Source organism: Lutjanus erythropterus, chromosome 4 (genome assembly GCF_056507025.1).
Source record: "Lutjanus erythropterus isolate fLutEry1 chromosome 4, fLutEry1.hap2, whole genome shotgun sequence".
Classification (NCBI taxonomy): Eukaryota; Metazoa; Chordata; class Actinopteri; order Lutjaniformes; family Lutjanidae; genus Lutjanus; species Lutjanus erythropterus.
The window spans coordinates 9,019,052-9,091,140 of NC_139320.1; the positions used below are offsets into that span (position 1 = coordinate 9,019,052).

At 40.1% G+C, this 72,089-nt stretch overlaps 1 protein-coding gene across 1 annotated transcript; it reads left to right on the plus strand.

Moving 5' to 3' along the window:
* Window positions 1-2,785: 2,785 nt before the first annotated feature.
* Window positions 2,786-56,300, plus strand: LOC146328056 (uncharacterized). Its single transcript, XM_084716335.1, has 13 exons — window positions 2,786-3,003; window positions 36,699-36,956; window positions 37,735-37,885; window positions 38,823-39,005; window positions 39,592-39,726; window positions 39,871-40,065; window positions 41,886-42,015; window positions 42,152-42,301; window positions 42,696-42,790; window positions 47,635-47,850; window positions 53,411-53,560; window positions 53,931-53,986; window positions 55,770-56,300. Exons 2-13 carry the CDS (start codon window positions 36,721-36,723, stop codon window positions 55,960-55,962), a joined length of 1,890 nt encoding a protein of 629 aa, XP_084572461.1. The 5' UTR covers window positions 2,786-3,003; window positions 36,699-36,720; the 3' UTR covers window positions 55,963-56,300.
* Window positions 56,301-72,089: the final 15,789 nt, after the last annotated feature.

The following is a 72,089-nucleotide window of genomic DNA, read 5'->3' on the forward strand; positions in this document are numbered from 1 at the left end:
CTCATAGTTTCAAAGGTCACAGGTTCGAGTCCCATCAGCGTTGACCTCTACAGGCCGGGCTGATACAAGAGATTGAGAAGTTTATTTCTTCAGGTATGGCTTTAAAACAGTCTGTGGCCTGAGCTACAGTGATCTAGTATTGCACTTCCATAAAGTTTAGGGACTTGTGAGAGATTGATTGAAAAAAACAAATCAATCAAATCAAAATCGAAGCATCATTTCTCATAATGAAACTCCTTCATTGGCTCCTCCCTGGCTGGTAAACGCCCACGTTTTGAGCTCCACACTGCAGTTGAAAATCTTTTTGCTAAAATAACCCTGATGATGACATCACTGTGACTCCAGGAAATTAATGGAAGTCAATAGAATGTGTAGTAGCATATCTGTGAGTGTGACATGTCATTTTCCCTGTCTATGTGAGGAAAATACTCCAATTTCTGATTTTTGATGGATGCCTGTTAAAGTTACATATTTGTGTGTTTAAAGAAATCATAATTCATAGTTTCTACTGTTATTGTGTGTCATTTATTTGATTATAATTTGTACAAATAAGCCCATAAAATCATCATCATAACTTTGATACAGAACTGAATTATTATTCAAATCAACTTGGGAGTGTGAAAACATTTCGGTCGTGTGTTTCGAATTGTTGTGGAGGAGAAAGACGCCTGTTTGTTTGCACTCGGATCACTGATTGCACATTTCCAGGTTGTTTCCGTTGATCAGTGAGATACAGCAGCAGTGTCACAGCTGAAATATCAGAACACTGTTCTGAAATATGAATCTTAGCTGAGTGAAAAAATACAGAGGGAAGTTAAACCGTGACAAGTCTGTCTTCATATCTGTGTCAGAGACGTTTTAATAAAATCAGACCCTCTGACTGAAACTCAGCTGTAAATCAGCTGACTCTGACCTCCCCTTTGACAAACAAGTCACATGACTTTTTTTTAAATACATGCTTGTAAAGCATCATATCTGGATTATTGCACTTCTTCGTGTTCATGATCAAACCAAAGCTCAATCAGTCGGTGCAGAGCAGCCGCTCAGATTTCAACACAAACCATCTTTGTCACAGTTTGAAATGTCACAGTGAGAAAATTTGGATGTTTTTCAACCCAGAAGAAGTTATATTCTCTTTACAAACCTTTTAATCAGATTGTAGTATTTTGGACTCTCACTGCACTTAAATGTGTTTGTTTATTTATTTGTTTATTTATTTGTTAGGTTATTTGTCAAAGACAATTCACAAATTTGGTAAGAGGTTACAGTAACATGATAAATGCTGCATATTAAATTTTAGTGAATGTGGAACCTCTGTCAGTGTCCGTCCCACAAACACAGTGCACATTTCCATGAGCAGCTGCTCAGAGTTTTACCTTATTCTGTAAGTTTATTATCATATTCTTCTTCTTTTTATTACTATTATTCTATTTGACTTTATTATGTCATTCTCAGCTTCAAACAGGTTTTATGAATTTAAGAGATCAAGATTCTTTTTCAATCCAATTTTATTTAAAACAACAGCTGACCAAAGTGCTGAACAACCAAGAAAACCATGACATCAACAGTAACACAGTTGGCTGATCCTGAATCCTGAATCCTGAATCCTGAATCCTGAATCCTGAATCCTGAATGCTGAATCCTGAATTCTGGCTCAGACTGACTGTTTCCTGCTTCAGGATCTGATGCTTGTTGTGTTGATGACTTTACTTTTAAAAAACATTTTATTCATGTATTTTCTGTTTGTCATTTTCTTTTTTATTATCTTATTTTACTGTGGTTTGTTTTATTCACTGTAAACACAAATAAGTTACACTTAAAAAAGTCAGGTCATCAGTTGCCACAATCTTTTTGAGTTGACAAAGTTAAAAGTTGGAGGTTATCAGAGTTTAAATAAAGTTAGTGTTACATGAGCTCTGTGATCACATTTAAATTAAAATATTTGATTGAACCAACTCAAATATTTTCAGTAACTGTAACTCAGAGTTTTAGTCACCTCTCTCACTGCAACAATTATAAATATAAAAGTAAATTATCTCAAGAAAACATTATAGGTTGGCAAAACTTTGGTTTATTTCAAAACTTTCAAAGTTTCAAAAGAAATTGGCAGCTGCCTTGAAACCAAGTTCTTTTTTCACATGACAGATTAATTTTAAGATTAAAGACCAATTATTTAATTTCTTTTGTTTTGGTAAAACTTAAACTCAAAACTTAAAGTTTTAAGTTTTCTCTACTTATCACAATGAATTAATGTGAGCCTTTGGCTTTTCTGTCTGCACCATGTAACTTTATTTTGAAAGGTTTGAATAAAGGAAACAAACAAAAAAAATAAAAAAGTTAATAAAAGTTTGATGTAAGTTCTGACTTGTGTGCTTTCTGATTAAAAATTAATCCACATGTTTACAGTTGTGAGACGCCTGAGGGACTTTTATGTTTTTATAGTTTAATGGTCGATGTGAAGGAGGCCAGCAGGGTCACGTCCCATTCCAAAATCAGCTCCACTTCTCTGCTCCCCTTCACCAGAACCTGTGGACGTACAAACAGTCTGTAAGAAAATAAATCACAAAGAATACATGAAATAAATAAATAAATAAATAAATAAATAAATAAGTGAAATAAAAGTGATCTGATGATGTTAAAAATGACATTCTGAAGGACGACACAGAAGAGGAGGTGTGAGTTAAAGAATGGGACGCAGAGGATCCAGTGGAGCGTGATGAGCAGCTGCAGGTTTGTGTGCGGGGGCAGGTTGAGAGGGGCGGGGCTTGTGAACTACCTGCAGCAGGTAGGTTCAGGTTACGTGCTGCTGCTCAGTGTCTGTGTTCGTGCTGCAGGTGAAGATACATGAGTTCAGTCTGTCTGTGGTTCATCAGCTGATCCCAGCCTCACCTGGACCAGCGGAAACTCACCTGGACTGTTCCTGAGAGGGTTTTTTTTTTCTTTATTTCCGGACGTGTTTTTCTGCTACACGTTTCCTGAAATGAGCTCATCCTGCAGCAGCCGGTGAGTCAAACGTCACACACACACAAAACTCACCTCCACCTGCTCTCAGTCTGTTTCCTGGTTTGTAACCAAGAAAATAGAAATCTCTTCGAGTTTCCGGTGTGTGAGTGTTTTTGTCGAGTGTCTTATGTTATTTGAGCCTTTTTATCGATGAAAAGAAATTTCAGATGTCACGTGACGCGAAACTGTGCGTCTGTTTTTGTGTTTTTGTTGGTTTTATTGTTTTAATCGCATGTTTGTGGTGAGAAAACCTTCAGACTAATGTGACACTGAGAGACTGTAATTTACTGTGAGTGCAGCTCAGGAACCGGTTTCGGTCTGGACTGTGTGTGTGTGTGTGTGTGTGTGTGTGTGTGTGTGTGTGTGTGTATCCAGTGTCCTCTCTGCCCCGAGGACAGGAGTTTAGAAAGGTGCTTGTGCAGGTGTGCATGTGTCCCTCCGTTGCCATGGCTACACTGACATCATGCTGGTCCAGAGCAGACAGTGTTGAAGACAATTTAGACTCTTTATTTCGTAAAGAAGTCATTGATTGATATATGTTTTATTAGTAGATATTACAGATGTAACCGTGTCAGAGATGCACAATTAATCACAATCCAATCCAAATCAAAAAGGTTGTATAAAATGAAGCAAAATGAAGTGAGAGAAAACATGTTTGTTTGGTTCAGACCTCAAAAATATCACATCATCTCAATGTTATTTTTTTTTCAATAGAAATTAAAATTGCAATTCACAAATGATCATTCCTACTGATTGTATCACAGATTGCAAGTTAAGTCAAAATAACTGCAGTATGATGTGTTTGTTACCATGTCAACCAGCTCTAAACAATACCAAAAACTGTGAAAATACCTCAGTAAAAAAATCCAGAATACAGTAATAATCATAAAGAGAAATAATAACTTTGGAAAAATGTCATTAATTAACATCATGTTCTTCTGCTTTCCTTCTTAAATCAAATCAAAGCAGCAGCTGTGTCTGTAGCAGTCCTTTTATTCAAATAAAATCAAAACAATGAAGTAAAATAATTCACCCTGTAATATCAGGTGGATATCATCACAGGCAGGTTGAGACTTTTTTAAAAAAAAATTATGATATCACAATATTCTATATATTGAAATGCCTGGTAGATATGATGAGGAAAATTTTATCAGCACACAAATGAAGAGACATGACATCCCTCTACTGATGAGAAAACATCAGATGATATGTCAGCTGATACAGATTTGATCTGCTGCATTACAGTTTCTCAGATTGGAGGATTTACTACATGTACATCTACTACATTCTCTGATTGTTAAGTGATAACGATTCAAGAACTTTACTGTCACTGTGCACACACAGAGAAACTGCAGTCGCTCCAACCTGAAATGGTGCATTTGTATTCAAGGATCACACATAGTTACAAAAAGTAAAAAAATAAATGAGACCAGGTTGAGAAAAACATCAGTGGTAAAACGTCTACAGAATCTAAGAAATAAAAGATTCCAGAAGCTGATGAGCTTTGAATCCAAACATCATGAGGTTGTAGTAAATTTCCATCAGCTGTTTGCTCCCGCAGGTCATGTTATGTACAGTGTAAGATTACAGGTCTTAACCCACATCAGTATCTCTGTCACACAAACACACTCCTGTCAGAGGCTGTGTGTTGGTGGTGTTGAATAGTTTCTGCTGTGATTAAAACAGTCCCAGCAGCAGGAACATGTCTCTGTGGTGAGACTGTTTCTCCACCCAGTGACACCTGAACAACACTCAGACACACCTGAACTGACAAAACAATCAAACATGTCACCGTGAGCCCGTCTGTCTCTGGTCACACAAACACTTTGAACGTGCAACAGTCTGCATGTGTTCAGAGCTTCATCTCACATCAGTGTTCTGTTCATCTCTTCATCAGTTAAATACCTAAGACGACTGATGATGCTGCACTTGTTGATATTTTTTTATCTGTGACTGACTGTGACTTGAATCCACTGTTCTCACCTGTACTGTAGTCACTGTAAGTTAGCAGCCTGTGTTTACATTTACAGCGGGTTTTAAGCATTTTTTGTCATTTTGGACTTTCTTAGTCATTTTTTGGACTGCTATATGTGCACTTTATGTGGTCTAGTTTGTGTAGGTTAATAAATGTCTATTAAGTCCAGGTCTGTCTTGTTCTACTTGGTTCTCCTCTCTGGTGTTGTTCTATGTATCACCATGGTCCTGATGGTTTCCTGGCTGCATATGGTTGAAGCCTACAGTCTGCAGTCAGTTCAACCAGCTAACTGACGGAAAATGTATCGACAACAATATTAATAATCTGTTAATACTCTGTCCAGCTTCTTGAATTTGAGGATTTGTTACTTTTCTCTTCCTTTCTCCATTTTGCTGTTTGACAAAACATGTTGTGATGTGCATGTTTCACTGTTGTCTGATATTTCATAGTTTCATGTTGGGCTGTGATTGGATAGTCGTGTCGCGCTGTTTTTATCACACCTCAGAGCATCTGAGCTTTACAAGACATTTGCCAATATTCAAATGACAGTTAGTGAAAGATGATATTTAAACATGAAGTGCACTTTTTCTGTTGTAAATTGTTTTTTTAACCACAGAATATCTCTGGTATGCCACATTTATTTTCCCAGGATGGCGAAGTCATGACCCAGTCTACTCTGACATGGTTGGTTGTTAGTACTCATTGCCTTTATATTTTGGGTCGGGTCGGTGTAGGCGTGAAGAGTGATGATAACAGTGTCATGGTGAGCTGATTAGAGGCAGAGTATGATGGGTCATCCCTTTTCCATCCTGGAAAAAAAACCACTGCATCTGCTCCGTAGCAAAGAAGGTCACGATGAGCTGAACCGTCCGGAGCCCTGATGGCACCAGGCTGTTTGTGTGCCTGTCAGTTGGTTTCATGTTTTCAGGTGATATGATGCTTAAATGTGGTTAAATGCTCTTTCAAAAGAATAGAAATGAACATGCAGCAAACCACAGGCAGGTTAGTATTCCTATGCAGCTGCACTGGTTGGGTTCTTGGTTGTTGTTGGAGGAATCTTTGTTCCGTGGACTCATTTTTAGTTGGGGTTGTTTGGCTGGTGCAGCTTCATCTGACACAGTGACCTCTGTGCACAGGTGGGGGGAGGTTTACAGTGTCACTGAGCTCAGGTGAACCAACCTGCAGCTTTCATACTGTAACTGTGTCGTGTATCATATAACTGTGGCTATAGTTTGACTGCAGTGAGCTGAGCTGTGGTGGGTGTTCACTGTCACTGGAGAGGAGGCCTGTTTGGCCCCGTTCTCACCTGAAAGTACGATAAGAATCACTGGAAAAGTCACAATCAAAATAAAGTTCCTTCCACATGCTTCCTGAACCTGAGGTTTTGCAGCTACAGACTGTATGTCGATGTGTGCAGTAGTTTTCTCGATGAACTAATTAATCATTTGTTCTATGAAGAGTAAGAAAATTGTGAAAGTTGTACAGGATGCCCATCACGAGTTCCAGAAGTTGAAATTATTGTGTTCATGTTGAACATTTTGACAAGAGACTCAGTTTATTGTCATTTAACACAAAGACAAGCAGCATTTTTCACAGAAGCTGGAATCAGCTTTATTTTCTGGTGCTTGAAAAAAATTAAGCAAGCAGTTAATCAACTTTTGTTTTAGCAAAAGTTTATAGTTGTGGATCTGTGACAAGAGTATTTTGCTTTAGTGAAAAGAAAATAAGATGCAAAGCAATGAAGGAGTTGGGCTAAAGAGAAAGCAGAGCAGGTTGTGAGTTGATAAGAGTGTTTTGAAAGGCGTTTATGTGTTTTTATTAGTGTTGCTGAGGCTGCCGGCCTTCATTATGACTCAGATTACCTTCATTATGTCCCGAGGCTCCGTCCCCTCCATGCCGACGGTCCACGCTGACTCTTTGCTCGCTAACATCTGCAGGCTAATGTCCCCTCTGACGGCCATAACAACACATAATGTTATTACACCATTAAATAGCCTGCTTCCTTCAGCTTTATGGCTGCTGTTACCTGCAGCACCTCTGCACAGAAATACTCTGCACTCTGTGAAATACTGTTAACCTGCTGCCACTGCAGGGCCAAGGAGGGCCAAACAGGGCCAAGGAGGGCCAAACAGGGCCAGAAAAGACCAAGCAAGACCAGTTTGGTTTCCTTTGCAAGTTTTGCTGCCATGTTTAGACTGAAAACAGCACTGCATTCACAAACTGTGTGACTGTGGGCACGTTGCTTCACAGAAAAGGTGAGAAGATGAAAATCCAGCAGGGCCAATGTCAGTCTACAAGTCTGTAGGTTTATGAGACATCAAAACTCTGCACAGTGGTTTATATAACACCATGAGACAGGATTTTACAACTCTGGAAAGTTATTCAGGTGACAATATTTTTCATTGTCTATCTTCAGCTTAACCAGGCAAAAAGCACAAACAAACAAATAACAATGTCCTCTGTATCAGGACACCTGCTGTATCTCATTGAAAGGAAAGACTGGGCTGTATATTTAATGGAGCTCTAATGTCAACCTGAACATGGTAAAACAAGGCTGGCCTGCTTTGCTTTAGGGTCAAAGAGGGTTAAACAGTACGAACCTACTCCTCCCTGCACCCCTTTAATTGTATCTGTGGCTGGTCTGGCTGGGATTTCAATCTCCATTACAACAGAGCTACCTGCTTGTAGGTTTGTCTTTTTACTGATCCACACTTGTCTTAAGTTGAGTGGCTGCAAAACAGTGCATAAATATGTTCAATTTCCTGTAAGTTCTTCAAAATAAAAGTAGCCTGATATTTTGTACTTTAAAAGCTTTTATTATGAAACAGCAGGAAATGTTGCAGTGATTTAACAGGACTGAAAGTGACAGACCTGAGACCTGAAACTACAAACATTGATGCAGGAGAGAAACTAAACTTGAAACGCTTGTTTGAGGGGGAGAGGGGGGTCATCACAGGTTGGCGGGGGTCAGATGTCACCGCTGTCTGCTTGGAGGTACTTTGGCCTCACTCAGGAGTCGGACCATCTTGGGCTTGACTCGGTGCAACTTGGTGTGTTAAAACTTGTAGTGGATATGCAAATCAACACAACACATTTGCCTCATTGAGAGGAATGACTGGACTGCGTTTTTTTAACGGTGCACCAGTGTTGGTCTGAACAGGGCAAAACAATGTTGACCCTCTTCAGTAAAGGGCCAAAGAGGACTGAATAGTACTAACCTGCCTCTACCTGTAGGATCAGAGAGAGACACATCTTTCACAAGTCAAAAAAGGCTGTCGAGCTTTTAGCATACAGTACAGTGATTTACTTTTCCATTAACAGTTTAAACACGTCCAGTTGAGATGGAGCATCACTTGAGTTGGGCCAAAGCCTGCCTGATCCACCTCCAAGGGTTGGGGTGAAGGTACCATTCAGAGTTCTTCTTTTACCTCTTCCAGATCAATTTTGGCATCCCTCCTTAGTTTTTCAAGCAATAAGCTGTAGGTCAAAAGCTGTGGAACAAAAATACATGATAAATAGTCGGTTGTCAACAGCCATTGCAGAGTAAACAGCACTGATAGTAGGTGTCGCTTTTAGATCAGTTGAAGGCACACCTTGAAGTGGGTAGTCCTGTTGTAATGGAGATTTAAATCTCTGCCATGCTTGGCTGATGTGCTGAGTCAAACTGAGTCAAGCCAAGCCTGCACACGTGTGTGGAAAAGGGCCACTAATTTCCACTGTAGAGTTAAATGAGGCCAAACAGACCCAGCGTGACTCCCACTGAGCCACATAGACCTAGAGACAGGCTGGTCTTGTCTGGTTTCAGCTGTGTTAGTGCTGTACATGGCCTTGATTTTGAACTGGGGCCAAACAAGACAGTAAGAACGGTCCTGATCAGTTTGGCTCTACTTTTAAACTGGGGAGCAATTGGTCTAAACTGGTTACACTGGAGAGAGAAACAGGGGCAGTGGGTTCCCAGTGGAGGGTTAATTGTATTTCTGAATGCAGCTAAATAAGGTTAGACAGCAGGGCACAAATGGATGTTGGATTATTCTTCTTGACACAGATCAAACTACCCTGGTTTCCTTCATGAGGCCAAACACATCCCAGGACTGTAAACTGTCACCTAACTAAACAAGTCCAAACAGGACTTCCACTGTGGCTCTTCTGTAGCTGTTTGTTCTAAATGAAATTCAGAGGTTTGGTTTTGTGCCTCAGCAGCAGCAGAGCAGATTTTCCTCCTGGGCCAATTGTTTCACATAAAAGAAAACTGATTAAAGTGATATTTCTCCACTGTGAAACATTTTTTTCCCAGAGTTTTTACCAGCAACTTCCATCTCTCCGTGTCCCTCGGAGTGAATTTACCCATAGTCTGTAATTTCACATGGGAGACACTAGTCCTTGTGAAATTCATATAACACATCACACACACACACATTGCACATTTAGAGGGCCAACACAAGCATGCATTATTGCAGTCCCACTAGCATGGGCTGCAAATGCATAACTTCAGGGACAAGTTAAGATTTAATATCATCATAGCAATCAAGACACATCATCAGGTAGAGACGAGCATGTTGGGAAGCTAACGTTCCTTTGGATGCAGTGACATAAAATCCATCATTTTTAGATGGTGGTCCTGAGAATTTTTTAAAATCAGAAGTGGGCTTGAAGTTACAAAATGTTGTGAACACCTGAAATAGAGAAGCTCCATTCCTCATTTTTTATCAGAATTCTGCCTCTTTTTTGATGCAGTTGACACAACATCTGCTTCTCCTCTTCAAAAAGACAAACTACAAAACTAAACTATTCAATTACTTCAGAAGATTCTAAGCATTTGGGCCCTGTTAGTTTATTCAATACCATTGTTCCAGGGAGTGAAAATAACTTTTTAAATTGTGAACATCTAGACAAGACTCCTGCAACACCTGCAGTACTTGAAACAACTTTACTCGTAGACCAACATGTTTCGGCTGTGGCCTTCATCAGGGTCATCATAAAACCATTAAAATCCACCCGTAAAAAGAAGTACAAAGGAAGCAAAGACTTCAAAAAAGTTAAAAAATATATGTAAATATAAAAGACAACCAAACATGTATATCCGCACACCTATCAGCCAATAGGGCACATTTCGCTTCAGGCCTACCATTGTCTCAGGCTACCTGAGAGGCACACAGATTGTCCAGTTTGGGACATGAGTGATACTGTGTTTGGTCCATAAACTGAAGAAGACCAGCCAAGACTTCAAAGACTTAAACCCAAATTGTGTCCATTCAATGTGGCATTAAATTACAAACTTTTATACAATGTTCTATGCAGTACAGAGAGAGCAGTACAATATCACAAAAGAATGAATGCGTCAATAATAATAAAAAATCCATAATTTAAAAAGAAAAAAAAAAACAACCTCACTGCAAAACCTCATGCATGAGGGATGTCTCCAAGCCACTGAAAGAAAAATATCTCACCAGCCACTCAATAGTAAATCATTATTCTGTATTTTTAGATCCACCAGCCACTGTTATATTTTACCAACATTTGGCTGCAGCTGGTGTTAATTTCCCATCCTGCATTATTCCAACAGCACATTATTACAAAACACCAACAGTCCAAAAAATGATCCATTGGACTGAAACTCCATTTGTCCAACAGTCCACTATCCCGAAAAACAAGAACTCATTGCGCCAAAAACACACACCCTCCTTAACCCTATCTGTAACTCTAGTCAGTAAAATCATTTGAAATGTTTTTTGGTATAAGACCAGGAAGTTACCGAAATAAAGGCAAAACCCACTGCTGATTTAGCACCATGAACAGGGCAGTCACTGAACTTGCAGGAAAAGAGCGTATTTTTGGAGCAATGGGCCTTCAGAGCAGTAAGTGTTAACAGGCTGTTGGAGAAATGGCCTTTCCATCCAGTGGGACTTTTTTTGGACTACTGGAGTTTCAGAATAATGTGCAGTCTGAATGATGGGCAGTCGATCTTACTGTCCTTGTCACCTCAAGGTTCTACAGAGAACATGGCAGTAAAAACAACAATCACTGCCATCACATGTAGTTAAAAACATAACCGAACATAATTTCATCCTTCACAGCCTGACTCTCCCTATCAGGGTCTGAAGCATGTCGTCACCCTTTCCACCACCCTCTGGCTTTAAGTTGGCATCCTCCTCTCGGCGCCTGTGATCCTCTTTGCTTATCCCAAATTCCAACACTTTCTCCTTTTAGTCCGTATCATTCACTGCGCTCTGCTGCCTCATGACGCCACTTCCAGCTTAGTTAGTTTAACATTCAAGTCTCCGGAGAAACGTCGACGTATTTGGGTCACAAGATTAAGATCTGTTCAGTAAAAAGGCTCCTCTGACACCTTTAGAAATTTCAAAGTCCTGTTCAGCCTGAAACCAAATTTGACATAATCACTGAGCCTAGAATTATAAAGTCATATCTGTCTGATTTGCTTTGAGAAATCAAACCTGAAAAATGCTAGACTCCTGTTTTTCTGCTGCTGTGCTAATTTAAGATGAATAATTTTGGGTTTAAACGTTTTAAAAAGTAAAGTAGACGCTCTGTGGTTGGTATTTTAATGTCACAACACCTCAGAGAGTCTTTACAATGAAACAGTTGGGTTCAAATGTGAAATAAATTTGGTGAGTTAACAACTCATTGGCCTGTACAGAGAACCTCCCCCGGGCAATTCTAATTATTGAGATTTATAAAGATATGAAGAGCGAGTTTGTTCCCTGCACAGTCGGTCTACGTGCTCCATTAAAGGTGTTTTTGAAAATCAACATATCATCGCCTCATTAATTTTTAAGAATGGATCATAATAACTGTAAACAAATGAGGCAATCAGCCTCTGATCAGCTTTACACTGTGATTTGGAGGGAAATCTCCGAAAGAACAATGCATGACACATCTTTTTAATTAAATGTTGGAGAAGGTCAATCTGTGTCAAACAGCATGACTTTATACTCTGACACAGTGTGCAGTGCAGGGGCTTAAATCCAATTTTTCATGCAGTCACCAGTCCCTCCCATTAATTTTGTGGAGAGGAGATATGTCCAAATACGCTGCATAATAAATGTGAGGTGACGTGGTGTACCTCAGCTCCAGTTGGCCAAGGCTACACCCTCTATGAATTAATTATGATCTTTGGTTCCACACCCTTCCTGGAAAGGAGAGGATCCCAAAAGCAGAGCAGGAAGAATGTCTGTGCCTACAGAAAGTCACTGACCTGTTGGCTCCTGGTCCACAGGTGGACAGGTGACGACTAACAACCTTAATTTATCAAGACCTCGTGAACGTTCAGGTTCAGGCAAGCTCACAAAATAATTATTACACATGTCTGTCTCATTTAACTTGCCATGAATTTGACAGTTGTATTCTTTTGTAATAGGATCTTCAATTTTCTATCCTCCAAAAGAGGGCGTTGCCATGACATTTTGGCCAAGTACTCGGATGTCACAGTCTGATGTGTAAAGAATGAGAAAGTCTGCGTGGGGTGAACGTTGGGCTAGATGGTCAAACAAACACAGGACTTTTACTCAGCAGACCAGAGTGTGTCACATGTGAAACCAAAAGTCAACATAGACTTGTTGTAATATATCATACATAATATGACTTTATACAGTTATTTTTAACCAAACAATCTTTTTCTTAACCTTAGTTTAACTTGCTATAAAAACAGTAACCGGTACTCATTATCACAGCTACTGAAGTCTGGCTTTGCTAAGCCTGCTCAAACTGCTCATGTTAACCCTTACGTGAAACAAAAGTTGGACTATGAAAAAAACAAAACTGCAGCGAAAATGTATGAGTCAGCAGACGCAGGAGTTTAAGTGGCTATACTCTGACATATCTGAGGACATCATGTACTGTGATGGGTGCTGCCAGTTTCCTGAACGAGCCGAAGAATCTAGCTCGTTTCCGATGACACCGCATCACGACTCACAGGAAAAGTGGACAACACAAATGTCAAAATAAAAGAAGGCTGTGTTAAATTGAATTAAATTACCTTTTTGTGTTTTACATAGGTTTACATCTGGGCCACCAAAAATGTACTTTGGCCACCATATTTAGGGACTTGGTGGCCTGGGGGCCAGTGCTTAAAATGATTACTGTCTTGGTGACATTTATTTTATTTCTGTCAGGTTGAGTGTATTTTACGATGATCTTGGAGGTAAAATTAGTGTTTGTATCAGTGGAGTCTGGTGGGCTGACATGCTCCTTTGGTTTTGTCTGTACTGATGATGTTGTGTGACGTTTAGTGGCAGTGAATATTCTGTACTGAACCTTCAAAGGCATGAAAACATACAAACTGAAGAATACAACTCAAATCTCATCACAAGTGTCCTTAAATGCTCTCTGTGTTCAGCTGTTTTGAGTCTTCAGAGGAGGAAACTCTCACATTTCACTAAAACAGCATTCTACTGTTTCACACACACAAGGAACTTGTGTTTGAGTGAACTGTGGCTCATATTTCTTTTAATCTGACAGTTTCTTTTATCCACTTCCAGACTCTAACCACTTCCTTCCTTTTACACTGTATTTACATCTCTGCCATCGTCCTGTGGACGAGGGACACCAGGACAAATCTGCTTCTTTCTCATCTATGTGTCTGTCAATATAATCTGGCTGAGAGAGTTATGGAGTAGGAACACAAATCTGAAGGATTCTACCGTGCAATTTAATTAGTCTGTGCAGAAATCACCCAAATGACTTATTTATTTCTCCTTTATTTAGGCAGGAAGTTCCCACTGAGATACAAGCTCTCTTCTCCCGGAGAGTCCTCATCAACAGAAGCAGTATCATGTACATTTTAATCCTTTATCATGTAAATCCAGTGTGACATTATTGGTACCAGTAAACAGGGCATGCGACAATATGCTGCAGAACCTGCATCTTTCTCTCTTCCTGCTAAATTTAATATGTCAGTGCTGCTGCCCACTTTTATACACCTCTGCTTCCACATGACATAGGAAAATAACTCTACTCAACCTGTTATTTCCAGGAAGCCAAAGGAACTAAAATTTATTGTACATGCTTGTTTGCATTTTCACCTCAGCTGAACAGCTGTGAGGCGAATTAGACTGATGGCAGATTTAAAAAAAAAAAAAGATGGTGGTGTTTGAGACAGAATTGTCACTCTTGTATTTTCTGTGGCTGAAAGTTCTGCACCTGGAACAGGGACTGATTTGGTACAAGGAACACATTCACACAATGTCTACAGCAGTGGTGCCCAATCCTGGTCCTCAGGGACACTGTCCTGCATGTTTTAGATGTTTCTGCTCCAACACACCTGATTCAAATGATCAGGTTGTTGTCAGGCTTCTGCAGAGGCTTGATGATGAGCTGATCATTTGAATCAGGTGTGTTGGAGCAGAGAAACATCTAAAACATGCAGGACTGGGGTCCCTGAGGACCAGGATTGGGCACCACTGGTCTACAGGTACCAGGGCACACCTCCCACAATGTACAAAATACAAATCCATCAATAAAGGGCTCAAGCTCATATTGTTGTGTTTAATTACACTCGGTCGGATGGAGGCAGCGATCATTGTACTGAGCGTAGTGGATTAAAACAAAAGATACTCAGAACATGCAAGCGTGTGTGTTTGTGTGTGTGTGTGTGTGTGTGTGTGTGTGTGTGTGTGTGTGTGTGTGTGTGTGTGTGTGTGTGTGTGTGTGTTTGTGTGTGTGTGTGTGTGTGTGTGCATGGACACCTGCTAAAAAGGCACAGCAGAGGCAAAAGAGGGAGAAAGAAAGTGGACTGATAAGATGCAGAAAGCATGATGTGTCTATTATTTTAGAGATGAGAGAAAAAAGTTTGTAGATTCTGGCTCACAGCCAACCATCATATCACTATCTGTTGGTCCTGAAGTCTTTGTCCCTGTTTGGGACACTTCTGCCTCAATAAAACTAACATTGGTGATCCTGGATAACCAGCTGGTTATCACCTGTCTTTGTTAACATGAGGGTTTCATGTAATATGCAGAAGATGCAGGTTAACTGCCACATCACAAGTAGAGATGTTCCAATTCGGCCCGGACAGTATCTATTTTTTCATGCCTTCCTGTCTTCCTGACATACTGGGCTTCACAGTGTTGCATCGGTGTTGTTTGAAATGGTTTAACTTGACTGTACTCCACTGTACTGTAGTACTCCCTCAACATAGGCAGAGCTGATCATCATAGCAACACTATTCCCACAGATGAGAAACGATGCACGCACACACACACACACACACACACACGCACACACACACGCACACACACACACACACACACACACACACACACACACACACACACACACACAGGAGCTCTGCTTTGGTCTTGAGAACCTGCAGGTTTTGTTAACTGACAAACTCAGACTGTGCATTCACAGCACTGTCACTGTTCATTTAGTGCCAGAGCAAGAACTTCACCGCTCAGAGCACGTTCACCGTCACTGTCTGCCACCACAGACAGTAATGAGTCCATCACTCGCTGTCTCACGCTCACTAGAGTAACACACCCTCTACGAACTGCTACTCTGACAACTCAGCAGTCTGCCGTTAGTCCACCTTCATCATCGGGACTGAATTCAAAATACTACCAAACAGAAGCATTTTCCTTTTTCAGTTGTCAGTCCTGTATTTGTCTGCTCAGCTGCGCTGTGGGCCACAGACTGACCCCTGGTGGTGTGAGCTGCACATTACAATACAGCATCTACCTGAAAGAGAAAGAGAAGCATCTGTATTTATGACAGTATTGAAAATCATACCAACGGCTTTTCTTAATGCCCTGTTATACTCTAATACCTTTATACAGCGCAGTCCTACTTCTAATACCATTTTTTTCTTCCTAATATCGATTCCAATACCTGAACTGGGCATTTCGGCTGATATCAAGTATTGATCCAATACCAGCATGTTTAAAAAAAATGACTGCTATCATTATTTTCTGACCTTAAGCTCAGAGTAACCCCTTGATAAAACGCCAACAAAAAGAGAAAGTGAATGCCACAGAACTGATTTTACCATTCTGGGGAAAAAGATAATGTACAGGACGCTGATGGGAAGTAACAGGGTCCAGTTTCAGATTTACTAAATTACGTAGCATTGGAGCAGTGCACAGACTTGTATGTGTCGATACTAGACTTGCACCGATTAATCAGCAACGCTTGGAATCGGGCCGGTTCTCACGTGACCGGCCCTGACAGGTGACTGGCTGGTCAGCGTCACAAATCCAATTCTGTGCCCGTCATTGTCTCACACGTGTTCTGTACGATGGTCACATCATGCGTGCAGCAGACAAACTGACCGTGACGTCACCACAGCGTTGATCACAGCTACACACTCAGATACATGTCTGCTTGAAGCTGGTCTACAACGAGACAGAGCAGCTGACGATGTCTCAGAACAGCAGTAAACTCTCCAGCTCTTCATGCTAATGTTAGCCAGCAGCAGACTGCTGTTCACAGAGGGACAGTTAAAATCTCACCTCCTGTTCTGACTGAAGAATAAACAACCTGTGTTGATGCGTCTCCTCAAACATTATCTCATCCAGACTCCTTTAACTTCTGCTTCTGTTTTTCTCACGGCAAAGTTTTACTGCAGCAAACTGTTGCATTGCGTCCGTCTCCTTTTTGTTTACATCAGCTTCCACAGGAGATCACGTGAAATTGTGACATCACGTTCACCTGATTCATAATCTTAATATAAAACTATAATAAAGCCTGGCTGAAACCTGGAGGACTTTGGAGAAAATTTAAATAGTATTCAGTCAATATTTAATAGTCAGTGTCTTATTATGAACATCCAGTTTAATTTTTACAAGAAAAGTTGCAAAAGTGTTTGTGAATGCTGTCAATTACAGTTCTTAGAAAGACTGAAAATGGATGGAGCAAAAAGGCACAAGGATAGACAAAGAGATGACATCATTTCTCCAAAGATCTTCCTAACAAGCTGCAAACTTAAAGGTGCTGTGATAGATTTTGGAGGAAGTTAGTTGAGTCTGATTCCCAGATCATCAAATACTGACACTTTGGTTTGATGACTTGGGTTGAGCTGCAGATCAGAGGACAGAAGAAGAATCAGTCAGCAGAAACCAAACTAGACGCCAGTTTTAAAATGTAAGAAAGGAACACAAAATAATCTCTCTCTGTTGTCTGAGTCTCTTCCAACATGCTGTAAATGGTGTCTTTTTCAGTCAAATTTTATAGTTTAGTATAGTTTACGGACACTTGGATTACACCACACGAGCAGTATGGAGACATATTGTGAACTGGAGATCTTCACCCATCCTCACATCAGCACAGGGGGGAGGAGACACTGAGTGACATTTCATTTTTGGGTGACATAAAGAGATTTCAGGGAGTTTGCAGGGTTAATTTTGTTTTGGTAAAATTGCTTTTTATGCCCCAAAAAAGTGGTGATGAATGAGAGCTTAGAGTATTTGTTGCTGCTGACCTCAGATTCTGCAGGTGGTGACGTCCTGAAGGTAACAGAGCTGCACTGTACTGCTGAGTCTGTCAGAGAGGAGGAGGAGGAGGAGGAGGAGGAGAAGAGCCTCTGACAGTGGAGGAGACAGGACTGGCCGACCTTATGTTACTGCACACACACACGCACACACACACACACACACACACACACACACACACACACACACACACACACACACACACACACACACAGATGGCTGCTCTCTTGCTTGTGTTTGTGCTTTTTCTCTGTTGGAGTGAGACAGTCTTCACAAGGTTAGAAAGAAGAGGACAATCCAGTGAAGTGAGGACTCAGTGAGGAGAATCAGTGTTGGACAGGAGTTTAGTTGATGCTGTGCTCAGGATTAGGTGACCAGACCAGTGCCAAACCCAAGTCAGTTATTGCTGCTTTATTTCATGGCCCTTTTACTTTTGTGTGTGGACTTATATATATATCTTATATATATATCTTATATATATATATATATATATATATATATATATATATATAGAGACCTGATGAATCTCCCTTCCCTTAGATTGTCATTTCTTTGTTTCAGTATATAATATATTCCAATCACATTTGCCCTGAATGTCCACAGAGACACTTTTTCTGGCTGTGTGTCTCCCTCAAACTTGTTGTTGCTGAGAGATGAGATGCTCAACCTTCAGTACAACAGAAATGATGCTTTATGTGGCGGCTATGAAAGCTCTGGTTTCAGATCTGCATGTGTTCTGAGCTGAGGAGCAGGAGGGATGATTAACTTTGTCTCAGGACACAGACGTTATTTTAATCAGTCTTTGGTTCTAATAGTCTTAACTTCCTCTCACCTTCATCACCTCCTCAGCTGAATATCACTTTCCCTCTAAAGCAGCCGCGCTTTAATAGGAGCCATTCATCTCTTTTCCTCGCCGCTGAAACTTCAACGAGTGATGCATTTCACTGCTTCCTTCCAGCATTTTCCAAACTGCACTCACTGACCTGCTCTACTTCTCTCTACACACACAATATGCTCAATGCCACTAAACGTGAAGGTCACAACCAAATTAAAGTGTCACCTTGTTTTCCAGTTAGACGTCAAACAAATTAAAACCCAAATTCTGTTTACTTCCTGAAAACATTTTCTTTAATGTTCCATCCTGCAGTATTTGGTGGAAATAATGCAAATAAAAAGATTCTAACTTTAAATGGGCGCACACACAAAACACCACCCTACAGACAGTATACTCACATATTCAGTTTAAACGTCACTCCTCTGCTTCTTGGCTTGTGTTATCGCTTACGCAGATTCACCTGGTTCCTGTAAAAACAGGAAGCTAAGGGAGAGACTTGTTGCAGATATTTATTTCCATTTCTAGTAGCCAATAGCACTGAATGTGCATTACATCACCTCACCATGCAGCTCTAGTGCATGGAGCAGCAGCACCAAGGTGGTTTAGCTGCTGGCACCCAGAGGCAGCAAGCTGCACGGCTAACTGAGCTAATGCTAGTAAGCAGTTAGCAAACAAGTAAGTTTTCTTTTCTTCAGTAAACTGCGGAGCCTGGTTCTGTTCCCCTTAATGGCCGCTAACAGTCATGAAATGAAATATTCTTTGCCCAAAAAACACATGACTAACAAAGTAATAGAGTATTCCATTAATACCTAGATACTCAAACTGCGGTACATGGACCACTGGTGGTACACGAGCTCCTTAGAGTGGTACGCTTAGGAATATCAGATTTTATTTTTAATTAAATAAATTATTTCTAAATAATTTGTATGTAAATATGAGATAATCAGATCATTTTTTTGTTTGTTTTTTATATTTTTTGTCTGTCCTGTATTTTTGTTTCAATAGGACCCTGTGAGGTAGTGCCAGTCATGTACACATCATCCATGATCACCAGTAGTTATGAGCTAAATTGTGATGGCAAGTGGAGGTAAAATGAAGAGACTGAAAATAAAGTGGATGACACTGAACTGAGTGCTTGTTGCCCCTTCAGAAGCATCAGTGAAACATCCACAGCACCTGCTGCCACCAAACAGCACAAAGCAGTCAGCTTGTACTTTGTACTTGGTTGAAGTGGTAAAAGGTATAAAAGGTTTGAGAAACACTGCACTAATATTCATATTAATAGTATTTTTTCCTTTAATTGGAAAAGTGTTACATTTGGACTGAGGTCTAATTATGAATATCCTAACAGAATATCTTGTGCCCAGGACCTGGAAGTGGAAAATTGGTGTGCATATAAGCGTAGGCACAGTCTCAGACCACAAGCACTGTGGGAATATTATCCTGCTGCGACACTGTGAACTTCTTTCTCCTCTACAACTGAATATTATACTGCAGACCTAGCAGCATAAATCCACCTCTGACCACTGAGCTAATAAAGCTGCATATAAACTGAGCTCTGCCCCTCGTCTCTCCGTTATTTAACTGTTGGTTTCAGGTTTCTGTCTCAGGACGCAGATATTATTTAAATCTTATTTAAGTCTAAGCTTCAGAGTCTTCAGAGTCCAACTTCACCTCAATCTCCTACTCGGCTCAATATCACCATCAGGTCTAACAAAATCCACGTTCTTAATCTTAATAACAGTGAGTTCACTTCTTTTCCTGCTCCGGTACAATGTAGAGCAGAGGAGGTGATATCCTCATCATCTCAGCAGGGATCAGTCTTAATAGTGAAGATGAGCTGCCTCCTCTCAGTCCCTCATGCTGCTCCGTCTGCCTGCTTCTGGTTTCCTGCAGGCAGAACAGCAACTTACAGAGACAGAAAACATCGTGTAATGTCAAGAAATCTGCTGGTATCAAACACAAACATCTGCCAACAGGGTAAGAAAGAAATTACTTGATAAGATTTTTTGAAAGTAGAATTAAAATCAGGCCACTACCAAACACTACATGACCTTTAAAGTAGTTTGATGTAAGAACTGGAAAGTCAGACACTGAAGATAAAGGTTCCTGAAACTCGATTGTCTTTTAATTCATTCAGTTAAAGCAGGAGTACAGAGGAGGATCTGATAAAGCACAAGGCTTCCTGCAGTCAGGAGTTGTCCGTATAGATACCTTGAAACAAGTTTAATAACCTAATGCAAATTATGCTCAACAAAAATTTTATCTTTGCATAGAGAACACTTCAAAACAAAACCTTTGTCACTTCCAAATTACGTGCACACAATGTGAGACTAATTTAAGCCTGTTCCTCTGGTTATTTCCAGTCTGCCCTCTCCTCCTCCTCGCCTTGGTTGTTTGTGCAAGTAGCTTACTACAACCCAGATTCATGTTTATTGTTAGGTAGTGACCTCTAGTGGACATAGCAATTATGATAGGAGCAAAGGAAGAAGGCAGTTGCACATCAATAGTTAGCTATCTAGTCAGCTTGTTTTTTGCTCTGTAGCAAAATGCTGCTTAACTAGCTAGCTAATCTACATCAGTTGTTACTTGCTAGTTAGCTAGTGTTCTGCTAACATTAGCAAACTTAAGATGTCACATTTGCAGGTCCCCAAGCAACATCTTTTGACCATCTTCAAAATTAGGTTTTCTTTTCAACATAGAGAAGCGTAGCCTATCAGAGATCAGTAAAAAGATTAACAGACTAAGCTGACTGAGGTTCAGTTGTTAATGAAGCACACAACAAAAACAGGTGCTTCCAGGTTCAGTTATATTAAGACTTAAAGTTGTGCATAACTAAGGATGTGTCCATCACAGGTGACTATCCACTGAGAAGTTGCTTCACCTAGTCACCTCAGCTCCACCCACACTGCACCTCTTTGCCTCTTTTTGGATTAGCTGGGAGTTAACTGGGTCAGGTACTGTCAAGATGGTGGCGATGGCCACCGTTTCCACACTGAGCTTCAAAATGACGTCACAGAGACTGTCTAAGGCTGTCGTAATGACAGAATTTCTCCTGTGGTTATTTAGGTTGGCTCAACAGGCGATATGTGACATTGGTCCAATTCTTTTGTTTGTTTTTGCAAATTACTTAAGTTTTGATAAATTAGGTACTTTGGTGCTTTAACATAGATGGATTTCTGCAATTGAATTCCTGCAGTTTGACCATTTCTTTTTCACTGGTAACTACATTGTTACCTTCAGGGTAAGACTGTAAAGCTACATACAGCAGCAACACAAACACAATCGTGACGAGTATCACAGAGAAGAACCGGCTGACTTCCGTCCAACAACAAAGCTAATGCAGCTCATGCTTTCTCAAACGGGACCAAACCTAATGTCACTATTTATTTAGCTTAACATTCACAGTTTCTCTTGACTGTCCCTCAATATTACATCATCAGTCAAGCATGCTGGTGCTAATGATGTCATTGCTGTTTAGGTATGAGGATGAGTTGAATGGATCACATTGTAACAGATGTACAGATGTTAAATTGATGTGCAGCAGCTTCAGTAAAACAACATACACTGTAAATGTTTTTAATCCTGTCGTCCAATCAGGTGTTCTGCTCTTTAGAAGAGTCAGTGATGTCACAATGTTGAGACTCAACCAGCTGTTTGTCCTGCCACATGTTTGTTGGAGGCATCAAAGTCACAGAGGGCAATGACTGAGACACACACACACACACACACACACACACACACACACACACACACACACACACACACACACACACACTCAGAGGAAGCTGTCAGCTAATCATATTGGATGATGAAACGTCAATCATGACAGCCAATCAGACTTCTCTGCATGCCGACTCGTTTGTCCAATACGAAATAAATGTCTGTCTGGTTCAGCTGGTGATGTCTGTGACATCATCAGTGATGTCATCAATAATGTCAGGTATCAGGCTCATTGTCAGTCTGTCTGATTGAGTGAAGTGTTTGGTTAAAGGCTTACTGAGAGTGTGTGTGTGTGTGTGTGTGTGTGTGTGTGTGTGTGTGTGTGTGTGTGTGTGTGTGTTGTGCAGATTGTTGACTCCCCCTAACAACGACAAAACAAGTGACAAACAGTTTTGCAGTCCTAGTGAAAAGGTGCTGAAATATCTGAGTAGATTATAATTTTGTGTGTGTGTGTGTGTGTGTGTGTGTGTGTGTGTTGCTGTAACAGGAGGCTTTTTTTTCATGAACGTCCTTTAAGACTCGAAATTCTCTAATATTTGACTGTTTGAATTGTTGTAATCCTGCTTTAATTCAGCTGATGCAAATACAAGTGTGTGTGTGTGTGTGTGTGTGTGTGTGTGTGTGTGTGTGTGTGTGTGTGTGTGTGTGTGTGTCCGTGTCCCAGCCTCTGCCTCATATTTAAATCTTGCCTACTCACGTAAAACTACCAGACACAAACTTGTTGTTGGCTTCACATTCACTCAGGTCCTGGACTGTCTGTTCTGCACACATTCAAAGGAACAGTTTGACATTTTGGGAAATCCTCTTCTTCTCTTTCTTGCTGAGATTTTAATTTTCAGATTTCAGCCTGTTCACATTGATGTATTACAGAGAACTGGATACAGAGTTACAGGCAGACCTCCATTTATTCAGAACTGCTCAGTGGTGCAGGTGTCGGAGGTTCCACACTGTGCAGCTTATAGAACAAACAAAGTAGAGACTTCCTTTGACCAAACAGCTAATTTCTTTAGCCCTCTGCTAACTTGAATTGGATAAGACCATTTAATCACACAGCTCTTGTAGACTTTATAAACTGTTATTCGATCGGATGGATCATTGTCTGATACTAAAATGAATCATTTTGTGGTGGTTCTGATTAGGGCTGTGGGGATTTGTCAGTGTAATGTACCGCATTGATTATGCAAATATGTCAATTAGCATATTGTGTCACTATGAACTGCTGCATCTATTCAAAACACGGATTCACCTGGAGAACAAGGCTGTAGAGAGCCTCACTCTAAAGCAGTGGTGCCCAACCCTGGTCCTCAGGGACACTGTCCTGCATTTTTTAGATGTTTCTCTGCTCCAACACACCTGATTCAAATGATCAGCTCATCATCAAGCCTCTGCAGAAGCCTGACAACAACCTGATCATTTGAATCAGGTGTGTTGGAGCAGAGAAACATCTAAAACATGCAGGACAGTGTCCCTGAGGACCAGGGTTGGGCACCACTGCTCTAAAGTGTGGTTCTATTTTAGACAGAGACACAACACTTAAAGTCTTTAGCTCCACAAACTGGACATGACTTATCACAGTGGAACAGCTGCTCCACATGACTGCTGGAAGTGAAGCACCAAGCAACCTGACCTCCTCCCCCTGCAACAGAGAGACAGCAGCATCATTTCCTCCTGCAGCAGCAGCAGTGAGACAGCAGCAACTATACACCATGTGTCATGTGTGTAATGGTGTTATTGAGCCCTTTTATGCTTTCTGTTCACTTTATCAGCCACATATGGGACAGAAATGGCTAAAAATAAAGTTACAGACTGTTGATAATTTGTTTAAATAATTTTTGCTCCACACTGATGCAAAAATACACTGCAAGTCATCATCTTAGCTGCATATGACTCCAGAGGTGAAAGTCAAAATACTGATTGTGATTATTTATTAAAGATATGTACATCACAGTTCGTTTTGAATTTGAGGTCTGATCAGGTTTATATTAAACAGGCTGGAAATTAGACAAACTTTAAAATATGGCACTTTTCATAGTTGTCAAGTTTTTGATATTTATTTTCAGTAAATTGTGTAATTGAATAATAAAAAAAAAGTTACATTAATCAATAAGTGGATAATTGAAAAAATAATCACCAGATTAATTGTGATGCTCAAATAATTTGTCTGCCATTTTACAGACGCTTCTTTCACAATGTAAGTCTATAGGGGAAAAGTGCATCATGTGATGTTATTACATGGTTTGGCCACTATGTCGAATTGGTTTCCAAGCCCAGCTCTCGTCCTGAGGGTTTGGTTGTCACTCCCAGCGCCTCAAATCCAGCAGCTTCATCAGTGACCCTGTGTCCTACCTGACCAGGTGACTGTGGACATTTATGTTTCATGTTGCAACAGAGACCAGAAGTATAGAGTAAAGCATGAATATAGAATGAATGAAAAATCCATAGTAGACCATAATAGACGTCCATAACAGACATTGTGTGTGTGTGTGTGTGTGTGTGTGTGTGTGTGTGTGTGTGTGTGTGTGTGTGTGTGTGTGTGTGTGAGCAGCCCTGGGCTGCAGGCAGGTGGTGACTCATCAACAGATAGAGATGCTCTCTGTCTCTCGCTACATAATGAAGCTCCATTCACACTTTGAGCTCACAGGGGGAAACATTCGTGTCCACATGTTCAACAGATGTTCATATTAATGTTTGTCCTCTGGAGACTGACGTTGACTGTCTTCATATGGAACTTAACCTGTCTGTCGTTTACATCAGTTAGTCTGTCTGTTGGGACTGAAAAGAGACTGTGTGTGTGTGTGTGTGTGTGTGTGTGTGTGTGTGTGTTTTAAAAAGCATTATGAGAGGAGAGATGTTGGTTTGTTTCTCTGTTGCTAATGTCAAATAAGAGTCAGTTGTTATCAGCTGTGACACTGGGTGCTGGAGCACTGATACTCCAACCCTGTCTTCTCAGATTTATACACTAATAAATGGTCTTGTGTAGTCTTGTGTAGTCTTGTGTAGTCTTGCACAACCAGATGTCCACAGAGCTGTGTCAGCACTGGACAACAGTCTGGCTATTATCATTTTTTTAATGGGGGTAAAAATGCTCTGGCTTGTTGAATTTCTTTTAAAGTTTGTGTAAAGGAAAAAGGGAATTTCTTCTTCTAAATTCTTTATACATGTTAGCAAACTGAACTGAATTGTGGAGTTAGACTGTTAAACTGTTGTTCATGATTTCTGTGCTCAGGATTTTTTGGACAGACATGAAACTTGAACATGTCTTGGTGATGTGCCGGAGCCCCACAAAGCGACACATGAACGACAACGCCTCCCCTCCCCTCCCCTCCCCTCCCCCATCCCTAACAGTCAGTTATAAACGTACCTTCAGTCCAAATCAGTCCAGCAGTTCTCTTCAGCTCACTTCAGTTCCAGTGACCCAGTGCAGAAGGAAAAAAATACCATCCTGTCACCGTCCTTGTATACTTATAAAGATCTTTTAATCATTAAAATTTGGCTGGGAGGTTAAAGTGATAGTTCACCCCAAACTGAACTTTCCCTCAGTATCTCCTCCCCCTGTTCTGATGTGAGGATGGATGAAGATCTCCAGTTCATAAAACACTCCTGGAGCTTCAGTGGAAAACAGAACTGCAGCCAAATCCAGTACTGAAGTGAACGGTGACCAGTTTTAAAATGTAAAAAAAGAACATATTGAGTGAAATTTCATTTTTGGGTGAACCACTTTAATAACACGTTTCTGTGGTGTGACAAATGTGGAACACACATGTGTTATTGCTTTACACAAACTTTAAGCATTCATAAACACATTAAAGCAGTCACACAAAGCCCAGGGGGTAAAACAGTTAGACATGTTGGTTGTGTGACATCACCTCTGCTAATAAAAAAACAATACATTAACAATATGTTATTTGATCATCGGTGCCCTGGAGATGAAACCTGTCTATATTTTAGCTCTGGAGCTCAGTGGACCAGGATCAGTGCATTGGTCAAATCAACGTCACTGTCACACGCCATTTCCAAAGTTAAAAGAAATCAAGTCTGATTGGTGGCTGAGTCTGTCCCTAACGCTAGCTCTGAGGGATTTTGACAGTGGTAACATGCAGACAGCTGAAGGACAGGCAAATACCTCCGGAAATAGGCAGTCAGTGGCTTATACCCACAGTCTACACCCAGTGAGTCACCTAGATTTTACACAATCTATTTTGGAATAAACATAACTGCTGCTTGGATGTTGTTGACTGAATGTTTGTTCCAGTTGATGAGGTGTGACATTCTTGTACCACCCAGGTTGATGGTATGAAGTGGTAAGGGTGAATCTACAGGACATGTTTTAGATCTTTATAAATGCTACAAACCCACATATCAACACCAACAAAGGTTATGAACCTAGAGATCACTGCTAAAAATGATTAAAAACTTAGATATCAATGCTTAACATTGGCAAGAACCCAGAGATCAACACAGTTAAATCGTTAAAAGCCCAGATATCAATGCTAAAAATGGTCAAGAACCTCATTATTAGTGCTAAAATGTTTCAGAACCTTGGTATCAATACTGAAAATTGTCTTTTTATATAGAATTTATACAGCCAGTACAAATTCAGATTTTTGTCAATGTGCAAACCTTGGACCAGGCGAAGTCTTGGGGACCCCCTATGATTTTTGCTGTCCCCTTGTAGGGTAGTCTGGCCCCCAGGTTAGAAACCAATGATGCAGGCGACACTGCTCTGCTACATATGATCTCAGGTTAGACCACACCAGCACACAGTGCTGACAGGGCTGCATTAACACAAACACTGGACACAGTATAACACTATGTCGCTCACGTGTGTAGAAGTACAACCAGTACTGATACCTAACAAAACATACCTACACTCATAGGTGCTGACTCGGGTTGAACATTGAGGGGGTAAAAAATGTCAGCCGCTGTAATATTGGATGGTGAGATGTGGTGAGGAGAAGGAGTTAATATTCTTTCTGAAAATGAGACATTTTCTATCCTGATGCATGCAAGTTCCAAATCTGATCACTTCGGTGTCTTCTGTCTTTGTTTTATTCATTCATTATTTCTCAGGGACACTGCACATTAATAAACCTTACTGTAAATATGACAGAAATAGCCAAAAGGCTAGTTTTCATCCACAGTCCCTGGCCAGATGTAAAGTTGGCTCCCTGAAAATCAATATGAAAATTGAGAATTAAGAAACAAGTCATAACAACAATTCTGCAGGCGAGCTTATTATGGCATCCTTGTTTATGTCTACTTGTGCAAAGTTATTCTTACTGTCTCATGTCTGTCCATCCTTTCATTCGTTTGCTGTTGTTGATCCTGATTATGCTTTTGTTGTTGTTTTGCTGTTTACTTCTGGTCTATTCTGGTCTATCTACTCATTTATTACTCTGCTGTCTGTTCTCTGCTTCATACTGTTTGTATTCGACTCTGCTGAAGAGCAAAGACAGACATGCAAATACAGAGCAACAGGAAAACAGCAGTCGATGTATTGATTATTTGATAGACCTCTAACTTCGTGTTGACAGATTCGGTTGCTGATAAACCATGTTAACTGTCTAGACAGGGACCTGTAAGTGAGAAGTTCTCTGATATGAACTGGTCCATCATTCCATTCATGTGCTGCTTTAACTGAGAAGGCAGATTGACTAAAAGCAGATTTTTGTAAAGCCATGATGCAGTTTCCTCTTGTGACTCCACTTGTGATATGATTTGTGCTCACTTGTTGTTTCATAAAGTTACTGAGTGGGGGAGGAGCCATGCCATGAATCATTTTATAGATGAGACATATATATCCATATTTGATCAAGTTTTCCCAGCTCAGAGGGCTATATTTTTGCAGAACAGGGCAATGATGAAAACTATTTGCTTTTTCATTGAGGATTTTCATGTCTTGTTTGTATAATGAGTCAGGTGGTTTTATGGTTGAGTTACTCGCCTGCGATCAGCTGGTTAAACAGCAGTTTAGGTGTGAAATGATCTTAGGATTCATACACATTCTAGCAGCCTCAGTTGACATGCAGTTTCTCATGAATCTGAAATTTTCTGTGTTGTATTTAATCCTGCTGCAGACCTTCTTAGCCTGAGTTTTAAATGTGAGATTTGAGTCTAACACAATTCTAAGATATTTATATTCTTTGACAGTTTCTAGCCTTTGTCCAAGTACAAATATGTGTGGTTCAACAATACTGTTAGCTCTCTTTGTGAAAAACATGCTTGTGGTTTTTGACATTCAATTGTAGGCAGCAGTAGTGTGCATATATTACAGTGTCATCAGCATACATCCGTGTCTCCACCACTTGGCATGCAGACGGCAAATCATTAACATACAAACTAAATAAAATAGATCCTTGAGAGACACCTGTAGAGCAGCTGAGAGCAGTGGACTGATGGTTATGAAATCTGACAATCTGGGATCAGGCAGAAAGGTAAGACAGTCCACCTAAAGGCAGCTGTAGAGAAGCTGAAGGTAGATCATTTGGACAGGAAGACAGCATGGTTAACTGAGTCAAAGGCTTTCTGAAGATCTAAAAACACAGTCCCATCATTATCCACTGAGGATTTTACCCTCTCAATAAAAAAGCAGTTAATCCAAACTGCATTGAGTGTAAGGAACAGATGCTGTTGTTCAGGTGGAAAGTCAATTGCTCAGCTCTTTGCTATCTTCAGTACTGCTGGTAGAATACTGATAGGCCTGTACTCGCAGATAGCTGTCGTCCAAGCACTCGGTAAGACTGGGAGGGAGAAGGACTGGTTTAATATCTTAGTGATGGGGGAGACTAATGATGTGCCTAGATCTTTAAGCATGGCAGTGTCCATCTCATGTTGTCCTGTCAATTTCTTAATCTGCTACCAGATCAGTTTAGCTTTTCTTAGCCCCTGTACTACTTTGTTCCTTAACATAGTGAATCTCAGTTTGTCATCATGTTACCTAGTTTAAAGAGCTATTTTCAGGGCAAGAGCTCGCTCTTTCATAAGTTTCAGTGTGTTTGGTGATTAGGCGATTTTTCCCTCTTTTATATCAGGTCTCCCTAGTCAACTGTTTTATTGTGTTTTGCATTATGCCTAGTAGAATCTGACTGTCCTCTTCCACATTTACCCCTGAAAGTACATTGTTCCAGTTTATTTCCTGTATGTTTGGTCGGTTGGTTGGTTGAGCCCTGGATTGTCTGTGACAGGTCAAATTAATCTGTAATCTGTTTGAGACTTTTCCTGGTGGGGTGATCCTCCTAGTTTATGTTAAAATGTCCCATGAGTACATTTCCTTTCTTAAAATTACAAACTTTTAGCATGTCATGAAACTTTTGATAAAGCTCATTATTTGCTGATGGTAGCTGATTTGTGCTATAAGCATGAAGGACGTTTGTGGTGATACTTTCCAGATCATTGTCATGGGGCTATTTCATTTCATTACACTGAATAGACTCTTATGTAAATCAGGAGCCTATGGCCTTTTGTATTAGGTCTGGATCTTCTGAAAGATTTATAACCTTGAATAATCAATGTATCAGATTGTGAGTTTCAGTCAAACATATAAAGTCAAAATTAGAGTCTGTGAGAAGGTGTCTAATTTTGTTTTGTTTAAATGTCCAGACCTTCAGGTTTAGTTTTAGAACACCAGATTATCTTAGAGTGATTAACAGTTTGGAAACGGTTCCATTTTCGTTTTTTTTTTTTAATTTTTATATATATATATATATATATATATATATATATAATTGCCGGGTTTATCCTCTGAGAAGCAGCAAATTTCCTTTCCTAGTTCTTCTATATGTGCATGAGCATGTCTTGTGTTGACAGTTTGACAGACACTCATTGTTTGTTTGAGCTTTTGGATATCGATTATTTGCTCTGGATCTAGTGGTGGTGTTAATAATTACTGAGGCAGAAGAACACCATTTCAGCATTAATCAGCATTATTATTAACAGAATATAAACTGCTTATGCTGCTGCAGCTTGACCTTTGTAATAGCTGCGAGGATGAAATGCCAAGTTTATTACCAGTGATCTGTCAGTGTCTGACTGAAGAGCCTCATGGAAGTGATAATTCTTGATATTCTAAACAAACAAAACTTGTCATTATCCGGCTGACGTTCAGAGGCTGCTGTTGTGTGCAGCAGAGGACTCGCACCATGTGTGCTCTGCACTGTCATAGTCTATATAACATGTCTATAGCATTTTTAGTCTGCAAGCATTCAGTGTTAAAAATCAAAACTCTGAAAAGGCTCTTACTCACATGGTGTGAGATTTCAGGTCGATTCTTCCAGAGATTTTGGTCTTCAGCGAGCTGTTGATCCCTGATCGGCTGCATCTCTGCCAGTATTTAACCCAGAAGTGTTTTGAATAAAGTAGTGTGTTCTTCCACACTTTGGGTTTCATTTTAAGTTTTGGTGGAAGAAATGTTTTTTGTCTAATTTAGATGGTAGAGCCACAAGTTACTGTAAGAAAAGTATGGCACTTTGTATTTAGGGAGCCAGTCTAGAGGCAACCCCATTCTTTAATACCAAACCATAACTCATATTCACATAAACACTGGCCTCTTTCACAGTGGGTGCCCGACCTTTTCAGTGGGTGATTGTGTGTATGTTTGGAAAAGATGGGTTTAGTAAAATATGAAAGAAAGCTTGAAGTCAGTAGAGACTTTTCTTAATATTTAACCCTAAACACTTATTTCCTGAACCAGTGGATATTGTGAGAAAAATGAAACACTGTCAGTGAATGTTTTGCAACTTTGCAGAAAGGATCATTAACAACTTTTTTTGTTGATAATAAAATAAATCTGGGCAGAATAAAACTATTTTAAAATGTATTTCCTGTTGCACATAATACAAACACACATTGATACTTGTGAGGACCATCATGGACAAATAACACTCCATAAAACCAAATTCATCTTAATCATCTCAGCTGTCTAATCCCAACTTTGACACTAATGTACATGTAATAGTGATGTTAACATAAATCTTTTGAAGAGGTGACAGAAAAGACAAAATATTCTCACTCTCAAGGTCTAAAACTTCAAGTTAGGGTTCCATTGAATATATATTTTAGGTTTTTACAGATACTAATGAGACAAAGCAAGAAAAGTGGTGCTCAGCAAACTTTGATCACCTTAATGATAAGAAAAAAAACATATTAGGACTGATGTGATATAAAGTGAAGAGTCACTCATACAGACAGACAGTGACTCACAGACAGTGAGCAGGATCTTTGTGGTGCAGGGCTGAAGCTTTGGCCTCATAACTCTTCTATTACACCAAACACACACACACACACACACACACACACACACACACACACACACACACAGACAGACAGACAGACACACAGACACACACACACACAGACACACACACACACACACACACACACACACACACACACAGACACACACACACACACACACACACACACACACACACACACAGACACACACACAGACCACACATCTATACTATATACAGTCCCCAGGTGGGAGTTTGGAGGATGAGGCCTTGGCCTGATCAGCCTCCTGTGGGGCGAGAGGAAGTGCTTGATTTATGAGTCTGGGAGGCTGGAGGATCTCAAGTGGACGGACACACACACACACACACACACACACACTCTGTTACGTTCTGGATGAGTGACTGGTTGAAGTGTTTTTGATATGAGAAAGGAAGAAGGTAGAAGAACAGTGAGTGAGAGAAAAGGAAGGGAGATAAAAGTAAGAGTGATGATGTTTTTCTTCCCCTTTAAGAACCAAAATTAGTTATTATGTTTCACATCTACTTGTATCAGTGTTTTTACAAATGATCCAGATGTAAACTCATGAGTGGACATTTCACTGGCAGCAGAGACAGAACACACAAATATCTACTGAATTAATTAACTAAAACTGCATTTTAAAAGCTTATTGGAAAAACCGAACACAGTGTATGTCTTGTTGTACAACACTTAACAGAGAACATGATGTGTAAAGTTTGGTGTTCAATAGATGTGACCTGAGATTCACTGATCTGTGAAATCACTGCAGGATACACAACTGTAGCTGCTGCACTCTTTTCATGCAGTTACCTCAGAGTTCAGGTGTTTCCTCTGTGTTTGTTCACCTTTGCAACCTAAAATATACTGCTGTTGTTCAATTGAATGCAGTGTATTTAAGTAAATTTATCAGTAGAACAGGTGTTGTACCGCAGCAGACTGCTGTGGTGAAGAGGGAGCTGAGCAGAAAGGTAAAGCTTTTGATTTACCAGGCAGTTTACTGTCCCAGCCTCACCTCTGGTTAGGAGCTTTGGGTCATGACTGAAAGAATGAGATCTTGGACACAAGTGGCTGAAAGAAGTTTCCTCTGTTACTGTGATTCATGAGCTGGTTCCTGGAACCTTCATCCTATCTACAAAACCAGTCTGTTTCCACCAGTATGGTTCAAAATTAGGTGCTCAAACTGTAACAGAACTGGTTCCATGTTGGTGGAAAGAGGTTATGTGAGGTAGCTGGCCTGCATTCCAAACAACTGGGAACTTGAAAATATCTACAAAGTACAATGGAATGACACTCAGAGTCAGAGTTTCTGCCTGGGAACTCTGGGTAATATGTCTTCCCTGACTTCATGAAGAAGCAGCTGCCTGATGTCACGAGTGCAGCACTGACAGAAGTCTAACATAATACAAACTACACTATTTATAACAGCCTCTGTTACCTTGTGTCATTTTTCCTCCTCTGTCATTTATGCAATGCAGGATCACTGCTGAAGATTCAACTGAGAGTACACCTGTCCAAGAAACTTTTAATGGTCAGTCGTGTTTTTTGTTTACTTTGGTGTTGTGCACCTGGAACACTTTGAGTCCATTAGTTGGAAAAAAGCTGTAGAAAATCTGTAGTAATCTTCTGTTTATTAGCACTTATGTCTTTTGTGTCTCAGTTGTACAGACAATACTGTCCAACTTCTATCTGTGGACATGTTGCTGTGGTGTTTGCATGTGTAAAATATGCATAACCGTATGTTCACATTGCTGCTGACACAGCTGCAGAACAGCCAAATGTGGCAAGCTACATTGACGCAGAGTTGCTTGCGAAGTGTTGTGTAGCACTCGTTAATGTCAGTGAGCGCTTGTGCTTGGGGGAGTTGATGTTGCAATAAGAAAAAGGGGGTATGGTTACATAAAACTGGGTACTGGTTAATGGCAAGAATGAGTTTTTCTTCTGTTATTAACATGGCACAGGAATCGTATATGTTGAACTGTGATTTCAAGTCTTTTCAGCTTCAGCTAGTTCAGAGAATGAGCCTGGATATCAGTCTCAGGACGTGACTGTGTGATCAGCTGCTGCATCTGTAAATCAGGAGATAATTACAGTCAGACTACGAGTGCAAACTCATTGAAAGGTGTAGATTTGTCCTTTGCATACACGTAAATCTGACTGGCAATCTCCTTCTTTCTCCAGTGATTCAGAACTGTGTGTGTGTGTGTGTGTGTGTGTGTGTGTGTGTGTGTGTGTGTGTGTGTGTGTGTGTGTGTGTGTGTGTGTGTGTGTTGGTGAAAATAATGAATTGCTGCTGCCCGTGTCTGTGTGTGTGTGAGGTCTGTCTCTTTGCTCAGAGGATTTAGGATTTGTTTGCTTTTCTTAACTTCTCTGCTCCAGCAGCAAAGACTCAAACATGTTTCATTCAGCTCACTGAAACGCTGACATCCTTGTCCTTCCATGAGGGTTGAATACAGGGAGCAAAGATCTGTGAATCTCCTGGGGAGAAAAATCACCAAAATCTGGTTGTATGTACTGAAAACAGGCACCTTCTCCACACAGCTCATTAATAACTTTGTGTTGTTAGAATAGTGTCTTTTGAAGGGGAGTTTTGGTCCACTAAAAATATCACATAATTAAATGAACATGAAGAATCACGTCAGAAAATTGGAGTAAATGTCATTTTAGGATTAATTATCTGCAGTGCTCCAGTTATTGAGATATGACACTGCTCAGCCTCCCTGAGAAAGTTCATTCCAGGGTGCTGGAAAAGAGGCTCCAACCAAACGTCTAACCCCAGATTCAGGAGGAGAAATGTGGGTTCTGTGCTGGTCATGGAGCAGTGGACCAGCTCTTTACCCTTGCGTGGCTGCTGGGGTGTTAATGTGAGTTTAACCATCTAGTCCAGGTTTGTCAAACTCAATCACAGAAGGAGCCAAAATTTAAAACACAGCCTAAGTCGCGGGCCAAAAAGGATTAACATTTATCAAACAGCTGAAAACTGACTGTTTTATTCAGAAGTATGAATTTGAACAGCCAGACTGCAACAACTTTTTCTTCAATAAAATAAATCAAATTTAAAAGAATTTCTTTCTTCAACGATAACATGAAGCAAAATGAGAATATTTCAGTTCAGAATATTTAAACTCACATATTAAGCTGATCAGCAACAGTATTTCTGCTGAGGCTTACATTTGAAAATAGCTTTTTGTCTGGACACAAGACGTCACACACTTTAATCTGGCAGCACCTCAAAAACTCTCCCTCTGTAAATGGCTTTACTGATCTGGTTGATCTGGTTTTCTCTTCTGACACTATAAAACTATCTTTCACCGCAGCTTCACTTTGTGATTTTGCTTTTGTGAACATTTCCTGCTGTGACTCTTTTGAAACTCTTCTGCCTTCAGTAGTTTCTGCTGTGTGTCCAGAGTTCTGTACTTGTCCTGATAGTTATGTCTCTCATGTTATATTCTTTAGTTACAGCCACATTAGCCCCGATGTCAATAAACAGGTCCTCTGCCTCCCACCTGCTCTGAAAGTCCCTGTGTGTCATTAAAGCAGCAAGAGGTAGGGTTGGTACACAGGTCTTGACTTGCATGGCAGCTGTTGCAGTGCATCTTGGGATTTGTGGTATGAGTGGTGGGAGTGCTGTTTACCAATGGGCCATTCATAATAGACACATGAAATGATCTGGCAGGCTGTATATAATCGTATCATGGGCCGGATGTGGCCCGTGGGCCTTAAGTTTGATGACGTGTAATCTAGTCTATGACCACCTGGGGAATCCTGTGTGGGCTACTGTGGGAATGTGGGGCACCAGGGCCTTTGCTACAAAGCATCTGGTGCTTGTATAACCAAAGTGAGAGCTGTGTCTGTATCCTCAGCACAAAGTCAAACTAGTGCTCAGTGGGTGCTGGACTCCACAAGGGCTGCCCCTTGTCTCCGATCCTGTTTCTGATTTTCATGGACAGGATCTCAAGGTGCAGCCGGGGTGAGGAGAGAGTCCGAACCTCAGAACAGCATGTCTGCTTTTTGCAGATGATGTGGTTCTGTTGGTCTCATCACACTGTGACCTTCAGGACACACTATGGTGGCTTGCAGCTGAGTGTGAAGCAGCCAGAATGCGAGTCAGCACCTCCAAGTCTGAGGCCATGGTTATCTGTCATAAAACAGTGTTTCATCGAACTGAGGGTGAGTTGCTGTCCCAAGTGAAGGATTTTAAGTATCTCAAGGTCTCGTTTAATGAGAGATGGTAAAATGAAGCGTGAGATCAACAGATGCACATCAGCAGTAATGCAGTTGTTGTACTGAGTGGTTGTGGTGAAAATATTTAACAGTCAATCTACATTCTACCCTTCATGGTCATGAGCTTTGGGTGGCGACCAAAAGAATGAGATTGCAGATACATGTGACCAAAAATGAGTTTCCTCCATTGGTTGAGCTGCTGTTCCTGCGTATCAAATAGGAACCACTTGAGGTGGTTCAAGTATCTGGATGACTTTCTTTAGAGGTTTCAACTGGCAGGGTAGACTGAAACTTCACTGGAGGGATTATATATCGCATCTGGCCTGGCAACACCTTGGGATCGCCCAGGACGAGCTGGACAACTTTGCTGGGGAGATAAATGTCTGGAAAATCCTGCTCAGACTGCTGCCACCACAACAATTGAATTGAGAACAGGTGATGCATGATGATGATTGCTGCAGCGCGATTGGTCAGGGGGTGGATCCCCGAGCCTAATTGAACACCGGCGGCCTGCACTCTGTCTCCTCTCCAGCCTTTCCACCACAAGGAACCACCAGCATGGTGTTCTGAATTGTTTGGTCACAGTAAGCTTTGTAGAAGAGTCAATGTAAGATCATTTGTACTGGATAGAGTAATTCTTTGGTAGATCGCTGAGAGTATGTGTAAATTAAGTCTCAAACTATTGTAAATACTTGTAAATACTTGTAAATAGTGGGGCAGTTAAGTAGAGGGGAGAAGCCTTTTTGTTTTGAACTGTTTTCTCCTGTTTTTTCTAATTTAGGAGCTTAGGTTAGTAATTTGTCATTTATTGTCTTTTGTTTTCTGTAGGTAAGTTTAGGGTTTTTTAGATTGTTCTGTTTGTTGTTTTGGTCTGTTCTTCCCCCTGAAGCTAATTAAAACTGCACCTTTTTAAAACTTGGCTTACCTAGTCGCTGGCCTTCTTTGGAGTGGGAAGACTGGGGGAAGCACCTTATCTGTTATGTCAAGGGTTCCCCTAGACCGGGGCATAACAGCTGTTAACACAATAACAAGCTGACAAGGCTGTCCCAGGTCCAAGTTTTACAGAGGAATGCTTTATTTGTATGAATTTGGACACAACCAGTGTGTCCTCCTGCGATATTTGATTCCAATGTATGCTGGTCACGTGTCCTTGAAATGGACAGAAATTTTGATTTGGATGGGGAGTACTTTTTCTATGAATGACCACTTCTAATAACATCTAATTTATCCTGTCGACCTTGTTTCTCAACAGGTGAAGGTCACATCATGTCAGGATGCCTAGATTCCCACCAGCCCCGGCCCTGTCAGAACACCACGATGATGCCATCTCCACCGTTCAAGAAAGTGATGTTGTGCTGGAAGGGGAAATGAGGGATATGGAACTGCCTCAGGATCTGTCAGAGTCAGAAAAGGTTCTGTCTCCCTTGTTTCCAGTGGAACTGAATGAGGAGGAAATGCAGCAGCTGGACAGTAGCTGGAGCCAAGATGGAGACCTGCAGGGATGTGGACAGTGAGTGTCCTATCACAAGAACTTGATAGTGGACTCCCATGGGTTGAAAACATATTAAATGGTTAAAATGTTAATATTAACAAACCACATAATAATAAATGACTATAGGCATCCTGTCAAGGCGTCTCTTCTGTATTGGCCAACACGTCCTCAGAGGACTCCCAAAACAACATACATGACTGTTGGAGAGTACCAGCGAGGGGGATACCAGGCTGCAGTTTAGACACTGAGCCTACTTGGTAAGGTTTAGGAAATGATTGGTCTGGGTTAAAATAGGGATTTTACATTATGTAAGTCACACATGAAGCCTAACTTAAAACTTTAAATAAGTCAGCATTGTTTTGTTTTTTTTGTTTCAAACAGCACACAGACAGCTGTCTCCTGGGTGAAAGACCTGTGTTTGAACCATCAGTCCACCATAACCTCCTCCCTACTCTACATGGACTGTCTCACTCATTATGCTAGTCCAGTTATGATTATGTTGGCCACCAGAGGTTGCAGCCTCACAATGAAAGTAAATATGGGTCATAATAATCTGCTTGCACAGATGACCTACATGGCTTTTAATGGCAGCTCTTCCAGAAAGTACTTATATAGGTTGTATAGAAGAATTTTTGTCATAGTTCTGCAATTTTCCACTGGGGCAAATTCTATAAACAATAGAGAGCTTAAGTCCTAACCTCACTTCCTGCCTCTGTTGCGTCTGTGTCTGTAGTTTTAGTGTCTGACATCAGAACTCTGTGGATCTTTAGCTGTTTGACTTTCTCTGTCTTTCCAGACTGGAGAGAAGGTGGGTCCTCTGGCATGAGTTTATGAAAGAACACGCCCACCTGGACACCTGGCTGCAATTGGCTGAGCAGGCTGTCAGTTCATCCAACCCCACCCATGTTAACTATGTCACTGCCAAGGAAGAACTGAGGAAGTTTGAGGTGAGAAGAAGTGAAACACACACAGTCTGATCTCTCCTCTCCACACTTACCTTTCACTTGGACGGACCTCAGAGATATAATTATCCAAATTCAAGTTGGTATGTCTCCCTGATCCATATACTTGTCTTCTATAAAAATCTGGACAGGTCACATACAAGGCTGTCAGGAGAAGACAAACGGGTTAGAACAACATTAGGCTGAAGTTCAGGAACAGGTTAAAGACATAATCCAGGAAGAGTGTAAATATCACTCAGCAGCCAGTCGTAAAGCTGAAGCGGGCAGTTTTTATGTTTAAATTCAGTTGTCTTACCACTTTAAATCACAACGTTTGAGTGTGCAGCAGAGCAGAGCGTCCGACCCCACTGACCCAGAAGCTGTAGATTTTCCCTCTTGGTCTAAATAAAAAATTTGAACACGGGGACAAGTATAATTATCATTATTAAAACTACTAACTTTAATACTGTATGCATAGTGTGGTAGGTTCATTGCACAGAAAGCCTCTCAGTTAAATAATTTAATGGCTGAATTGTCATGTTTGCTGATCATGAGGCCCAAATAATTAAAAATTTTGAAAATGTGAAGTATAATTTACCCATTTAATGGGTAACGTCCAAGTCATCTGCATAATGCATGAATTTAATGTCTGACTCTTATAGAGCGAGACTAGAGCAGCAACAATCAACTGATTCATTCAGTAGCCATCGGACACTAAATTATCCAGCCACTATTTTGACAGTTGATTATGTTTCATTACATGATGTTTATTTAGCTGATGCTTCTGTCCAAAGAGACTGATAATAACTGCTTTCAACCATGTGGATACAATCCATAAAAATGCAAGAATCGTGAAAGCACTGAGCTGAACCATGTCACGGTGCTCCAGGTGCTACATTTAGAAAGATTAAGAGATAACGAGGTTTGTGTTTTGTGTGTTCAGAGGCTGCGATGCGAGGCTGGATCTCGGCTCCTCCAGTTGGACAGTCTGACCCGCAGGAATCGAACACTGACTGGACTGTTTCAGGGCACCATGAAGGCTCGGTTGCTGGCGTCAGCGAGGGAGTGTGGGCGACGATGGGACGATGTGAACGTCAAACTGGAATCCATCATTGGACGACTGGAGGTCAGAGGTCAAAATAACAAAGAAATGTATAGGACAGTCTGCTGAATTTGAGGATTTGTGGATTTGAGTGACATGACTTGGATTCATTCAGTTCATTCTCAGTAAGGTGACACTTAATGCACCAGATCCACTTTGTTTGAACCAGTCAGACAGCAGAGAACCACGAAGAACCGACATTACATTACTGAGCTCCAGCTGGAAAATATAAGACCAAAGATCATTTTGTTCATGTACAAAAACTTTGAGGCGGTCAACAAAAAAATGAATTGCAGTGTGAAAAACAAACAGATTGAAAATTACAGACAGACGCAACAACTTCCATCTTCATTCAGTATTTGAAGTTGCACGAAGAAGGATGAGTTGAGGCTAATATTTACATAGTGAGCAGGCTAATGGTTAGCTAGCATTGGCTTAAGTGCTAAGTAACTTTGTAAATCAATGCGGCTTGAAATTGAATGTCAAGACTTGTATATGGCTCAAAAAGTTTAGAACCTGGGACTTGTGACTTGCAAAACAGTGACTTGGTCACCCCTCTGGGCTTCAAAAATTTTTAAGTAAAAACAACTTTCTTCTTTTTCTCTCTCAGCTGTTTGTGTCAGAGTGGGAGGGGTTTGAGGCAGAGAGGGAGGAGCTCGCTCTCTGGTTGGCTGACCTGGATGTCCGTCTGACTGCGGTGGATCACCTGACAGGAAACACCTGTGAGAAGCTGAGACGGCTCCAGGTGTGTGTGTTTTACAACTAAAGGCTTGTCTAGTGGTCTGTTTTCATACTACTTGTACATTTACCTGTTAGTCTGTGTGTGTGTGTGTGTGTGTGTGTGTGTGTGTGTGTGTGTGTGTGTGTGTGTGTGTGTGTGTGTTTTCAGTCCTTTCAGCAGTGTGTGTGTGTGAACTCAGGCCGTGTAAATGCCCTGTTGCAGCGTGGCGAGGAGTTGATCCAGCGCAGCCAACCAACCGATGCTCAGCATGTAGAGAGCCACCTGCTGGAGCTGCTGCGGCACTGCAGCCTCGTCTACAACAACATCGCACGGACACATACCCGGCTGCTGAGCATGAGACTGGTACACACCCACACACACACTGAAATGAATGGCGGTGAATATACAAAGATGTAAATATACATGAGGGTGTCACTGAGGACCTACAGTATCTCACAAAAGAGAACACCCCTCACATTTCTGCAAATATTTAATTATATCTTTTCATGGGACAACACTGAAGAAATGACACTTTGATACAATGTAAAGTAGTCAGTGTACAGCTTGTATAACAGTGTAAATTTACTGTCCCCTCAAAATAACTCAACACACAGCCATTAATGTGTTAACCACTGGCAACAAAAGTGAGTACACCCCTGAGTGAAAATGTCCAAATTGGGCCCAAAGTGTCAATATTTTGTGTGGCCACCATTATTTTCTAGCACTGCCTTAACCCTCTTGGGCGTGGAGTTCACCAGAGCTTCACAGGTTGCCACTGGAATCCTCTTCCACTCCTCCATGATGACATCACAGAGCTGGTGGATGTTAGAGACCTTGCACTCCTCCACCTTCTGTTTGAAGATGCCCCACAGATGCTCAATAGGGTTTAGTTCTGGAGACATGCTCAGCCAGTCCATCACCTTTACCCTCAGCTTCTTTAGCAAGGCAGTGGTCGTCTTGGAGGTGTGTTTGGGTTTGTTATCATGTTGGAATACTGCCCTGCAGCCCAGTTTCTGAAGGGGGGGGGGGGGGGTCATGCTCTGCTTCATGTCACAGTACATGTTGGCATTCATGGTTCCCTCAATGAACTGTAGCTGATTCAGAATTGTATGGCTCAAGCTTCTAAGACATTGGATCCATTTCCCATAATGCAACTCAACATGGGGCATGGACATAATGCATCATGTAATGGAGTGGAATTTTTCCTGTGGTTTTTCTGTGGAGATTTAAAGTTGAATAGATGAACAGCTTCACTGTGTGTATATTGAGGTTTGCCTGGTGATGATGCAGTTGTTTAACAGTCTATAGTTTGTACTAAGTGGTACTGAATTAACTACAGTGTTTTAACTACAGGATCATTGATGCACTTGATTTTATTGATTTACAATGTACAAACACCCACTGCTCTGAATCACACTGCCTCTGGTACAATGAGGTATTTATTCTAATCATTTTTTTACAGACTGTACTTTTGTTTTTTGCACAGAAAGTCACAGGTTTTACCTGCTGGAAGGCCTCTCAGGTGTAAAAGTAAGGAAAAAGATAGACCAGTCAGATTAAAATAGAGATGAGCTGTGCAGTGCCCACCCAGGTCTTCTGCAGTCAGCACAGCAGCTTCAGCTGATCATAATGCACACATCTGCAGCAGATGTGTCGTGCCACGTCTGTGTCCAGTGCATTTTGTCCATTCGACTGCCTGTTAAATGCTGTCATTTTTCAAACTCTGTGCGTCTAGTTTACACAGTCTCAAGTCTAACTCAAGATTACCCCGATGACATCTTCGTGTCAGTACTTAGTGAGTGGTTTGCTCCTTTAAAAACATTTTTCCACTCATAAATATTTAATCGGCTTGTCGTTCAAAATAGGAGCAACAGCTCTGTGCTTCTGTTCAGGATTAGATTGAACTGTTATTGAGTTTGTATGCACACCTCTTCATCTGCTTCTTCTCCTCTGCACCAATCAGAGTAGTTTTATTTACTGCATATTTTTTATCTTGATAATAATCAGTGCACAGCAAGATGACAAACAGGAGTTCAAAAGTGTTTTAGCTTTGCACTAAATAAATAGCAGAAAGCTTCCAAAATTTCTAAAGTATACATGTGTTACATGGTTATGTTAGCAGTGGTGAAAGTAACCTCCTCTTCCTCTTCCTCCTCCTCCTCCTCTTCCTCTTTCTCCTGCAGGTGTTTGAGGATGACTGGATTCTGTCTCAGGCTACAGACTCTGGTTGTCCTTCAGAGAACCTATTAGAGGAAGAGGGAGCGATTGATAAAGCCAACCTGGATCTCCCTGCAACTTCCAACCATCCTAAAGGTAAACCAGCATATTAAATATTTAATTATAGAAATTGGATCATTCTAAAATCTGTTTTAATGATCTATCTATCTGCTGTCGTTCCATAATCAAACTGTTCCATAACCCTCTGCTCTCACCCTGTCCTTCTCCTCAGATCCATCCTCACCTGTTCACCTCCCTCCTCCTCCCTCTCCATCCTCACCTACCCATGAGCACCTGGGGCTGGAGTGGGACCCTTCAGTTGATATCGGACGTTCTGTCTCCTGTGACGATGCCGACTCCTCATATTTCAGTGCCAGCACAGGTAGGAAGTGACTCTCTTTTGACTTTTCCTTTGACAGTAGTTACAGATCCAAAAGCACATTGACCAGCTCACATTCTGACAGATTATTCCAAACAACATCTAATTTTCCACACCAGACTTGCTATTTTATCTGTCAGCATGACGACATCTAGACCATGATTAAGTCCTGCAGGCAACATTAAACTTCTTACAAACTTTTGTACGTGTTGGAATAAACCTGAAAGACTGCTGAACATGTAGGACTTCAGCTGCACCCGGTTTTATTCCTTTGTGTATCTGCTATAATGAATATAAGTGGTTTTGTGTGTGTGTGTGTGTGTGTGTGTGTGTGTGTGTGTGTGTGTGTGTGTGTGTGTGTGTGTGTGTGTGTGTGTGTCCGCATGTGTGTGTGTAGGTATGTGTCACAGGGATGGTCTGAAGAGGCGAAGCTACCTCAGTTCTCTCGGCTCTCAGTCTGACATCAGTAATGACCATCAGGAAGCAGATGTGGTGAGTTACAACAGCCTAAAAAATTAAATCATTATGGTTTTAGGAAAAAAGAGACAAGATTGACATGATCAATTTGTAAATATCAGATAAACACTAACTCTACCAAGTGCAGGGTGATTGTGTATTTTCAGACCAATGGGATTTTGTTTTTGAGATAATGGGACGTTTTTCAGACCATTGCGGTTTCTGTACCCATAAAATGGGCCGCTGTATTTTGGCTGGGCTTGTGCCAAGACATCAATGCATTTTGGCTAAATTTAAATAAAAAGGTGATGATGTAGTGGTCTCTTCTGTGGTCCAGTGTGAGATGAGATTAATGGACAACATAGAGTTCATTATCCTCCATACTGGAGCACAGAATACAGCACTGGGTTTATACTGTAGCAACAACCTTGACAGTAAAAATGAGTAAAACTCAAATCCTTTTCTTAACATCAGTTCATTTAAGTGTGGATTTAACCAACAGTGCACCATCATCGCTGCCCTGTGGTGTCTCCAACCTACTTCTGATGAAACTGTGCCCACTTTCATACAGCGAAACCCTCAACAGCAGTGTTCTGTTTGACTCAAATTGGTAACTCATAGTTCTTCAAAATGAACATTTCCCATTACTCAACACCAGTCACCCACCAAACACAGTTAGGGAATAGTGTGCTAATAGTGTAGCTAATTCTTGTGTAATTTGTGGTCTGAAAACAGTCAGTTCATCAAATTCAGTTCATGCCCTGGGACAAAAATGAGCGGCTAAGCCCATTCTGGTGCCATTCTATTATTTCATTTCCCATTTGATGGAGTGTCTATTTGTTCAACACCCCGTTACTCTAAAAACAAGCCCACTGCTTTGGAAACACACTACAGTTGTTGGTACAGTGACTGCTGGTCCTGTCCATGGTGCTGAATTGACAGAGGTTTTGCCCTCGATAGATGATCTCTTTGGACTTATACCAAACAACATTTTAAAGGATTTTACTGTTGCAGACAAATTTTATCTCAGGTGTGCACTCCATCACCTGACAGTTTCCCAGTAGGAGGATATGTAACTTGTTTGACTAAACACACTAACATGGAATATGCAGCATATTAACACCTTGACATAGAGACCATCAAGTCAACTCTGAAATGATTTGACACAAGTCTCAAGTCAATGATCAAATTCTTTGAGACAAGTCCAGAAGAAAGTCTAATGTCTGTCAAAGCGAATCACAAGTGGAGTGGGATATCATTTGGTCCAAGTCCAAGGGTCTCAATTACATAGAAAAATGTTCTTAGATTTGTACTTGAACTTAGTCTTAAGATCATTTTTGACACTGTTGTTAAGTTTGATTCATAAAAGATAAAAAAAAACTTTGCTTACACAGATCCTGAGAAGAACTTTTGTAACTTTTGCACCTGTGATCCAAAAACATTCAAATGAATTCAAAAGTGACGATGCACCTGTCTTTCAATCAGACATTTCCTCTTATATAATTCAGCACAAATGAGCGTTCAGTCAGAAACGACCAGGGACCAAAAGAGAAAAGCAAACTTTTTGGAAAATGAGATCACAGCGAAGGTACGAGAAATTACAGCCAGACAACACGTATTATTCTGTGGACTAAACAATGAGCTGACAAAAAAGACAAACGCATTATTTGGGAGTTTGTCATTATTAATTCTTCATACATTTAAATAATCATTCCTATCACATAGTTCATAAAGCTCATGAAAGTTCACCAAGGACTGGAGCAATTATGTGTCCAAAACTCTGTTTTCCTTTTAACCAGCAGGAAAACCATTGCAGCCGAGTCTACACTTTGGGAGAGACAAGATTGTTTCCTCGTCAATCAAAAGTCCATTTTATCAATGAGGCCCCAGGCCCTGACATACAGCAGCCTGTTAACACCCTCATCCAGTCTGCTGAAGCTGTTCCTCTGTGCTGAAAATTCCCAAACAAAACTGTCAATGTAATTATCACAAAGAGCAGCACTGTATCTCCACACAGTTTGATCTCCATAAAGATTCTGGCCCTACATTCTGACGTTCCCTTCCCCTGTCCCCTTCTAGCATTTAGTGCTGAAGAGATGCGTCTGGACAAGGATTTTATTTTTATCTCTTTACTTGTAACACCCAAACCGAAGTGTCGTCAGAGAGGCAACATCAGGACCACATTTCAACAAACCCATGTGGTGTTACTCTTCTTATTTCATTGTAGGCTTTCTCTTCTCTGTTGTTCTGCTCTGACCCAGATGCTACATCATGGCCCAGAGGCTTCGTCTGTCTGTCTGTCTCTGTCTCTGTCTCACACACACACACACACACACACACACACACACACACACACACACACACTCTCACAAACATTGATGTTCCAATACACCAGCTATCTAAAAATGTTCCCAGCTGCTCGGTGCCGCCTTATGAGCTGGTTATAACAGCTCACCTTCTACTTCTACTGATTTATTGATGACACCTGGAGGATGTGGCACCTCTATATGTTGGCGGGTACATTGGTTTCCTTTTTTAGCTTATTTTGGTGAGATACAGGAGAGTGTGTCAGCTGCTGTGTGAGAGAAGAGCTGAAAGAAACCGAACAACAGAAGGATAAAAATGGAGAAAGAAGAAACAGTTGGGTGAGAATTAATCTGAAGGAAACGGATGAGAACAGACACTGAAATGTTCAAGTAATCTGAGTATCCTCCTCTGCTTGCCTGCTGCTCCCCCCTCTCTTCTGTATTTCTGTCTGTCACACACACACACACACATGCACAGCTGCACTGTCGGTGAACCCCAAAGCTCAACAGGAGCAGAGACAAACAGAGAGACACACGTACAACTGAATTAGCATCTGATTACAGCTGCAGCATCCCAACAAAGACATCAAAGTGTGTGTACCACTCTGTATTTTTTTACTATCTTCTTTATTATTGGACTCATAACAGCATGATGTCAGCACGCCCTCCCTGCAGGCTCGACTTGACTCGGCACTGTCTGCCCAGAGGACTCGATGTTGTTGTACTTCATTAAATCTACAACCGCGTGACCTCGTCTCCGGGTGCTCGAACGCTGTTTGAATTGCGAACGCAACTCAAAAGACTCTGTGCCTGCAGAGGTTTTTTTTTGGGTACCCCCCCACCCCACCCACCCACCACTCACCATGAACTGAGGAGATACAGACTGCTTTCAGTTCAGTCAATTTAACTCACACTTCTCTACAAATACAGCATAGAGTCTGACTGGTCCTGCATTTCTATTAATGCTTAACCTTATTAATTTAATACCATGAATGTCACATACATCACTGTATCATTTTCATGCATAAACTTTACATAAGTTTTTAGATTGCCTTCCTTCCAGACAGTAAGTGGTTTAAGTTTGTTTCTATGAAAATCAACCTGTGTGACTTTTTGCACACCAAATAATTCAGCTCTGAAAAACTGAAATGTTCCTGGTCTTTAAATGTTTTCTGTAGTTAGCTAAATGTGCATTAATAAATGGTTAAATAAATGTTTGTGCTGCAAGTGAATGAAAGATGCTCTATAACCCACCAAAAGTAGTCTCATAGTAGACGAACTGTCAACTACACAGCAGCTGTGAAGCAGGTGTTCATTCAACATATCTTTGGAAAACTGAGATTCTTATGTTTCAGCTGATGCAGACTAAATCAAAATCCAATCACACTTCACTGATCAATAAATGTCCAGGTCCTGTTTCATTGGAAAAGGGTTTGGTCTCTCCAATCCAGTCAGATAAAACACATAAATAAATACCCACAAACTGCTTTAGCATCATCTCAGACGAGTCAGCAAATGTCCTAATATTCCATGTATTTTCTGTCATTTCTGTGTAAATATTAGAGTTGTCTTGGTATCAGAATGGCGGCTGTACTCTTACCTTATTGGACCTTTCATGTCCTGTCCGCAGCCTACAAGAGCCAATGAGAATCTGAGCTGAAAGAAAGTACCTGCCCCTTTTCTCTCATGTAAAGACAGAACCAGTTGGAACAGATTGTGCTGATGACAGACGCTTCATACAGCAAATCAAATCCTGAAAATTAAAATATGCAGTTTTTAATATGTAATATGAAGCCAAAACACAGAAATATTTACATTTACAGGGTTTGCTCTGAGCTTCTTTTTTATGAACAGCTTTTCTTTTTTCACTTTATGTGCACAAAGTTTAGTTGCAACAAGAGAAAAACACGGCTTCTGTCAGTCTGAAACAGGGTTTGGTGTCTTCAAATGGCCTTTTTCTGGAAAACATCTCTGTGGTGCTTTCAAATTGAAACTGAAATTCTGTGATCCTATTAGATTTAGTTAGAGCTCATCTGCAGGAATTGTTTTGCAAAAGTAATCAAATGGAAATAAAAACCTTCTTCAGTTTGTTCAAACTTCTATATCTGAGTGTCAGTGTAGCACTTACAGTCAAAAGACACCAGAACCAAACATGTAGTCTAACGCTTCAACAGCGGCTCTCAGTTTACTTTGGATAAACCTGGGTTAGGCGTTTTTTACAGGAATGGTACAGTGATAAACTGTGTATTTATTCATATGCATATGAAAAGGAGGATTGTAAATTTGGTTATTTCTTATGAAAAACATGGCTCTTTGACAACCAAACACCAAAATTTAAATACTGACTAATGTCCTTGAATGCACCAAGTTTTGCAAACCGCAGTGAAAGTGAATTATCAAAATGATGATGGCGCTTCTAAATGGATTTTCATGGTGTACAGTCAACAGACATGAACCTTCAAGAACGAGTTTGAGTTCCTGCTTCACGTCAAAAGATGAAGTAACGTTTACAGGCTGGATCTCCTGGAGATTCTTTATAAACGTTCTGCTCTGTTAAATCTGTTTTCTGCGCAGAGATTGGAGGAATGGTTTGAACATACTCACCCCTGTGGGAGTGGGACTCAGCTGAATGGAGACCAGTGGGCGACCTCGACCCCTGACAAACCGAACAGTGAGCCAGTCAGCTTTGATGGGGGGCGTGTGAGGGCGTGGCTGGGAGTCCAGAGCCCCGCCCCCTCAGAGGGGAGGACTTCCTGTTCCAAAGCTGTGCAGACTGACAGGGAGGTGAAGGTGGGTGAAAACCCGTTCAGCCACACTGCTGCAACCTTTAGAATAATAATAAAATAATAAAGTTTGACTTTATTCTTGATATTTTGACTTAAAAATCTCTAAAGTTCTTCTTTACAAACTCTTAAGTTCTGAAATAAACTTGAAAAAGGTTTTGGTGTATTATAATCAATAATAATTTATTGAATTACTTTACTTAGTTTTTGGGGAAAAAACTCTATATGTATTTCAAAAATAGATTTGTCATTATTTGGAGGCTGCTTGAAAATTAAATTGTTGCAACTGAAAATATAAAATTATTACTGTTAACAGAGTTTCTGAATTTCTGAAATACAGAATTATTTGTTGCTAAAACTCAAAGGTTTGAGTTTTTCTAAAGAAGAAAAAAAAATTCTCTCAAAGATTTATAGGTCAGCAATACATTTTACAGTTTATTTTAAAAATTACTTTGACGTAAATCTCAAAAATTTAGTGAAGACAATTTCCTTGAAAGAGTTTTCTCTACTTTTTTTACAGTGCAGAAAGCAGCTGCAGTAAATGACTGAAGCCTTTTAAAACAATATACATTATACATATACATATGAATGTGATATTATATTAATGAGGAGTTTATTAAGATTTATGTTGAGCTTTAAACATGTTTTGTAACACTTGTTTTTTGCTGAGCATGTTTTTCAGTTCAACATTAACATTCAGCATATGGCATCACACAAACATCACCTGTGTGTGTATGTGTGTGTCTCTCTCTCTCTCACTCACTCACTCACTCACTCACTCACTCACTCACTCACTCACTCACACACACACACACACACACACACACACACACACACACACACACACACACACACACACACACACACAGTAAATGTGTGACCTTGTGGGACCAACTTTGTTATGGACGTACATAGAAGGTAACATAATTGAATGAGCGCAGCTCTGTGTGTTCAGATCAGATTTATGAGCAGAATCTGTTTTCACATCGATGTACTTCATCCTGTCCCGCAGATATCGAACACGGTTTTTACAGAACACATTTTACTCTCTTACTTTTGGTCCCCAGATGGGAGGTGAGCTCCCGACATGTAGGTCTAGAAACACGTTGATATCTTGAATGGTCATTAATACATGTACAGTAGACACACAGACTGTGTGTGTGTGTGTGTGTGTGTGTGTGTGTGTGTGTGTGTGTGTGTGTGTGTGTGTGTGTGTGTGTGTGTGTGTGCTGTCCTCTCTCACCAGAGGCTCCATCAACATTCATAATCATCAGCCTTTATTTTTCCGTGCACAGACACCTTTGTAAAGATGGATTCCTGAATAACCGTGCTCTGTCCTCCTCCTCTGTTGTCTCTCTCCGCCTTCACGTTTCTCTCTCCATCAGACTTCATTGGCCTCAGCCTTCATTTTCTCTCCCTCTCTCATTACCAGTGAAAGCGTCTATTTATTCTCCTCTTCCTCCATCTCGTCCGCTGCTCCTAGGGCCGCCGAATGAATCCATAAAGTCTTGATTTATGCATCGAGTCTGGCTGCACTTTAACTGTCGCCATAAAAACAGGAGAGAAACACACAGACTTCCTCCTCTCCTTCCTTCCTCTTCACTGTCTCCTTCCCTCATGTCTGTTTTTCCACTGTCTGACTTACAGCCAGTTACAGATAAGTGTCTGTCTACAGGCGATGGGTACAGACAGAGAAGAAAAGTTTGTAGATGAGTTTTTCAGGGTCAAATCTGATGACAACGTGTGTGTATGAGTTGTTTTAATTAGAGCGATTTTGTGCACGCTCATTTGCAGGATGCAAGTTTGACTGAACGCGTGTTTGTGCGTAACAGCATCGGCACTTTCTAATGGAGGTTCATTACTGACAAAACTATTGAGCGAGCACAAAACAAATTGGAGCAGAAATCATCCTGCAAGTCCAGATTTGAGAGCAGTGAAGGAAAGAATCAGGAGTTTAATCGATGCTTTGGAGCAAACTGACTGCGAGCAGAACGAACTCTGTTGGATTTGATTTTGAAGCATCATTCTGATGAACTCTGCCCTTTTTCTTCCCATCAGTTCAGAGGTGAACTTATGTCACTTTGAAAGCACCTGGACAACATCTCGTTTGTCTGAAGCTTTATTAGAAGTACAAGGTGTCTGCAGCTTTCAACAAGTAACATTTTTTAAAAACCTTTTAATACAATTACGTAAGCAATAACAACATCTATTTCCCAGTATGCTGGCATATATTGTGTAAAGTCCAGAGCACCTCTGCTTTTAATGTTGGCATTGATACCAACATCATCCGGACGTCACTGACACCAGAGTTGCTGCAGTTAACGTTGTTCTGATGTGAATGTGGCACAATGTTGTCTGATGGTCGGTGTGTGTTAATGGGTGTTTATGGTGTTTCTGTGTATTAATGACTTTCTGTCAGGGCTGCACAAGTAATCGCAATAAAACGGCATTGTAGCCGAGTGCAATATCCAAAATGCAGAGGCAGAATTTTTTTGAGAATGCGAGAAAGCATTATAATATATCATATATAATATATAATATATTACAGTGAGGTTCTGTAGAGCTGCACAGATGAGCTGACCTAAAAACTCTTGTCTCAAGATGAATGAATACATGCTTGTCTGGTTCAGACCTCAGTAAATATCACATCATCATGATTTTACTAGTTTGTTTTTTTAGTGAATATTAAAATTGTAATGCAAAACTGACCATGTATACAAAGTCTATCACATATCAGCATCCCAACTTAAGTCAAAATAATCGCAATATGAAATTTTTACTAGAGCTGCACCGATTTCAATTTTCTTGTCTGATTCCGATTTTTTTTAAGGGTCTGACCTGCCAGTTCCGATTTTCAGTCTAAGAACTGTAATTGACAGCATTCACAAACATTTTTGCAACTTTTCTTGTAAAATTTCAGTTGGATGTTCATAATCAGACACTGACTATTAAATATTCATGAAATATTATTTACCTTTTTTTCCAAGGTCTTCAGGTTACAGCCAGGTTTTATTATAGTTTTATATTTAGATTATTAATCGGGGGAATAGGGATCTTGTGAGATCAATCTTGCAGGATTTCGCAGACATGATTTCACGTGATCTCCTGTGGAAGCAGATGTAAACAAACCATCGTGCAGAACACGTGTGCGAGAATGACCAGCACAGAATCAGATATGTGATGCTGACTGGCTGGTCAGGCTGAAAACCAGCCGGTTCCGGTCTCTGGACGGTCGATCAGTGCATCCCCAATTTTTACCAAATCATGCAATTCTACTTCCTATGCAAGTCTAATGCCTTATTACCCATAGTTCCATGGTGCAACAGGCTTCAAATTCTTTTTTTTAACTGAGCAGTAAATGTGCTGTTCTTGGGCCTGATCTCACCAACTGAAACTCACCCATATTTGATAACTGTAACAGAAACAATCAGATTACTTCTAGAAGCAGCTGCACACACACCACATCCCGACACTCACTGTGTGTGACCAGGATTCACAGTTAGCATTAGCAGTTATTGGTTCCATGTTGGTTTTGTAGTTTTGTTACAGCATCATTAATGCAATTCTTTCCCCAAAAAACATTTAAACATAAGACTGAGGTTAATGTAACTTTCTAAAAGTAACTTTAACTTCATTACCAATCATCATCATTATTGGATTTTAGACTTTTTAAAAGTAGAATCTGTAGAATTTGTCCGAGGTGTTCATAAATGCAGCTAACGTAAGACAACATGCTGCCAAAAGATGATCCCTCCATCAGTTTTACAAGAGATGACTTCAGACTTGACTTAAGCATAAGATTTCTTAAGTCTTAATTCTGTCTTAACACAACTCTCTTGTGTCCACGTGTACATTGAATCTGTTATTAATCCATACTGGCTGTGAAGTGATCCCTTCCTTACACCACTGCAGCGTAAGAGATGGAGGACAAAATCTACAGACCTCATTCTGTGTGAAAATGACTTCTAAAGTTCAGCTGTCAGTTAATATAAAGCTCCTGCAGTCTGAGTTACTCTAATAAACTGGGGTTCTTCCAAAGTTCATCTTTTCAGCACTAAATTCCTCTGGATTTTGTCCCTTTTCTCTTTACTCTCACTACAGACAGGAGGAATGATTACAGCAACATTATGTTAAGATGGACTGAAACAGATTCTGCACAGAAAGAAGCCATGTGGAACCACCTCTAGAATACTTCAATTTATTTTGAACACATCTAGCTATAAGGGCAAAGTTTAATGTACAACTCCAGCGCCATAAAAGTTGGGATGTTTTATAAAACATAATTAAAATCAGAATACAATAATTTGCAAAACCTTTTCAACATGTATTCAGCTGAATCCAGCACAAAGGCAAGACGATTAATGTTCACACTGATCAGCTTGTTTTTTGTGTTGTTGTTTTTTTTTATAAATATCCACTCATTCTGAATGTGATGTTACTGAAATGCTGGGTGAAGAGTCTGGTATCACAATGGTACATCAGCTTTTCTTTGAACACTTAGTCAGTGTTTGGAAACTGAAGATGCTAACATCTGTCAGGACCAGGAGGACAGAACATATCACACCTGGTTTAAAATCACTGCACGTGCTACCTGTAAGTTTCAGAAATGATTTTAAGATTCTCTCATTGGTTGAAAAATCCCTAAATCTTCCTGCTCCTGACTACCTGTCTGACATGATATGTGCTCTCTAGATCCCTCAGGTTCCTCTGGTGCTTCTCTCTCGGTTCTTTGTAGGATCAGAGAGTGTGGACGTTCTTTTCAGCCTTGTATCCTTCTAGTCGACTACACAAGATTAAACATTGCTGCCCTCACTAGTCGGCGCCAGAAATACTAGTTGGTTAAACTATTTATCAATATTTCATTCATGTACAGTGATAATTATCTGTTGCCTCTAAGACGTTATGCACAAACCCGATGATCCAACGATAGATAGAGGACAGCTCGTAAAACCAGTGCAGTCTGGAAGTGTTTTGATGTAGAAAATTGATATCAGGTTGAATGTAGATTGGAGAAACGTGATGACATGCTAGCACTGCTAACATTAGCCACACGTTGTGTCAGGCTGCCACCAACTCTGTGACCGTGTTCAATCTGAAAAGTTGAAGCATTTAAAATATGATTTGTTGATTGTAGACTGAGATTAACGGCTTCAAATGACTCTTAATACACAGTGTTTTTTCAGACAGTGTTTAACATTATGAGTTAATAAATTGTACTTTTCTTTACTGTTAGACTATTTGACTAGTCTAAATTAAAAGTTGTGTTTAATCAACAGGGACATTCGTCAATTTTTACTTCCCCTTTTCTGTCAATTCTATCTCCTACTTTTATGCTTTTTATTTTTGTGTTGTATTTGTTCAAATGTTTTTGATCACATTTTATAGCTCTTGTTATGAGAGTTGTATGTTACGTGTGACTTGTGCTATATGAATAATTTGATTGATTTTTTTTTTTCTTTTTAGTGAAACACTTTGTGTAGACTGCTCCAGAAATATTAATAAACTTCTTCTTTTAATTATTATTATTATTATTATTATTATTATTATTATTATTATTATTATTACAGTTTTATTTGGAAGGAAGCCACATCAATGCACCAAACAGCCAAAGTCTCCATGACAACATGCAACAACATTTTCCTGCCTCCCCTTCACTGTCATGTGACCTGAAAGTCTCATCTCATTGGATGAAGCCCCGATATCAATCAAATCTGCAGGTGAGGTGATGGCGTCAGTTGGTTATCTTGGTTTTGAACGATGTAAGAGATAAATCAGAGATGCTGTTGGTGTTTTTGGAAGCAGTTTTCCTTTAAAGAACCATGCTGTCATGACACATAATTCAGTGCTGAGACTGTTGGATCATCAGTTCACAGTCATTTAAGTGTTATAGAAAGAAAATTATACACACAGCAGCTAAAGTAAGTAGTAATAAGAAGGACTGTTGCTGATCCCTCGAGGGGAGCAATAAACTGAGTGTGGCTGTGGGCAGAAATGTTTGAGCTGATAGTTTCTTCGACAGTTTTCATGTGAAACTGTGAAATGTTGCCTGAAACCGCTGTGGCTGAACAGACGCTCTCTGTTCTGCAGGCTGAAGAAGAGTTGTCCTGTTGTGAAGAAGCTGAGCGTCTTCTCTCTGAACAAAGGTGAGAAAACACAGAAACCCTCAGACACGTCGAGCGGCTGTAAACTGCTGGATGCTTCTGAAACCGCAGAGATAAGCAGAACAGAGTGTTTTATGTAGAGAAAAGGACAGAAGGTCAGCAGCCAACAAACACGGTTTTGATCAGGTCATTAACAGGAAGTTTTCCATTAAAGTAATTGAGTGATTTAATGTCATAAAGTCTTTATTGTGCCAAGTCTTTAGTTTCAAACTTGAGGTCACCCAGAAGAACAAAATACAGACCTCATCCCTCATAAAGCCCCTGAACCTCCAGACGAGACACGTTCCTAAAATGGTTTAATTATGTACATTTCCATGTTTTATTTATTGAGTTTGCTCTTTAATTCTATTTTCTGCAAGTGTTAGAGGAGTCCTTCTCATCTGAAAACCAACACACCTCTAAACTCCAATAACTGTCTCAGAAGTGTCTGTTTTCATTCTGACCAAATCACATAATTCTCTCCAGAAAACTGGGAATTATGATGAAATTGCAGAATCATACAATGAAGGATTACCTTTTCATTTCCCCTAATATCAGACTCAGTACTGTTTCAAAGCTTTTTCTACACTGACAGGAATTTAATTTAGGTAGAGAAATAGATTATCCTGTTTATATTTACTTATTTATACACGTGTATTTTGCTGGTCTAATTTAAATATCTTGAGTGTAAAAGTATGCTGGAGGCGGCCTGAAAAGTACTCGGCATGTAAGCATGGACATGGATGGACTACTGAACGGGCCTAAACTGGGGGGCCCAAAGGACCAAAAAAAACCCACACAGAATAACTACATAGATGCACAAAACAACCAAGAAGATGCAGAGACATAGAGACAGATTAATCACTTAAAAATAATGCCTAGGTGCAGCTCTAGAAAGGTCATTGGATGAGTCAGTGCAGGTAAACAGACATGAACTACACCCTCTGATTTAACATCACACAGACCTCAGCAGACACTCACAGACACTCACAGACCTCAGCAGACACTCACAGACACTCACAGACACTCACAGACACTCACACACTCACAGACAGTCACAGACCTCAGCAGACACTCACAGACACTCACAGACACTCACAGACACTCACAGACTCACAGACAGTCACAGAACTCAGCAGACAGTCACAGACAGTCACAGACACTCACAGACACTCACACACACACACACACTCACACACTCACAGACAGTCACAGACCTCAGCAGACAGTCACAGACAGTCACACACTCACAGACACTCACAGACACTCACACACTCACAGACAGTCACAGACACACACACACTCACACACTCACACACTCACAGACAGTCACAGACACTCACACACTCACACACTCACAGACAGTCACAGACACTCACAGACTCACAGACAGTCACAGACAGCATGATATCAGATTAAAATGTCTGAAAAGATTCACAAAGGCACTGTGATGACATCAAACATGATGTCATGTAATTTAAACACCATGTGGTGAGACCAAACTGGATCAGTGGGTGTTAACACTGCAGATTTAAAAAAGATTGAGCAGATAAAGCAGACACTAACACCTCCTCTTCCTCTTCCTCTTCCTCTTCCTCCTCTTTCTCCTCCTCCTCCTCTTCCTCCTCTTCCTCTTCCTCTTCCTCCTCTTTCTCCTCCTCCTCCTCTTCCTCTTCCTCTTCCTCCTCCTCCTCTTCCTCTTCCTCTTCCTCTTCCTCCTCTTTCTCTTCCTCTTCCTCCTCTTCCTCCTCTTCCTCCTCTTCCTCCTCCTCCTCCTCCTCCACAGTGTGATCTCCAGTAGCAGGGCCCCTTCCTCTCTGCTCTCCCCAGCCTTCCTCTTCCTCCTCCTGGCTGCAGCTCTGGTTCTCCTGGCCTGTCTGATCTGGTTCACTCTGGAGCCTCCGTGTCACCACAGAAGTCGGCCGTCTCGTAGCTTCCACCTGATGCTGACATATGTAAACGGGCCCCCGCCAACATGAAGACCATTCAGAGACACTGATGGACACCGTTTGTACGAAGCACTCTCCTCAGGCTCCGCAAAACGGAGGTTTGCTACTCTTCATGTCAACAGTTTGAATTAACCCTCGAGCCTGACGTTAAAAGAAAGATCTGACAGAAATCTGCTGAGGACGCAGGATGAAAAAGCAGAATAATTAGAGCTGGACTCAGGGGCAGTGCTGAGTGTCAGACATGCTTCCACTATCATGGAAACAGCAGCTCTGCTTTGTTTTTCTGCCCATTTTCACTGTTTGCTTCCATTATTACAACAACATCAGCTGAAACTCAGGCTGCAGGATTGTGTTTGTTTTGCCAACCTTGTCTTAGATAAAGGTTTTAAATACAGCTGTCCCTTTTTTCTTCCAATGGTAAAACAGTGAGCAAGTCCTGAAATATCTGAAGAGAAAATAAATCATTATTCAGCCTTTTAAGGTTAATTTGTTTGTAGAACATGTAGCCAGTAAAGTCAAAGTTCACCACTCCTCTGTGCTGTTTGCAGAAACTCTCTAAAAATGGGTAGATTAAAAGGTTATTTTGGTATTTTTTAGCCTAGACTCTATTCTCCCATGTTTTTGTGTCTTTGAGACTAATGTGGACAACAGTGTTTGAGACAGGTCCAGTACTGAGGGAGCGCTGCAGCTGTGAAACAGGGTGTAATATGATCCTTATAGACAAAGGTGAACTGTCAAACTGTTTTCACCACCGACAGACTTTCACAAGAATCAGCTGATTCATCGCTCTGTTCAAACCCACCAGACTCCATTTACAGAAACAGTTATTTTATCATCATAAAACACGACCTTCAAATTCAAAGCAAACAAAATAAAACTGACCCAAACCGTCCAAGTCTGTCCAACTGTTCCAACATTCACAAATATGGTTTGTTTGCAATAGACCTTTAATTTACTGGTGAGCTGTATTTTGTTTCTGCTGAGTTTGAAGTGTTTTATACTGATGATAAAATTACTGTTTCTGTACATGGAGTCTGGTGTCTTTGAACAGAGCCATAAATCACCTGTTTCTATGTCACTTAGACAAAAAACAAGGGAAAATAGAGTACAGGTTGAAAAATACCAAGTTAGATTACTGCGTCAGCATCACCATAAATTGAAGACATTTTATTATTTATATTGGACACCGCTGAAATAATGTCAAATCACATTTAAATAAATAGATTGCGAGCTAAAAGTCCATCCTTGACCACGTAGATCAGTCACTTACCTCCTTGTTCCAGAACTTGTTTGATAAAATACTAAACAAGTCTGTAAGATTGATAGATCTAAATCAAACTGGTTTGGATGCAGCTTTTTCTTCACCAGCTGCTGAACAAACCTTTTCTGTTTGCACACAGGAAAAGTTGCAAACCACTTAAAATCTGAAAATGTACATTTTGACCACAGCTTAAAATAAAAGTGTGTTTTTAGACATTTTCAGGAAGAGAGTTTTGAGCAGTGCTGACTTGTTGGTCTGATGGCAGCTGAAACAAACCTGTACGTCATCCGTCCTTCTACCAGGGACTGAACCAAACCACTTACTGATCACGTTATGTTTGATAGATCTGTTTCATTATGCTGCTCCATGTTCAGGATGAAAACATAAACTACATTTATTGAGTTAAATCCCAGAGCAGAAAACCTTTGAGTTCATGCCTTAAAGAATCTGACTGTATCAGAATGTATGTGATGTAGACGTGGTAATATGATCCATCTTGATGGATGTCTGAGATTTTTGGCCAGTGAAAGGATTCAGAACTGCCTTATTTTTGTATATAATTTCTATGTTTAGTTGAAAGTTGTGAGTCTGGTTTGTTTGGTTGTAATTCCAATGATTAAAGGGATAGTTCTGGTATTTGAAGTGTGGTTGTCTTAGGAACTTCTCCATAGTGAGTCTATTACCTGACTCCACGGGTCAAAAACAGAAACCTCACAGAACACAGGAGTTGCTGGACTCTTGTTGCCCTGATTGGTTAGTTTGTTTGTGTTATTGTGTGACTTTCGTGACTCCAAATTAATCCTTCAAAACACTGAAATCACTCAAAAACACACATAAACTTACTGATCGAAGCATAAACTCCTGTGTTCTGTGAGGTAAAAATACTCTGTTCTCATAGAACACTGGTTTCCTGTCATACAGCCACACTTCAAAAAACCTGAAATATCCCTTTAATGAAGCAGAGTCTAATAGTTTTAACATCAGAAGATTTATTGTGTTACTTTAGAAGGTTATATCCTTTAACTTCTATCTATGCTAATGTAGCTAAAGCTAATGAATGTAAGGATGCAGCTAACAAGCTTTATGCTTTTCTGCAGCTCAGTTAAAATCATGTTAATACTGATCACTAACTGCCTTATTAAACCACAATAGCACTTGCATTTATGATTCTTGTAGATGTTTCATAACAGGATGGATATTAACAGTGTAAAATGACAGTGTATTGATGTCAAAGGTTAAAGGACAAACCGTATCTTTTTATGTTTGAACCCATTAATCCATAGATTACTGTTGGCCTTTTCTAAACCACATAATGATCGTGTTTTTTCCTCAGGCAGACCTTCTTTTCACTTCATCTCTATAAAAAATCAGCTTGCAGAGACTTGAAACTCTCTGCAGAGAAATGATGTTTCACAGCTGAGAGACCCTGCCTGTATTTACTGTAGTGTTGAAGTTGTGTTGTTGGTGTGTTGTGTTGTATTTGAAAAGCTTTTCTAAAGAACAGTAATTTCATTTTAACCAAAATAAAAGCACATGGTCATGATGGATTGTGTGTGTGCAGGTACTTTCAAGTCTCTGCAAGTTGATTTTGTGTTTTCAGTGTTTGCACAGTGATGATGTTCTCCCTCGTGTGCAGTCTGAACGAAGACAAAGTCACTGCAGACTCACAAATATGAGCTTTGAATCTGATAAGATACTTTTGAATGTTAAATAATCTTAGAGCCCGCCTCCTGATGTCTCTGTGATTAATTTGTATTTTTACTCTTCATCATCCTCTACTGTTACAGCTTAAAAGACATCCTGCCTGGTTTATTAATATCAACATTATGTGCAGGCCAAATACTCACAATATGTACTTAATTTAATCCAAACCACCATCTTTTCCTCGTTCCGGTAGTTTTTGTCTCTAAACCTACCAGAAACTTTTATTTCCAGATAGTCCTACTTTATTCGTCTTAAGGAAATCTCGCTATTTTACCCAAACCATGGTTTTGTTCACCCTGACAGCCAACTTCTCCCATGGACTGAAAAAAGAGGAAAATTCATGTCCATGAATCTAACAGATGAAATGACTATTTCAGAAACTGCTCTGAGACTGTTGTGTTGCAGCAGTAAGAAACCTGTTTGTCTGATCATTGGACTTTTATTTTTTTAAATTAAGAAAAGCAGTTTGTCGAGTTTGTTTGTTGGAGCTGCAGGTGATGATGATAATGATGATGAAGTCTTAATACTTCAGGTGGATAAAAGGATTGAAAAGGGAACTCGCTCAGTCAACTGCCATCTCAAAAACATTTCACTTCTTTTCAAGTTTTTTTTCTTGATCATTGTTTCATGTTTCAGACACAGATGCTGCATCCAATCAACCATCTTTGATTTTGTATGAAGTTAAAAAATAAATAAATTGACCAAAAGTTTCATACAGAGTGTGGCTGGAAAATACTCGTTTGCATTTATTTCTACATAAATCCAGTAAATTCAGAGTTTTATTGACTCAGTGTGACCTCATTTTTACTCAGAGTAGATCAAGGATTTTTCTCTGAAATTTGAGGGGGGGGGGGGGGGGTGTTGGTGGTAAATTTATCACTTTAATCTCAGATTTTTTTTTTTTTTAATTCTTAGAAATTCATATTTTTTTCCTGTAAATGTATCACTTTAATCTCAGTGAATAACCAAGTTTTTTTCCTCATAAATTTAATTTTACTTTCCTGATGTTTTCCTCAGACTGTTAACCCTCTGCCCTACTTTAACATTAGTTTTTAAACCCACAATCAGTCAGTCGACTGTAGCTGCCATGGACAAATATTACAGATAAAAAGTGTAAATGTTTAACAAAAAAAAAAAAGTTGTCAAACTGCTGGTCAGACCCAGAAACCAACATTTGTTGTTCAGAAAGTCTTGTATGTCGAAACTGATCAGCAACAGTATTTCTGCTGAGGCTTACATTTGAAAATAGCTTTTTGTCTGAAAACAAGACGTCACACACTTTAATCTGGCAGCGCTTCAAAAACTCTCCCTCTGTAAATGGATTTACTGATCTGGTTGATCTGGTTTTCTCTTCTGACACTATAAAACTATCCACAGCTTCACTTTGTGACTCTTTTGAAACTCTTCTGCCTTCAGTAGTTTCTGCTGTGTGTCCAGAGTTCTGTACTTGTCCTGATAGTTATGTCTCTCATGTTATATTCTTTAGTTACAGCCACATTAGCTCCAAAGTGGACAAACAGGTCCTCTGCCTCCCACCTCCTCTGAAAGTCCCTGTTTTTAAAGTCCACTTTTCGTTTGGCCATTTATTTTAGGGGTTAGCTTAACTGTCACTGTAAAAGTGCTGACTGATGCATTCATCCACTGACCACTGATCAGTGTGTCATTAAAGCAGCAGGCTGGCACACAGGTGGGCAAGAAGTGGCAGCTGTTGCAATGCACTGTGGGGTTTGTAGTATGAGTGGTAGGAGTGCAATTTACCGGCAGGCCATTCATAATAAACACATGAATATATAATTGATTATAATTAATTAATTATAATTATCAGTTTGACTGCAGGCTGAAAATTCTTCTAAACTGGAGCTCGATGTGAAATTCAGAGTCACTCAGTGTTTCCACAGGTTAATGATGCTGTGTGTCTGTGAGTGTGTGTGTCTGTGAGTGAATGACAGCAGGTTTTGTGTCTTAGACCAGATTTGTGTGTCGGATCTCGTGTGTTGCTCACGTGTCAGGGGAACGCCGAGTCACAGTGATCAGTGACACTGCTAATACACTCAGCAGGGATTAACAGCAGAACAAGCAGCCTGTGTGTGTGTGTGTGTGTGTGTGTGTGTGTGTGTGTGTGTGTAACCATGCACATTAAGTGGGACATCATTCTCATTGTCTATCGGTAGGAGGTGTGTTGATCTTTGTGTTTGTTAGTGATCTGATCTACAGACACAAACTCTTTGTAACACCACTGATCATGTTGGCAGCAGTTTTCAGAAAATACCTGCAGCTCTTTTACTTCTGTCTTTAAACAAGTGATTCATTGTGCAGTAGGACATCTTTGAGAAGTATTACAAGAACAGATATTATAATTTAGACATCACTAACTATTAGAAACTGAACGGAAACACCAAAGATTCAATAAAACACTAAAACAGCAGCGAATTGCTGAGATTTAAAAGATGTGCTATTGAGATCTTCTGCAGGTTTCTTCAGATATTTGGAGCTGAGAAAATAAAGTGAATGTTAAATATTTAGTCTCATTCCCTGTCTGTGTTTGTCTTAGTTATAATAAAAATACCACTGGTTATCAATATTGTTCAGCCCGTCCTCACCAGAGAAACAAGTGTGAAGGTTTTCTGTGCAGGCAGCTTGTTATGACCCTATAGACTTAGACTTTATTGTCCCCCACAGGGACTTTTTTCTCTTCCACAGCATTGTACACACTGGTCAACAAACAAACAGGACAAAACAAACAAACACACATAATAACAACAGGATAATCTCAACTGATTATTATTTCTTTTGTTTTACTGACGTTGAGATGAAGATGGTTGTTTTCACACTGACTGAAGTGTGTGATTGTGTTGTGGTTGTTCAGAACAGAGTGTTCATCTGTGAGTAGGTTTTATCATCTGAATACATTTACTAGTTCTTTCTCTCAAAAGGACTTGAATTACTTATACGTAATTAGTTACAAGGATATGTAACTTTTGCTTCACTTTAAAATGTCTGTGACGGGGAGGCTGTTTGGCTCAGTTGGTGGGGCGTTCGCCCCGTGTGTGGAGGCTGTCGGTCCTCTGCAGTGGCTGCTGGTTTGGTTCCCGCCTGCGGCCGTTGGCTGCGTGTCGTCCCCTCTCTCTTCACCACCCTTCCCTGTCTGCTCTTCAGCCGTACTATTAAATAAAGGCAAGAAAAGCCAAAAAACATAACTTAAAAAAATAAATAAATAGATGTCTCTGACAATTTATTAATGCACACAGCTTAATTATTTTAGTAACCAGTGTTAAATTTTTATTAAGCCTGCTACAGTCACAGTGATTCACGTGTCACATGCATACGTCATGCATGACTGCCAGTGGTGATGAAGATAAAATGAAGAGACTGAAAAGAAAAGCTTCAAAATCACTGCAACTGATTAAAATGCACCAGTTAAGTGTCCGTAGTGTCTGTTAGCTTACAGCAAAAAACTGATGTGGTATTTGGAGATTTCAAACATTTGTAAGGTGGTACACAGTGTAAAAGGTCTGACAAACACTAGTGTAAATGAAATATGAAAAAAAAATGAATTATGAGTTAAATCAGGAACTTTGTGATCACAGAAAATGTAAACAAAGTTGTAGCATTAGCAGCGTGCTAAAGTTAGCATGTACACTTTTAAGTGTCGCTCTTCTCCATGTCAGCTGAAGTGTAGGAATGTACTCAATGAGTGTGTGTGTGTGTGTGTGTAAACGTGTGTGCACAGCATGTGGCAGTCATTCTCAATGACTGTGTGTGTGTGTGTGTGTGTGTGTGTGTGTGTGTTTTAGTCGTGCAGACGTCACTTCATGTGTGTGATCTTTCTGCTTCTCCTCTTCATGTTCACACAGTTTTTCTGAGTGTGTGAGAGACTCGACTGACGATATTCTTTCATTTGTGTGACACTGCAGTCGTTCTCTTGCTTGCGTGTGTGTGTGTGTGTGTATGTGTGTGTGTGTGCTCTGCTGGTGATCCAGTTAATGAAAGCGCTCCATCTGTTTGGAGCGCCGGCAGGCCTGCAGCTGGGATGAGGACGATTATAACTGCTCATTAAAAAAAAAAAAAGAAAATTTTAAACTTTCCCCTCATGAGTCATGAAAAGACCAACATCAACTATTTCATTCATTTATAAATTCCAAATCTGAGCCATGAGCATGAAAACAAAAAAATTCTCCTCAAGAAGAAAACTGTCTAGTGTTAAAAAAATCAAACATATTTGAACACATGACTCTTAAAAGTCTGCAGCTGTGACCTTTTGTTTTTGACATGTCTCTAAAGAGTTCAAGTTGTTTCCTGTGTCCTGTACATTCTGCCTCCATACGCTAGGGTCCAATTTTAAATCTCTGCATTGTCCAGTAAAGCTGGGATGTGTTTTGGACAGACAACTTTCAGTGTGGAAGCGGCACGGTGGTGAGGGGAGGAGGTCTGGGGGTGGCAGGCGCATGAATTGACACGATTGTTTCCCACGGCTGAGAAAACGCCTCAAATTCACTTAGAGGGCAAATAATTTCATGTTAGCTGAGGAATCTGCTGGTGGACTTTTAACCCCACAGTCGACAGATACAGAGCTGATACAGACAGAGATAAAGAAACTTCAGATCTGAAGCTGAGAGGACTGAATGACTTAAAATCCTGCTCGCTCTGTTTCAAAATGAAAGGATAGACCTCTGAAGAAGAATCATCTCATTTCAGGGGATTCATTACTGACAACAGACACAAAACAACATTGACAGAGGAAGAAAACTATTTTTAATGAGCTGCAGAGCTCCTCAGGGGACATGAGTCAAACCTTAAATTCCACAAGTTTCTGATCCCACGAGCACCAGGAACATGATATAAAGTTTAGCTTGATGATATGAACGCAGTGAGAGCCAATCATCTGCAACTCTTCATCTAACAGCTCACTGTGACTCATCCTGCTTGTACGATTCCCTCTACCATCTGAAACTGGTCCAATTGTCAAATACTGCTGAACATGTCAGTATCTTGTCTTGTTTTACTTCAATGACAGAATAAGTCCATTGACACCCAAAGAAACACTGTTCTTCTTTGTTCAGCCTGCAACCAAATCAGACCTGTTTGTCAAATCGCATCTTTAAGACAGACTCTCCACACTGTTATTTGCATTGAATCAGATCAAATTTGTGTGCCCAGACATCACCAAATTATCTACAGTGGTTGCTATAGTAACAACATAGGCATCAGTAATTTCATACGTGAGTGACGCAGCTTTCAGCTGCACAAACACAAGAGACTCATCATCTCACCCTCCAAACAATCCTGCTGTCAGACTGCGGTGCAGAAATCTGACGTCACACCAAACAAACTCAGGCTGATATATCGTGATGCTCGGCCGCTCTAATGCTCCTCCATCACTCTGGATTCAAAGTTGTTGTTGTTGGCCATGTTGCAAAAGACACGGGACTGAAACGATTCTTCAAGTAACTCGAGTAATTTGATTATTAAAAGGCCTCGTTTAAATCTGAACAACTGTACAGCACACTGTTTTGCATGTAGGGATGGGTACTGAAATTCAGTATTAAATGTCTGAATTATTAAAAAGGAGAGGAGTCTGGCTGCAGACCTCCAGCGTGAGGCCGCCTCCAGCATCAGGCCTGGAAATAACAAACTTTTTGTGCATCTCCAAAAGGACTCCAGCATTTTCGTCAGCTGCCTTCAAGTGATGGACATTTGCTATTTGACTGCCACTGTGACAGTAATGCACCGACTTGATATAAAAACTTTTTATGATCATAATATTACTGTACACTTAGGTGGTGTGTGATTTTTTTTGTCCCATTTGTGTACTTTTAAATACTTAATTACTCTTTTAAATACTTAATTACTCTCCGTCGATTAATCATAACTACGAAGAGAGACAGCAGAGAGGAGGGAGGGAGGGAGGGAGGGGGGTCGTGTGTGAAGTGCCGACTGATATAAAACTTTTTTGATGATAAATCCTGATGGTACTGAACAGTTATCTGATTAAAATATCTGTCGGAAACAGACAGATGCTCGTCTAGTCCATTAAACGTTTGTCACTTTGGTGCATTACATTATATATGAGAGGTGTGTTTGTTTTTTGACTGGAAGAGAGCTTAGCTACAGCTGCATGGACGGAGTTTATACCCCATTTTGACAGCTGATGTAATTCAGTAATGTTGCTGGCAGATGTATTTCCATATAATGAATAGGCAAAATCAACACGTATCCTACATTTAATGTGGCGGGCCGCCATAAACAAAACACTGTATTCACTGAACCACAGAGAGTCACTGAAACACTGATCTCTGACCTGCTGTGATGGAAAAAATACTCACATCCTTTACTTCAGTAAAAGCACTAATAACACAATGTAAAAATACTATAGGCAAAAATCTTCCATGTTATTGTTTCCTTTTTTGAAAAATCAACATGTTTATTGCTTTTGTTGTACTTTAATGGTATTCTTATTGGTATTTTTTGATGACCAAATACAGACCTGCAAAATCATTAGAGGAGAAAAAGGTGGCATTGGTAAATCAGTCCCCTGTAGGGGGTGTGGGGGCGTCTGTCCTGCTCCAGAAGAAAAATGTTGTGATTTTAACATGTTAATGAAGCATTCTGGTGACTGTATCTTTACTTTTATTTTTGTACTTCAGTAAAAAGTACAAAGCAGTAAACTTACTTTACTTAGTAGTTTTACTTTAACAACTTATAATTGTTCATTTATGAGACCTTTCTCATTTTCTCTTTTGTCTATAACTGTCGCTCTTAAAGCAAAAATAATGTAATAGAAAAAAACTGCAGAACATGCCATATTTCTTATCTGATTACTCATTAATCAGCAGAATAATCAATAGATTACTCAGTAGTTTAGGTTCAGATTGTGGTTTGAGTTAAAATAAGTTACACTATGTAAGTAAGGCCAGTCTCCTGGGTGAAAATCCAGTGTTTGTCAATCTTTATACCACTCCTGTCATAATTACTACAGCCACTAGATGTCACTACCTAACTATAAATGTATGTATGGGTTGTTATATTGATGACGTATATGGTTGCTGTTCTGGTCAGGACGGGCTGAGAAAAGACCACTTCCCTTCAGGTAACGCAGCCATAAACACTTTGAATTTCTTACAGTTGCTTCATAGTAAATGTCCCGACCTAGTTTACCAGTGGAAAACTTTTATTGTGAAACAGCAGCAGGAAATGTGAAGTGACTTCCTACAGCCCTGATATGACGTTAAAGTGATCAGGAAACAGTAAAACAAAACATTCAGACCTTCAAACCACAGAGATTCAGTTAGAAGCTACAAAATATGTTGGTGTCTTCAGTGATTTTATAAGTTATCTTTCTCTTTTTTTTCTTTTGTTTTGCTTTACATGTGTTATTTTATGCCATTTATGACTTATGCAGAGACAATGTGACATTTTACACATGAATGTTATGGAGATGTAGGTGATGTCAGGTAACATAATATAAAGAGTGAGAAAGTCTGCGTATGGAGGAGGAGGAGGAGGAGGGTGGACAGATGCCTCAGACAAACAGAGGACTTGCAGCCAAAGGATTGCAGTTTATGGTCCTGGTAAAATTAAAAGTCATGTAGTATGTAAGTTAACTTGTGTACTTAAACTTCTTTTAACCAAAACCACGTTCAGTTAAAAATGATTGATATTTATAAAACAGAACTACACATGCACATGGCTTTATGAACATGTATGAACATATTTCTGTCTTTGTGCATAGAGGTTTATGCATCTGGCCCCTGGTTTCTGAAGCATATAATGACATGCTGAGGTAAAATTCAAACTGAACTGAAACAGAGAGCAGAAAGAAGATGCGAGAAGATGGAGGGAGGACAGATTCCAGTCAGATTCCTGCTCTGGAGCTGGGAATGTCAGATATTTCAGTTTGTATTAATGAAGAACACAGACTGCGTTGTTGTTTAATGGAGGCTACAGCTGCATTCATTTAACACAAAACTCCTTCAGTCCTGCAGCATATAGACACGTCCTGTCTCTGTTTGCTGCTGGTTGGCTGTTTTGACATCCTGTCGGTTTCTTATTAAAGACCTGGGCTGACCAGACCAGCTAGGAAACATGGTGTGCGTCGTACCTTTGCTTGAACAGATGTAAAGAAGAAAATCGGCGCCAAACTAAATTATTACATTGATTTAATTTAAATCAAGCAGCAGCAGCGACCGTTACACACCAGCTGCTGCAGTTAATCAGATTTAAAACATACACAGAGGTTTTAGTGAAACTTAAAGAAAATGGATGCCAGATAGAGACGTTCTACTGATTTAATTTAAATGTAATGGAATTAGTCTATTTACTGGTGAATATACAAAAACAGGAAAATGCAGTTTGGTTTTTGGCTGACTGCTTCCTGTGTCTTACCTTCTGTCCTCTTGTGAATGTATAAGGGCTGCATTAAACAAGGTGTGTGTTCAGAAGTTGACTGTGTGTGTGTTGGTGGTGCAGATGCTCAGTGTGTGGCTCCAGGCTGGACACACACTCCCTGATCTCTAGAACTAATGAACCGTCCAAATTGTTGTCCTGGACGGCCATGTTCTCCAGATTTCAGTGTCCTTAGAAAACCCACTATTTAATTTTATTGTCCCAAACACTCTTCTCTGCATTTCACTGTCCACACTCACATCCTGTTTCATGTCATTAAGCAGAGGATCAACTTATGGAAAAGCAATGCCAGAAAACAATATTCCTGTTTGTGTGTAATATTGAGTGTAGAGATTTAACTGTATGTTTGTATATTGTCTAGACCAGGAATTTTTGTTTAGCGCTTGAACATTAAAGTTTGATTACAGTAATATTTCCCAGTCCAGTCTCATTCCAAAGCATCTGATTTTGATTCATGGTCAATGGTCTGGAACGAACGGCAATAACAAAATAACATTTTACACACACAGCTTCTAAACAACATTCATTCAAGTTCAAGACAGTCAAGCGAGATGATGCATGGAGTCTGCAGCAACAAAACACAACACTCTCCAGCAGTTCATGTTGTCATGACGATGATGCCACCCTTAGGAAAATAAGACACAATAAAGGAGCAATGTGCAGCAACTGTGTGAACAGAAATGAGTCAAACTAGTGAGTTGAAGTCAGACTGTAAATTAAATAGAATTAAGTTGTATATTAAATTAAATCTATGGTTGCAATGAGTTGTTTAACCCCGCCCACTCATCACCAGACTGAAGCTCTGCAGGAACATTGCAGGATCGCAGGATGTGTGCAATGATGAGTCCTCCACTGTAAGTCCATCACCTGTCACCTGTCTGTCAAAATGAAACCTGTTATCTTTTAATTAAAGCCCACTGCTGTGAAAATACACACTCTGGACTTCAAGTTCAGAGATTTCCGGTGTCACTGCTGCCAAACTCCATTAACAATTTGCTGAATTTAACCGTTATAAACATCTACTCCTTCTACAAGATAATTAATGATTTCTTACAACTCACAAACGGACACTCACTAATTCAGCGAACATTCAGCATTAATTTAAACTCTGATTTATGTGAAACAGGCAAATTAAAACAGTCATTCAGGCCCAAAACAAATATTTTAAAGAAGAACATGCGGCTACAGTGTTGTTGTCACAGAAGTCAGTATTTCAGCTTTGTGATCAGTTTATGATTTATTACAATAAATATATTCCAGATTTCTTCTTTAAATCCACATTGATTTTTGGACAGAATCGTTGAAAATGATTTCAAGCTGCACTATATAGTCAATGTCACTAACATTTCATTGATCAATAGAAAATGCTGTAAACATACAGTATTCATCACAACAGGAGGTATGGGCTGGGTCCACAATGACTCAGACCTCAGCACTGACTGCACTAAAGCAAACTCTAGGTTTTACTTCACCAAGGCATGAAAACTATTCTACACATGTGAAGATGCAGTACCAGCAGGAGGGAGGCAGCCGGGGTGGAAACCATGGTTACTGTTGATTGTTTAAGGAAGAAGTTTATTTCAACCCAAACCACAATGTTTTCCTAGACTTAACCACTTAACTAATCAGATGTTGCATATTATTGATAACCTGACCACAGAGGAAAAATGTGGCACTGTCACAGTGGACCAGCGGGTCACTGTTGTTATTGTATCTATATACACTGTAGCCCTCATTAACATTATCTGATATAAAAGACTCTCTTCACCACTAATGACAGACACTGTTTGTGTTTGATATGTTTCAACTAGTGATCAATCTGCCAATATTTTTTACACTTATCAATTAGTTGTTTGGTCCATAAAATATCAGAAAATGTTGATCAGAGACCAAGATGACGTCCTCAAATGTCTCGTTTTGTCCACAACTCAAAGATATTCAGTTTACTGTCAGGGAGGAGGAAAGAAACCAGAAAATATTCACAACTGTTCAATTGTTTCTGTTCTAGTCAAAATAACATAAGGTGATACAGAAATGGCTGCAAAAATAGTCAGGAATGTTCCTTTATGCACACTGTAACTCTAACCAAGATTTATTGATAAGGCCTGTTGTGAGTCGGGTTGTGATTGTCATTTTTAAAAAATGGGTCCTGAGAAGAAAACGTTTGGGAAACTGTGTTATACACCATCTGAAGACATCATGTTGGCTCTAAATAATTGTTAAAATTTGCCACTGTAGATATAAAAAGAGGCATGAGGTCTCTGAATTGCCAACTTCTGACAGATAATTTTAATAGCATGTTAATGGGGTCATGTGAGCTGTATTTACAATAATTAATACATTATATCAGTTAAAATGGTGCGTTTAAAGTCTACTCTCTACAGTTGGACAGATCAGAATATGGACAGAAATCTCTGTTTCAGCTGAGTGTGATGAGGACTTCCATTAAAACTGTAAAATAATGTAAAAAGACATCAGACTGACCTCCAGGTCCTGCTGCTGCTGCTGTGTGTCTCTGTGGGTGGAGAGCGCTGCTAACGTTAGCGAGGTTCAGCCTGCTAATAATGCTACGTAACACTGATCACTTTCCTGGGATCTTTAATGCAGATAAAAGTGTCCATCAAGGAGTTAATAATAGTCCTCAGCCTATAAACATGCCAATTAACATGGCATTACCTGTGGCAGGTGTGTGTGTGTGTGTGTGTGTGTGTGTGTGTGTGTGTGTGTGTGTGTGTGTGTGTGTGTGTGTGTGTGTGTCAGGGCCCTGTCTCGGCAGTGTAGTGCAGGATAAAGTCAGGATGTTCCCCTGGTTAATGTCTTTGGATGTGAGCCTACAGTGACAGGACTGACTGGCTGACCAACCGGCTGTGTGTGATGGAGTCTGGTTCACTGCCAACAAAACACACACACACACACACACACACACACACACACACACACACACACACACACACACACACAGGCATTACCTGTGGCAGGTGTGTGTGTGTGTGTGTGTGTGTGTGTGTGTGTGTGTGTGTCAGGAAGCTGATGTTTTTTGGAAATTAAAAGTGACGTGCTGCATCCGGAGCATAAAAAGGGGAAGATGTTGGGGTGTTCTGTGTACTTAATTATTTAAAATGATGCTCAGAATCGATCAATAGCAGGAGCAGACCGACTGGGATCTTTAATGAGCTGATGCTGGAAATTAAACAGGCTCTAAACAGCTGTTTAAACCTCCTAACGTCTTCAGTTTGATCTGAAAAATGTTTCTGACAATTTAGAAAAACATTTGATCATCAGTGTTGTGCTGGTTCACTCACGCACAGTTCAGTCCACACAGATTAAAATGAACTAGTTCATATTCATTTCTTCACTTTTCTCCCTCACTGTTGTCTGGTATCTGTTCTCAAACTGTTCCACTGGTGGTACACAAGCTCCCTCTGGTTAGTCTGTGGAGGAATGTTTCAAATATTTTTCTTCATTAAATAAATTAATTAGAGAAAAAAATGATCCCATAGTCAACAGGTGGTAAGAACTAGGTAATATATTTGAAAAGTCTTTAACATGACCCATAAATTACCCCCAGATGTGATGGTAAGTTGGAGCAGAACTTGGTGGGAATAAACTGGTGTGTAGCAGAGCCGGGTCGGAGGTATTTGAGGAGCTTGATATTTTCTGATGTTGTGTACAGTGAATAAAATTTGATTGTTCTTTTCTAGAACAGTCTTGTTGTTGGGAAGTCTTTTACTTGGGTGGAGGAACTTTGCAACTACTTTTACCTTCAATGTTAATGATTTCATTCATCATTCACTCACAATGTTTCGAACACTGGTTGGATGCTTCAACTCGATGTGCCATTTCATTTTCGTTGCCAATATGGCTGATGTTCAGGTTTTTCAGACCTGATGCAATATTTGCGTGAAAAATTGAGTTTTATTCAACTGGACTCGTAAAAACTTTATATGTGTCGTTATTTAACTCTTGCAGGAGTTAAAAGTACACTATGAAACATTTCTGTATTAAAACGTCTAAAAAGGCTCAACTTGCGTTATATTTTCTGTTGGGATGTGGACTTACATTATCCCAAAGGTTCTAATAATTTTTAAACCAACCTAAATCTATTTTACAGTACACTGGTACAACATGCCAAGTTGAACTTCAACTCAAATTAGACAAAAACTAGTAACAGTTTGTTCTTTATTAAACCATTAATTAGACCCCTATCATACTTTAAAAGAGGGTAATTATGGACACAATACAACAGAAGTGTACTGCAAACTAAAGTTAAATCATACATTTGAGAGACTAATTGGCAGAGTAGGCTGGACTGCAGTGTTTGATCAAATCACATCATCTGGCTGCAGTATTAGTCTGTACATTGTACTGTGCTCACCTGTAGACAAAATATTCACCTGCCTGTAAAATTTTATCACAAATTTACTTGGTTTGTCTGGTTCATACGCAGCAGAAATGTGATTTCACTTAAGTTTACAGTGCAGTTCTGTTGTAATTTGTCCATAATTACCCTCCAATAAAATTTAATAAGGATCTATTAAGCAGCCTTTTTATTAAGCACCTTGAATTGCCTTGTGTATGAATGGTGCTATATAAATAAAATTGCCTTGCCTATTAAAAGGTCTAATAAAGAACATATTTATAGTTTTTGTCTAATTTAATGCAAACTACTGCTGATTGTGTCTTATTAGTGTACTGTAAAATAAACTGCAACCATGAAATTTATTCAAGGTAACTGTTTTTCCTACAAGTCACTGCTAGTTTCTTTAACTTCAGTGAAAATACAGGATTC

What these genes read in the sequence shown, in the direction of transcription:
- LOC146328056 (XM_084716335.1), top strand. Translation starts at nt 36,721, where the DNA reads ATGCCTAGATTCCCACCAGCCCCGGCCCTGTCAGAACACCACGATGAT. An exon ending in AAGAACTGAGGAAGTTTGAG is followed by an intron (nt 37,886 to 38,822) that starts GTGAGAAGAAGT and finishes TTGTGTGTTCAG; the next exon opens with AGGCTGCGATGCGAGGCTGG. An exon ending in AGACTGACAGGGAGGTGAAG is followed by an intron (nt 47,851 to 53,410) that starts GTGGGTGAAAAC and finishes TTATTATTACAG; the next exon opens with TTTTATTTGGAAGGAAGCCA.